At 37.6% G+C, this 72,089-nt stretch overlaps 1 protein-coding gene across 1 annotated transcript; it reads left to right on the top strand.

Annotated features, from left to right (window-relative positions):
- The first annotated feature begins 23,040 nt into the window (after positions 1-23,040).
- On the top strand, positions 23,041-59,943 carry RAB18 (RAB18, member RAS oncogene family). Its single transcript, XM_025930747.2, has 7 exons — positions 23,041-23,278; positions 28,073-28,128; positions 47,933-47,994; positions 52,515-52,587; positions 53,783-53,901; positions 53,974-54,040; positions 57,959-59,943. The coding sequence occupies exons 1-7, from the start codon at positions 23,211-23,213 to the stop codon at positions 58,132-58,134; spliced, it is 621 nt and encodes a 206-aa protein (XP_025786532.1). The 5' UTR covers positions 23,041-23,210; the 3' UTR covers positions 58,135-59,943.
- The last annotated feature ends 12,146 nt before the right edge of the window (positions 59,944-72,089 follow it).

Genomic DNA, 72,089 nt, shown 5'->3' with positions numbered 1-72,089 from the left:
TTTCCTCTTTTTTTTTTTTTTTGAGAGAGATCACAAGCAGTGGAGAGAGGTGTAGGGAGAGAGAATTTTAAGCAGGTTCCACACTCAGTGCAGAGTCTGATGTGGGACTCAGTCCCACGATCACAAGATCTTGAGCCCAAAGCAAGAGTTGGACCCTCAACTGCCTTGAACCACCCAGATGTGCCAAGGGGACGAATTCTTTAAAAAAAAAACCAAACAATCAAAATCTTAAACTAAAAATTAAGAAAAAAAGCTTTAATAATTATCAAATAAATAATAAAATTAAAGAAATTTTATCAGTAGCCAAATAGCTATAAAAACCGAAACTTCAGGCCCATGTGACTTCACTGGTAAGATCTACCAAGCATTAAAGGAAAGAATAACACTGCTCTCACATAAAGTCTTTCAGATAATAAGAGTAAGAAAGGGGAAGACTTATTTTGGAGACTAGCATAACCTTGACACTAAGTCTAACAGGGACAACACAGGAAAGACAATGACAAGCAAACTAAATTGGGTAATATATATTAAAAAAAGATAACCATTACTGCCAAGTAGAGTTTATATGAAAAATGTAAACTTAACATTAGAAAAATCAATAATTTTTAACTATATATGGTGACAGATGTTAAGAAGACTTATTTTAGTGATCATTTCACAAGTTATATGGCTATTGCATCATTATTTTGTACACCTGAAACTGTACCTTATGTCATTTATACTTCAATTTTTAAAAAAGGAAAATCAATAAATGCAATTGATTGACAAAGGAAATGAGTCCTCTAATAATCTAAATGGATTCAGAAAAAGTACTTGATAAAATTCATGACCATTTATGATTGAAAATTCCTAGTTATTATGGAATACAAACAAAATTATTTGTAGATTACCAAAAATCCTTCCATAAGCTTCATATGTAATGGTGAAATTTCCCTTGGAGTTCCAGAAGAGACAAGAATGTTCATTATCCCATCTCCAATTAAGCATTTTACTAGTGCTCCTAGGCAGATCAATAAAGCAAATGAGAGACATAAAGTTACGATGATAGGAAAGGAAGAAATGAAATAGGTATAAATCACATATGACACAGTTGTGTTTTTGGTAAAACAATATAATATACAGGTAAAATATTAGAGTTAACAAAGTTTCATGAGGTAGGTCTATATAAAATCAATATACAAATTTCAATTGTGTTTCCATAAACCAGCAAATTCTTTTTAAAAAATTTTTTTTGTCTATTTTGAGAGGAGAGAGTGAGAGGTAGGGGAGGGCAGAGGGAGAGGGAGAGAGAGAGAATTCCAAGCAGACTCCATGCTGTCAGCATGGAGCCCGACGTGGGGCTGGAACCCACGAACTGCAAGATCATAACCTGAGCCAAAGCCGAGAGCTGGACACCCAAACAACTGAGCCATCCAGGCAGCCTGAAACCAGCAAATTCTTAAGCACACATGATTTATAATAGCATCAGACAAAGCCAATTATCTAGCAGCAAATCTGACTAAGGACATAGAAAGGATATATTTATAGGAAAAATAGCAAACTTAAGAGACATTTACAGATTTAAATGAGCAGAAACTACATTCATGAAGACTCAATGGTATGAAAATGAAAATTTTCACGAATTGATTTACAGATTTAAAAAAATCAATAACTTTTTTTTTGAGTGAAATCCCCAGAAAAGTTTCTACAGCTTTGTGTATCTGTGTCTGTGAAACTTGACAAATTAATTCTAAAATTTATGCAAAAAAGAAAAAAAAATCCTAAATTTAAAATTTATATGAAATTTTAAAGGACCAAAAGTAGCCAAGGTATTCTGAAGAAGTACAAGCTGTAGCAGTGAATACAGCCTGATATTAGTGAGGCAATGGACAAATGGATCAGAATAGAGAGCTCATATATGATTGTGCGCGTACATCGACTTTGCTATACCAAAGAAGTGGTTGACAGGCTACCGGGAAAGTTCTTACAATAAAGGTGCTCAGAGAATTGGATTTCCATGTGGAATAAAATGAAACTGAATCTCTAACCTCATATCATATACAAAAATTGAATCCAGTCAGATTAAGGCCGAAATGGAAAGGCAAAACCGTAAAGTTTTAGAAGACAATGAAGGAGACTGTCTTCACTGTTTCACCAAAGGGGAGAATTTCTTAAACATGACCCTTAAAAAGCACAGAAAAGAAAACATTTATAACTGCATTTCATTGCAATTAAGAATTTTATTTAAAAACCCCATAAAATAAGGGAGCGTGGGTGGCTCAGTTGGTTAAGCGTCCAACTTCGGCCCAAGTCATGATCTTGCGGTTTGTGAGTTCGAGCCCCGCGTTGGGCTCTGTGCTGACAGCTGCAAGCCTGGAGCCTGCTTCGGATTCTGTGTCTCCCCCTCTCTCTCTGCCCCTCCCCCACTCGTGCTCTGTCTTTCTCTGTCAAAAATAAATAAAATGTAATAAAACATGTTTTTTCTAAATAAAAACACCATAAAATAAGTGAAAGCCCAAGCCCTCACGTGGGAGAAGACATATTTCAACTATATCACTGACAGAGGACTAGTATTCAGAGCACTTTGAGAACTTCCACCATGTGAAAAAGGTAGAGACTCCTAAAAACCGGCAAAAGACTCCAAACAGGCACTTCACAAAAGGGGAAATCCAAATATGCATGGACATGTAAAGGTGCTCAATCTTATTAGTGATCAAGGAAATGTAAATTAAAATCACAACATACAACTTCAGCGTGGCCAAACTGGTGACTTTTTGATTTCACTGTTTATTAGCTTGACTCTTTTAAATATCTAGACCTGTAATATGTGGAGCTCCACTTGTTGGGAATGTTAGCTGAGATTAAGTGATGCGGACTTTTTGGTAAATCATTTTGTATTTACAGAAAAGTTGCAAGAATGGTACCCCCTAAAACTTTGTTTTTTTCCTTGAACCGTGTGGTTGCAACATGTAAGTTGCTACATGATTGAAAAGCTTTTATGGCCTCACAATACCAAGAGTAGGCAAAGATGTGGAACTATAAGAACTCACATATAGAATAAATGCATGTCTAAATTGGTAGAACTGCATTGGCAGATGGTGACACTATAGGATGACGTTCTGAGAGACTAAGAGAAAAATTACCAGGTGTACTCACAACTGCAAAGAAAAGACCCCCCCACGCCCCCATTCCGGAAACCAGCCAGGGCGCGCCCGGTCGGTCGTAGTCTGACCTAAAGGCGGGAACCAATCAAGTTCTGCTGAGCGTTCAAATTTAAATGTCAACCAATAACAGCTCTGTAACCTCAAAAAATCCCTAACTTGTTTGTGCCTGTCTATGAAAGAAGCTGTAAGATCCTTGCTCGGGGCCTCTTGCGTCACCGGCAACGAGTGCGCGGAGGACCAGGTTCGAACATGCAATAAACGACCCTTGCCGCTTGGCTTTGGCTCTGGACTCTGGTGGTTTGTTTTCGGGGGGGTCTCTCGAATCGGGGCATATCAGTTCACGATACACAACTCAGAGATTCCTAGTTATACCCGGGATATATGTATAAGAATATTCACAGCAGTGTTGTTGATAATATTACCCCAAACTGGAAACACCCAAAGAGTCATCATTGGCAGAAAGAATAAATAAATTGTGGTATTTTTATAAAGTAGAATCTTATGTAGCAATGGAATTGGATGAATTACAGCTTCATACAAAATAGATGCAGGTTATCAACAAACTAAGAAAATAAGCAGGGCAAAACAGAGCATTCCACTTAAGAAATTAAAAAAACGGGCAACACTAAACATATTATTTATGGATGCATGCATATATGCTAAAAGTATAAAGGAGAACAGGAAATGATTAGCATAAAAGTCTAGTAGGAAGTGATTAGCATAACAGTTGGGATAAACAGTGCTCTCAGGGGGAGCAGGGTTTTGGGAGTAGGAAGGACTGCTCCTTAGGCTGTTGCTGTGCTAGGAAATTTCTATTTTGTGACTATGTGATGGCTATGCTGGCATACGGTTTTTTAACTACTTGTTAAACTATACATGTACTTTGACATGTGGGTAATATTTCACAATAAAATGTGTGTGTGTGTATGAGAGAGAGAGAGAGATAAAGAGAGAGAGAGAGGGAGAGGGAGGGAGATACTGATTGATTCTTGGTTTGATTTATGTGGTCCCAATAAACTTACTGTTCAATGAAGCAGGCATTTGCCAACAACAATATCATTTTTGCTATCTTAAAGAAATGGATTGAGGATGAGAAAATAACCATTCAGTTACAAGAAAAGTAGTCATTATTGTATAGTTCAAAGATAGGGAGGATTGACATGTTACGGAGCTGGTGAGCTAAAGCAAATTGGTTTCATCCAGTGACATTTTTGCCAGTCTTGATCTGCACTGAACTGTAAGTTCATAGTGACTCCTGGAATAGCCATCTCTCTGTTTTGTCCTAGAAGTAAATGATATCAGGACAGAGTAGTTTTGTTTTCTCTGGCAGAAGCCTCCTTCATTTGGAGGAAGTGAGTGAATCACATCTACTCATTCAGAATTTTGCTATGTCTTTGAAGTTATGAATTTTCAAGTATACTAGCAAAAAACAATAACAGTATAACTTAATTGTGTTTGTAGAGGTTAAAAGATGTATTTCTTTTTTTAATTTAATTTATTTATTTAAAAAATTTTTTTAATGTTTATTTTTGAGAGAGGGAGAGAGCACGCATGCACGTGTGAGCAGGGGAGAGAGAGAGAGAGAGAGAGAGAATCCAAAGCAAGTTCCAGGCTCTGAGCTGTCAGCACAGAGCCTGATGCAGGGCTTGGACTCACAAACCATGAGATCTTGACCTGAGCCCAAGTTGGACACTTTAATCAACTGAGCCACTCAGGCTTCCCCCTTTGTTTTTATTTTAGAGACAGAGAGAGAGAAGCAGAGTGAGCAGGTTAGGGGAGCAGAGAGAGAAAGAGAGAAAAGGAGAGAATCTTAAGCAGGCTCCCTGCTCAGTGTGGAACCCAATGAGGGGTTTGATCCCAAGACCCTGGGATAATGACCTTAGCTGAAATCTAGAGTCGGACACTCAACCGACTGAGCCACTCAGGTGTCCCTAAAAGGTATATATTCTTTTTTTTAAAGTTTATTTATTTATTTTTGAGAGAGAGAGAGAGAGAGAGAGAGAGAGAGAGAGAGAGAGCGCCAGCAGGGGAGGGGCAGAGAAAGAGGGAGAGAGGGAGAATCCCAAGCAGGCTTTGTGCCATCAGCACAGAGCCTGACATGGGGCTCGAACCCATGAACTGTAAGATCATGACGTGAGCTGAATGAAGTCAAGAGTCTGATGCTTAACTGACTGAGCCACCCAGGTGTCCCAAAAAGGTATATATTCTTAGTTCGGGGCCTACATACTGCTGCAGGAACACTATATTCTTGATTTTATCCTTCATAGTTATAAAGACAAGCCATAATTTTGTAGCTATATATAAAAAAAAATTCTAACTTTAAATAGTACTAAGAGTTAGTTGTGAAACTTTCAGCTTCTCTGAAAACAAACAAAAATGAAACTAGAATTACCTCTGTACACATACACACAGACAACCCTCACCGAAATTGCTTCCTATAACTGGAATAAGTGGGGCGCCACATTCTCAGAAAGAAAAAACGGTCTGTATGTTCTGTATGAAAACAATTACATTGAGCATTCAAGTAACAGGAAGTTAAGGGAACTAAAAGATCCTTTCAAGGGAGAATAAATTGTTAAGAGAATTAATGCAGGGAATTAGTATATGCATTTAGGTCATGACATCGCTCATTTGGAACAAGCTGTTTTAAAATAATCATCCGGAAGAAAAGCACATTTAATCATAGTAATATGGTTTAAATTAGAGTGTGGGAGTAAAATTAGGCAAGAACAAAAATTGTTTATTATTTTATTTAAAGACTCGTTTTGAAAAATCCTCCCAGGATGATTGATTGTGGTATGGAAATGACTTTTTAGGAAACAAATGATTTCGCCAAACATTTTTTGTAGGGCTGCTCCTATTTGGTATGGGGAATACCAATGAGCTCAGATCTCATTCTGCTGAAAGATTTCTGCCCCTTTTCTGCAGTCTTCAGGCCCTGCTACGCTAGGTTGTATCCCCAGTTCTCCTTTGTACTTCTGCAACTAGATACAAGAATCAAATCAAGGTAACTGGAAGGAAAGGACCATAAGGTAGGGTTTATGTTTTTTGTGTACTATGGCATACAGAACACTGAATTAAGAGCTGGAAGATCCTGGGTCCCAGACACTTAATAGTTGAGAGCAAGGCACTCAAACTTTATCAGTCTGGGATTTTTTTGGTTAGGGATAAAATTACCTACCTTGCCTACATTACTGGGTTGTTAAAAAGATCAAATAACACGTTGTGAAAAATACAAGTGAATTATAGAATCATTGTTACTGCACTCTAGAACAATTCTGTGCTGCTTGCTTCACCCCTCTGTCCCAGTATCCTTTGCCCTTGCCCCGGCTCTGACCTTGCTGTTGAACTTCCAGATCCTATCATGGGGTCAGGGATAGGATGGCAGGTGGAGTGGCACAGACAAAGGGAGATGAGGAAACTGAACAGAGCAGGAGTGACAGCTCAGTTGCTCAAGGTTATTAGCTACACTCTTTTTATTTATTTATTTATTTATTTATTTATTTATTTATTATTATTTAAAAATTTTAATGTTTATTTTTGAGAGACAGAAAGAGACAGAGTGTGAGCAGGGTGGGGCAGAGAGAGAGAGAGAGAGAGAGAGAGAGAGAGACAAAATCTGAAGCAGGCTTCATGGTCTGAGCTGTCAGCACAGAGTCTGATGTGGGGCTCAAACTGGTGAACCTCGAGATCATGACCTGCCCTGAAGTGGGACGTTCAACCGGCTGAGCCACCTAGGTGGCGCCCCAGGGTTATCAGCTACACTGTGAGAGTCATAGACAGGAAGAACACCCCTGAAAACTATAAGACAATATCAGAAAGGTTTCTGAACCATTGCTTTTCCTAGTTCTTTCAATCTGATCCCTAAAATTAAGATTTAGGATTGGTATGGAGGAGGGCCCTTACTCTGAGGCAATCACCTTCTCCAACAGAAAGAGCTCCCTCTGCGTTATTGAATCATGAAATAAGTTGAGTATGGTGGAATTTGATTTACTACGTATTGCTTGGGAGAGGTGGGACTGTACAGCTTTCAAAATGGTGACACTTTACAAAATGTAGTATGTCTGGGGTGTCTGGGTGGCTCTGTCAGTTAAGCTTCTGACTCCTGATTTTGGCTCAGGTCATGATTTCACAGTTTGTGAGTTCAAGCCCTGCATCGGGCTCTGTGCTGGTGGCAGGAAGCCTGCTTGGGATTTTCTCTCCCTCCCTCTCTGCCCCTCCCCCCGCTCATGCATGTGCTTTTTCTCTCAGAAAACAAACAAGCAAACAAACAAACACCCAAAAAACAAAATATATACATCTTTTAATGGGGTATGGGGAATAATGTGTAATGACAGTGTTTTCTAGACTTTTCGGGGGCAGATCATAAGATTTGCTTTAAAATAAGTGGGTTATATGCCTGAACATATAACCATAAGGGTCACTTTAGAAGGGGATTTTCTTATTCTTTATGAGTGCTCACAGGCTAAGGAAGGAATACTCTAAGGTTAAAGAATGTGAATATGTGCGTAGGCGTCAGCAAAGTCAAAACCAAGACCAACCAGAATAACTTGCCTTACCATCAAAATGGGATTTCTCAACAATGGTGCTATTGACATTTTGAGCTGGATAGTTCTTTGTTGTAGGAAGCTGTCTTGTGATGGTAGGATATTTTGCAAGATACTTGGCCTCTACTTACTAGATGTTGATAGCACTCTCCAGACATTGCCAAGTGACCCGTGGGGGGGGGGGGGCAAAATCACCCCAGGTGAAAATCACTACACTGAAACCATTGATTTAATTTACTGCACAAAAATATTATTTTTGCTTTCAGAAATTTGCTCTTATGAAGGAACACACTTTTCAACTTATCAACAAATTTTAGTTCTCACTAATTTTACTAATAATTTTTATGGCTTTATAATTTACAAACATTTATTTAAAAAAATTTTTTTAAATGTTTATATATTTTTGAGAGACAGAGAGACAGAGCATGAATGAGGGAGGGGCAGGGAGAGAGGGAGACACAGAATCAAAAACAGGCTCCAGGCTCTGAGCTCTCAGCACAGAGCCTGACACGGGGCTTGAACTGACAAGCCGTGAGATATGACCTGAGCTGAAGTCGGGTGCTTAACCAACTGAGCCACCCAGATGTCCCTACAAAAATTCCTATATGCAATAGTAGGGAAGTGAAAGAAGGACAGGAGTCAATATTATTTACTATATGCTGTCCACCAAAGGACTTACTTCAAATACATTCTTCTGTTTAGATCTTGGAGTATTTCTGCATGCGAGTTATTTCCTCCATTTTATAGATGATCAAACAAGCTTAGAGGTGGTAAGTGGCTTTCCCAAGAAATGTAGCCAATCTGATGACTTCAAGTTTTACTACTCTATATCCCACATCACAGCTGCTAGGGAGGCACTGATCTTTTACACTTGAAAGTGAAATAGCAATTATAATCTGTGTGTCAGAATTAGCTATCTCATAAGGGGCCCAAGTCATTTTTTACAGGAGTGTTACATCTTTCTGTTTTGAGTTTGAAGGCCCACATCCACCATGTATCACTATGAAAAGAAAACTCAGTTCTGTGTTTTGCAATAACCAAATAACCCACACTGTCTCTGGGCCAATTAACTTACATTACCCATCCATCTGGCTGGTTTGGATTATTATAGGCTGGATGGGTAGCAGGAGAGGTAGGGTAACATGTTACTGGGGATTCAGAGCAGTGAAGGACAATTTCCTTGCAGCTGATGAACAATTTGAAATTAAGTATTAAAATGCTCAACATCACTCATCATCAGTGAAATACAAACCAGAACCACAATGTCAGAATTACTAACATTAACAACTCAGGGAACAACAGATATGCAGAGAGGGAAGATCTCTTTTGCACTGCTGGTGGGAATGCAAACTGGTGCAGCTACTCTGGAAAACAGTATGAAGCTTCCTCAAAAAATTAAAAATAGAACTACCCAGCAATTGCACTACTAGATATTTATCCAAGGGATACAGTTATGCTGTTTTGAAGGGGCACATGCACCCCAATGTTTATAGCAACACTATCAACAATAGCCAAAGTATGGGAAGAGCCCAAATGTCCATCGATGGATGAATGGATAAAGAAGATGTGTTATACACACACACACACACACACACACACACACACACACACACACACACAATGGAGTATTACTCAACAATCAAAAAGAATGAAATATTACCATTTGTAACTATGTGGATAGAGCTAGAGGGTATTATGCTAAGAGGAATTAGAGAAAGACCAATACCATATGACTTCACTCATATGAGGACTTTAAGATACAAAACAGATGAACGTAAGCAGATGAACTGAGCCTGGGTGGCTCAGTCGGTTAAGCGTCCGACCTCGGCTCAGGTCATGATCTCACAGTCCGTGAGTTTGAGCCCCGCGTCGGGCTCTGTGCTGACAGCTCAGAGCCTGGAGCCTGCTTCGGATTCTGTGTCTCCCTCTCTCTCTGACCCTCCCCCGTTCATGCTCTGTCTCTCTCTGTCTCAAAAATAAATAAACATTAAAAAAAATAAATTAAAAAAAAACCAAAAGGCCATCTCCTTGGATGCTCACCCTGTGCAGCACTGAAGAACTGGTAGGCTTTACAATTTCTGCCTTTCCTTAGTCCCCACCCCACCTCCTTTTCCCTCCTCCCAAGCTCTATAAATGGTAGAGTTCAACATAACATTTATTTTCCAATTGATAAGAACTGTTTAGCCAGCCCCCTACACATCTTAAAAAGATGCAGTAGTCAGTTTTTGATTTTTAAAAATGTTTTCTATTGAAGAATCAAATACATACTGAAAAGTACACAGTTCCTAAGTGTACCTTCTATTAATTTTTATAAACTGAACATACGCGTGTAACCAGCGTCTCGAACAAGACGCAGAACATTACAAGCATTCCAGAAGCCTCTTTGTTCCCTCTACCAACCACTATGGTCTTCTCTAGTGACAAAGAGTCTGAGCATGCCAGCATATGCTCTCTAACCAAGAGCACTGCAGTGAGTAACTGAGTTTTATTACTGTGTTGGCCTACAATCAGAAATTCACCACATGAGGCACACAATTACTTATGTTATTTGTACCCAAGTCATTGAACAGGTAGTGATTGTTTTAATACTGTGGTTTAGGGCCTCAAGAAGGGGGAGAAATCTGCTTTCTGTTCCTGGGATTTCTCAGAGGTGTCGTCTCTTAGTCACCCATGAAGCCCCTTTTTCTTTGGGTTCTACACGTGTTACCTTCTCTGATGAGTGATTACTGCTCTCCCAGCAGACGTCACACTACTGCATGTGGAATTAATTGCTCCCAGAATCACCAACGGCATCACTTCATACTGTACTGTATAGGAGACCCTGAAAGGGTAGAATTCTCTACCCCCAGTGGATCTCAGCCCCGGCAGCACACTAGAATTATTTGAAGAATTACAAAAACCCCACAAAACCCAAACAAACAAAAATTAACCCCACCAACCAGCCAAAACCATCCCCCCTGGCCCCCCCCAACTCATATCCACCAATTACATGAGAACCTGTTGAGGGGTAGGGTCCAGCACTGATACTTGTAAAGTTCTAGGTGTTTCTGAAGGACCGAAGAGCATTGCAACTTCTCAGCCTCTCCTTGCAGCTCCCCTCCATTGTAATTTTAGGCATATCAGTAACTCTAATTACATTCTCAAGGTGATTGAAAATTTACTCCAGACTTGATTCCCTAACTACCTTTCAAACATAGGGTAGGACAATTTTCTTTTTTTTTTTTCCAGCCAAGGGACTATCCTTAAGTTATCAGAAACTGGCAAAACATCTCCATTATATCCCAGTTTCCTTCCACTGGTCACAGGGCAGGAATGGCCAGATCCCCTGGGATCGCCGTGAGGAAGGTCTGACCACCAAAATGCCCTGCCAGGGAAGAGGACACTACTCCAGCGTGGAAGCGAGCCTTTTTCTGGTTGCTTTCAGTTCAGGACACAAGGTCTCCTTTAACAGAGCCATGCAAACAAGTGGCTTCCTTGTCTCTGAAAGCAGTTTCACTGTCAACTGTCATCGGTCACTCACCAGCTACCTTTTGATAGCCTGTGAGCTGCACTGGTGATGTGAGGGGGGCAGTGAGTTGAGAAGACAATCTGGTAGAGAGTATCCCGGAGGTTTAGCTCAGAAGAGGTCTATAGAGAGAGAGAAGTAGGCGTTGACCTGGCTGTGGAGGACTTTTCTTTTCTTAAAATTAAAAAAAAATATTTATTTACTTTTGAGAAAGAGAGAGAGCATGAGTGGGGGGAAGGGAAGAGAGAGAGGGAGACACAGAATCCGAGGCAGGCTCTAGGCTCTGAGCTGTCAGCACAGAGCCCGATGCGGGGCTCGAACCCACGGAACGCAAGATCATGACCTGAGCTGAAGTCAGACGTTTAACCGACTGAGCCACCCAGGCGCCCACATAGAGGCCTTTTTCATAGAAAAAAATCAGTCCTTGTTTCCTTTCATGTCATCATGTGCCTGCTTTTTCTGGCTCTTTCTCTATCCCTAGGATGTATTGTGTCCAGACGATCTTCCTTGGAACTGCATCCTGCCTCCACCACCTGAAAGATGTAGTACCTAAAGGGTGGGCACTGACTTGAGAAGGCATCCCACAGGTGACCTGTCACTGGGCCTGGGGGTCATACACAGATATGAAGTTAGCCCCAAACATCTCTGACTCCTCTTATACCCTTTTCCACAAGTTTCAAGTAATTGGAAATCCCACCTTTTCTTTCTGCCCCCATCTCTTCATACTGACCTAAAAAAATTTTTTGTTTTTAAATGTATCCCTCCTTTCAGGGGTGCCTGGGTGGCTCAGTCAGTTAAGCATCTGACTCTTGGTTTCGACTCAGGTCGCAATCTCACGGTTCGGTTGGTGAGTTCCAGCCCGGAGTCTTGCTCTGTGCTGACAGTGCAGAGCCTGCTTGGGATCCTCTCTCTCTCTCTCTCTGCCCCTCCCCTGCTCATGCTCTCTCTCTCTCTTTCAAAATAAATAAATAAACTTAAAAAAATTTTAAATGTATCTCTCCTTTCAGTTGTTTTTCATGTTGCTTCTAACCTAATATTTTCTGTATTAAAGGCTAAAAGAATGGATGTTATACTGGATAATTTGCTCCAGACTTCCAAGAGGTGTCTTTGCTGGAAAACAAAGGGTACTCCCTGATAAACTTGAAGCCCCAGCTTTGAAACTGGGCCCCAGGAAAAGAGTCCTTAACTTGTCTTTTATAGTAAAATCCCTGGGGAGTCACCACCTCTGATGGCATTCCTGACTGATGGGACTGGCTGAATTAATAATAAGAATAGCCATCATTATTGAGGATCTGCTATTCACCATCCACTGTATACTCATTATGCTGTATGATTAGTCCTTTAAAAAAATGTTTATTTAGGGGCACATGGGTGGTTTAGTAGGTTGAGCATCTGACTTCAGCTCAGGTCATGATCTCACAGTTTGTGAGTTCAAGCCCCACATGGGGCTCTGTGCTGATAGCTCAGAGCCTGGAGCCTGCTTCGGATTCTGTGTCTCCCCCCTCTCTCTCTGCCCCTCCCCCACTCATGCTCTGTCTCTCTCTCTCTCACAAAATAAATACATATTTTAAAAAGTTTATGTATTTATTTTGTGAGAGAGAGAGAGACAGAGAGACAGAGAGAGACAGAGAGCAGAAGGGAGGGGCAGACAGAGAGGGAGAAAGAGAATCCCAAGCAGGTTCTACACATCAGTGCAGAGCCTGACATGGGGCTTGAACTCACGAACCATGAGATAGATCATGACCTGAGTTAAAATCAGGAGTCATATGCTTAACCAACTGAGCCACCCAGACACCCCTATATGATTAGCCCCTAAGGTAGGTATATCTCATGTCACTTTAGAAGAAATCAGGGCTTAAATGAAGAAATCAGGGCTTAAAAATGTGAATGGCTTGTCTCTGGTCACACAGACGGTCGGTGACTGAATGAAGCTTTGAAACCAGGTCTGTCTGACCAGACCCTGCAGCCTTTCATAGACAACATTGATCTTCCACATTTCCCCTGTAAGGCAAAGCCACTAAACCTTCTCAGGTTCCTGGTGCTCTTATGCCAAAACTGAATTCAGAGTTTCCGGCAATTACAGGCCAGTTCAGGCCCGTTCTCTTCCTTCAAAGTCCCACATAAAGAGAGCTGTGTACTTTTCTCCACCTAAAGCTCTTTTTTTTTTTTTTTTTTTTTAAGAGATTGCTCCCAAAGCAGCAACAGTTCATGTTCTATGAAAAATGTCATGAGTTCATCTTTGGTTCTTCCTGGAAAATACATTTAGTGTATGAGAGCCTTCCAAGAGCAATGCCTTAACCAAGATTGGTGCTGATAGTTGGGATATTAGACACCTTGCAGAGAGAGAGCTATATATGGGGTACTTGTAGAGGTTTCTTGAATGGGTCAGTTAGGACTCTCTGGTTGGACAAATAAGGGAAATGCAAACTCAACCTGGCTTAAGGGAAAAGAAGGTATACTAGCCAAATATTGGCAACATTAGAGAGAGAGAGAGAGAGAGAGAGAGAGAGAGAATGGTGAGAATACATAGTTGTATGCAATTTAGAATACACCACTTTATTTTTTTATATGAAATTTATTGTCAAATTGGTTCCCAGTGCTCATCCCAACAGGTGCCCTCCTCAATGCCCATCATCCACTTTCCCCTCCCTCCCACTCCCTATCAACCCTCAGTTTATTCAAAGTTTTTAAGACTCTCTTATGGTTTGCCTCCCTCCCTCTCTTTTTTTTCTCTTCCCCTCCCCCATGGTCTTCTGTTAAGTTTCTCAGGATCCACATAAGAGTGAAAACATATGGTATCTGTCTTTCTCTAGAATACAGCACTTTAAATGAAAAGCTACATCTCCCAACAAAGTTAAATCTCTAAAACAACCCTGAATGAAAATGTCAAGTTGCACCAAGCACCTGTGTAATTTGCTAAAAGTATAAAGTTTAAAAATCTATAAAACGGGTTTAAGGATCCATGACTAGGAAGTAAAAATATAATGTCATGCATGGGTGTGATAAATACTGAATTTATCTCTGGGGTTGGAGTTAGAATCAGGTAGGAGTACAGAGGTTGTCTCAAATCTGCAATATTTAATGCTTTATGTGGAAAACACCTAAATTATGCTTAACATATTTGATAAAACTGGATATTCATCATATTGTTCTCTACTCTGATCAGTGTATTTAAAATAATTCATAATTATCTTTGAAAAGGGAATCTGCTGACTCATATAAGAGGAAGATCTTTGAGCATCTGGCTATGGGTTTGGCTCGATCTTGAGGGTCAAGTGGTGGTGTTAGGAGCTCTCTGTCCTCATATCGGGGCTCTCCCTTTTTTTCTCTGGGTTCTGTTCAGGTTCTTATTCATGCTAGAGGTGGCTTCAGGTCCATGCCCTAAACTTTCAGCATCTCTTATAAAATGGGCTTCTCTCTCCTGACAGTTTCAGTAAGAGTCCTAGAATTTCATTCCATTGAATCATGTGCCCACCCATGAATTAAATCATTTTCATTAGGGGAGTGAGCTGGGTAGCCAGGACTCAGTTATGGGCCAACCGCTAGAACTGGTGAGAGAGGAGATCAACCTCTCTCAAATGACATTGAAGAAGGAGTTTCCCAAGGAAATCAGGAGAGTGTCTAAACAAGCAGAAGGGGAAGTAGGTTTGGGGTAAAAAGAAACATATGCCACGATAAACCCTTCCACAAAGAATGATTATCTTAGTCCAATGCCGGCTGTGCTCACCTGTCTCTAAGTGAAAGTGACTTACAGGAAAATATATCTCAGTCTCACTGAGGAGTATATTTATATATGCAAACTCATAAATAAAATGTCAGAAAGCATACTTGAACAGTATAGAAAGGAATATTTTGCCAAAATCAATTAAGATTTATCCTAGCATAGAATAATATAACAAAATTCTTTAATATAATACATTGTATTAATAAGTTATGAGAAATAACAAGCAATAGGTGAAACGATAGATATTCTCATTAAAACTATGAACAAGAAAATGGCTCTCAGCATGATTTAATTTTTTTTAATGAAATAATAGTGCATTAAGGAAGAAAGTAGATACAAAAAGTACTATAAATAGAAAGCAGGAGAAATGTTCTATGCACGAAAGACCAAAACTAACAAAAGTGGACAGATTCAGTCTAGTTTATCAACAAAGACAACCTGATCTAAAGGACAAGGGCACAAGCTTGCTTTGAAATGGGGACAGTGGGAGTATTAGATAGGGAGCCAGGTCATTCTGGGAATTATCTCAGAACTAGAGAAAAAGGAAGAACAAGATCCAGGCCCCAGGAAATGAGGCTGGTGGGAATGAAGCCAGAAACAGGTTCCCACCAGCTGGCTTGATACCCATAGAGCACTGACACTGTAGCACCTAGAGCAGGGAAGCCCCAAGTCCTCCAGGTAGAAGAGAGTCACATAGGGGCCCAGACTTGCCATGTTGTATATCTGTCAACATTTCTTTTTTTCAGGAACTATAGACACACTTAGCATAAGCACACTTAGGTGAGAGCAGCAGGGCAAGAGATTTTGAGTTGGTGCTGGGCTGGCTCATCATTGGTGCGCGAGGGCAGGCAACCTATTCCTAAATGGAGACTCCTTCTACAGACGATATAACTGGGCTGAGAATACTATGGGACAAGCCCTGACAGTGCTCTCCATGTGTATCAAAGATTATGAATGGTATATCATAAAATAAATCATTATGTTGTAAATACACTAATGAAAGACATCCGTGGAAGTTTGAGCTTTTGACGTGGTAGATTATCCTTTGTTACTCAACAGATCTAGCCCTCTGAGTAGACTAGAGGGCCAGAAATTCCAAAACTCAGAAGGCATTTGGTCAAAGGGTCTGTTTTCAGGTAAGAGGTAATAAGCATACTCTGCCTCTCCTCTCCCACTGAACGAAGCTATAAAACCTGGAGGGAAAAAAAAAATGTATGCAGTAGCTATTTAAGGAATCTGAAAAGTAAATAGCATATGGCTTGGGAAAGAAGATTAGAGTTTGAAATATCATTAAACCAGCATTTTTTTACCATTCTTTTTCTTTCTAATATCTCCTGGCCTTAGCTCAATGCACTGGAATTGGGCAATGAGGCACAGAAAGAGAGTTTTAGGAGACATCCTCTGGTGGACCAGAGCAGTGGAGAACACAACTTCTAAGCTCAGAGAGAGTGTGGAAATCTATCTCCCTTTTCCTCTTTTCAGGGAGGAAAAAAAAGAGGGGGAAACATGACATACACTGGATACATTAAAAGGATAATAACCCTACTCACGTAAATTCAACAGCTTAGGTGAAACTGACTCATTTAAGTCTTCAAAAAACACAAACTACCTGAACTGGCTCAAGACGAAATAGATAACCTGAGGGGCACTGGGGTGGCTCAGTTGGTTAAACATCCAACTCTTGATCTCAGCTCAGGTCTTGATCTCAGGGTTGTGAGTTCAAGCCCTGAGTTCAAGTCCACTGGGTGTGGAGCCTACTTAAAAAAAAAATAATCTGAATATATAACTATTTATATATACAAAAATATGTAACTATAATATAATCATTTAAAATAATTAATTCTCAGTTAAAATTGTTTTGAAAATCTCCAACCTCAAATAGTTTTACTGGTAAATTCTACCAAATAAGTAAAGACAAAGTAACACTAATACTACCCAATTTCTAAACAAATTAAATCAATAATAAATAACCTTCCCCCAAATAAAACACCAGGCCTAGATGGTTTCACTGGTGAATTCTAACAAATATTTAAGGAAGAGTTAAGTTTTTAAAAAAAATTGTTTTAATGCTTATTCATTTTTGAGAGAAAGAGTGAGACAGAGTGTAAATGGGGGAGGGGCAGAGAGAGAGGGAGACACAGAATCTGAAGCAGGCTCCAGGCTCTGAACTGTCAGCACTGTCAAGCCCGATGCGGGGCTTGAACCCATGAACTGTGAGATCATGACCTGAGCTGAAGTTGGATGCTTAACCAAAGGAGCCACCCACGCACCCCAGGAAGACTTAAGTTTAAATTGAATTTAGGTCAATTCTCCACAATCTCTTCCAGGTAACAGAACAGAAAACAGACCATACTCTAACTCATTTTATGAAGCCAGCAAATTCAAATTTGACAATGACAGTACAAAGAAAACTATTCCAGGCTTATTCCGTACCAGGCTTATCTCAGTTTTAGATTCTCGTGGATTAACAACTCACAACCAACTTTATAATAATAATAATAATAAAATACTTACCTCTAACACTATATTTTCTTTTGAGGTCCTTTGTTAGCTTATCTCTTCCTGGTTTTTACTAATTTAAGTTGTTGGCTATTGACAACACTCTAAATATTAGCTATCCACTTAGTATGTCTTCAAGAAAATCTACAGCCTACCCTGAATTGTTGTTCTACCCACTCCGCCCCATGTTCAAATATCAGAATGTCCACTTGGAATTTTGAACTGAAATTGAAATATGAAATATCTAACACATTTTAGTCGGTAGTGAAAATGAGCCTAATGCAAATATTTGAATTGCATAGAACTTGTATCCATGAGTTTCAGAACCACAGCTCTGAAAGAGTTTGGAAAAAGTTTGTGTCCAAGGCCCATCTTTGTATAAAATTCAACATGGCTGAAATCTAATTCATTTTCCTCCCCCTTCCCTGTCAGGACTTTTCCTTCTTATCAGTGGCACCTAGGCTTAAAATATTAGAAAAATGTTTGATATTTTTCACTCCCTTTTCTTCTCCTTGTCCTTCACCAATTGCCCCATGCAATTATTCCTTACTTCTTTTGGATACATCCTTCCATTTCTAGGCCCCCTGCCACCACCATATTCTCTCCCTTTCCTGAATAATTCCTATGCAAAGCCAAACTTATCCATCTAAAGGATTGTATTTTACATATCATCCTAATGCCTTCGTTTATACTGAATTCATTCTGCCTGAAGTGTTGTTACCTTTCTTGTACTGGTCTAAACTGTACCTTTTGTTGAGTCCTGTTTTCCTTGTGACTCCCTTTCTGGTTGTCCTAAGCTTCAACCACTCTTGTCTGAATTTCTGGAGCATTTATTGTCTGTATCACTTATTTAGCACACAAAATACTACTTTGCTGTATCTGTGCACAAATGCTTGCTTCCTTTCTAGCAGTGCCTGTAATGGTTATGCATTAAGAGGTATTGAAGATTCTTTTCCCCTCTAATATTCAAGATAGAGATTCAAGAGACATCTCAACTTATATGTATATAAACAAACAAACAAACAAACAAAACAAACAAGTAGGATACATTGTTCCACTTTCCTGAGGTTGACTTGGGGTTTTTATATTAATATTTTTTTTGGAGCAACTACTCTTTGTCTCTATGCTAGACATTATACTAGATGTTGGAGACAGAACAAAACAGGAGAGCAGTCAGTTCTGCCTTCAAGAAGCACATATTCTGATGGGAACAAATAAACACAATGGCAATACTGTGGAGTATACATCACAGTAGATGCATAGGGAATATCAGAACACATAAGAACATGTAATACTGATGTGGGAGGCCATGGCAGTCATCCCAGAGAAAGGGATCCCAAAAACTGGAACACAGAGGATGAGTAGAAGTTGCTCAGGCAAAAGTGTGTGTGAGTATATGCAGGGGTGGGGTGGGGGTAGGGAACAGAAGACTACTCCAGGCAAAAGGAACATCATATGCAAGGTCCTGGAGACAAGCAAAACATGGTTCGTTGAACATGTGAAAGGAGTTTAATTTGGGTGGAACACAGAGTGCAAGGCATAGGAAAGCAAGAGATGAGGTTGGAGGGGTAATCAGGGCTTATGATAAGATAGGAAACACTTGGCAGGGCAGTGAGCAGCATGTGGGAGGCAGGATGACTAAATGAGATGCATTTTAGGGAGGCCACTTTGCCTGCAGTGTAGAGAATAGTCTGAGTGGGGAAGGGAGTGGAGGCAGGAAGGCCAGTTGGGTTGCTGCTGTGGTAGGTAATCATTGATGATGAGCTAGCCATAGCAGTGGTGGTAGGGATGAAAAAACTGGATAAATTTCAGGGATGCTGAAGGTAGAACTGTGAGGACTAAGTGTGGGCATGGGGAGAGAGAGAGAGAGTTAAATAGGTGTTCATGCCATTCCATAAGAAGAAAATCAGGAGAAAAATCTGGTAGGGAGGAGAAGATAATGTGTTAAGTGTCAGCCATGTTTAGCTTGGGATCCTCTACCTGGGAATACCCATGTGGAGATGTCATGGCAGCTGTGTATGTTGGCCTAAACCTCAGGAGAGAAATCTTGGTCAGAGATGTAACTTTGGGGCTCCAAAGTAAATTACTCCAAGTAAATGTGATAAGGAAGCCATGTAAGTCCAAGAAGACAATGTGTGTGTAGAGTTAAGTGTAGAATAACAAGTGTGTGTGAAGTAAGAAGATAAAGCCAGACTAAAATCCTAAACCCCAAAGAACAAAAATGTTTAAAAGATGAGCAAGAGGATCACACACACACACACACACACACACACACACACAAACTGAAAAGTGGTCTAGAGGTAGGAGGATATCTAAGAAACTATGGTGTTGCCTAAGTAGGTCAACAATGTTACATACAATATCAATAAATCCGGGCCTATTATTTATGAGAAAGGTTTTTTTTTAATCTTGGTGTGAATACTACAGTGCAGCAATTCTCAAACATTTGGTTGTACAAATTATTGTATACTCTTATAAATTACTGAGGACTCAAAAGAGCTGATTATGGCAGCTGATTATGTAGATTATGGCTACATCTACTGATATTAATAGAAATTAAAATAGAAAACTTTAAATGTATTAATTCATTAACAAATAATAAACCTATTTATTATTAGTTAATATGTTCATAGAAGTAACTATTTTAAAACAAAAAGCTTAGTGAGGAGAGTGGCATTATTTTACATTTTGGCAAATCTAATGTCAGGCTTTCTGGAAAACAGCTGGATTCTCATTTCTGGTTCTGCCTTCAATCTGTTTTGCTGTCATGCATTATGAGTAGCCTCTGGAAAATTCCACTGTATTATCATGAAAGAACAAGAGTGAAAAAAGTAGATAACATCTTAAATAATGATGAAAATAGTTTGTTTTGCAGACTTCCTCAGAGGGAACTGTAGAGATCTGGAGACTACACTTGTAGAATTAATGCCCCAGAGTGGGAGAGCTTGACCATGCTGTGAGCCTCACAAGCTGTTGATACTATATTCAAAAGTATGCTGGGTAGAGTCAACTAAGGCTTCAAGAGTTATTTTATGAGAGGTTGAGGTGGCCTGATTGATACTACCTTCCAAAGTTAGGAATGGACTTTAGAATGTTCATTCAACTGATTCATTCAACATGTATTTATTTAGCACATATTCTATGCCAGGAACTGTTTTAGAAGGAGAAGATATACCAATAAACAAAACAGACAAAAGCCTTGCCTTCATGAAGCCTCCCTTCTGCTGAAAAAGATTACACAATAAACAAAATAATAAAATATATAGTATACAGGAGCATGGTAAGTACTATGCAGAAGAATAATGCAAAGAGGTATAGGGATTTTTGGAAGGATTTGCAAATTTCAGTAGCAGGGACAGAGAAGGACTCATCTGAGCAAAGGCAGCATTTGAGCAAAGACCTGAAGGAGGCGAGAGAGCCATTTGGTTATCTGGTGGAAGAGCTTTTCTAGGTATTTGAAAAATTAGTTTTTAAAATTTAGTCTAACTTTAATTAATATGTATTCTTTTTTTTTTTTGTTTGTTTTTTAAAAATTTTTTTTTCAACGTTTATTTATTTTTGGGACAGAGAGAGACAGAGCATGAACGGGGGAGGGGCAGAGAGAGAGGGAGACACAGAATCTGAAACAGGCTCCAGGCTCTGAGCCATCAGCCCAGAGCCTGACGCGGGGCTCGAACTCACGGACCGCGAGATCGTGACCTGGCTGAAGTCGGACGCTTAACCGACTGCGCCACCCAGGCGCCCGTAATATGTATTCTTTAATCTGGCATCGATTGTATCTGGCAGTAGCTGCAAGCATAGAAAATAAGATCTGAGAACTAATGTTCATTCAGTGTCTGTCATGGACCAGGTATTATGCTAGGTATTATAGGTATTATATATGAAGTTTGGTACCTTCATTAATGTTTACAGTTTAGTGAAGAAGACAAAGCATGCACGTACAATTCCTGCAGTTGCGGTGTAGCAGTTCTTACGAGGAACAGTAGTTGGTTTGAAGTTGCACCAGCAGAGGCTTCTATGCACCTGATCTACCCGAAGTTTACATTTCTTACACTGAACTGATGTGTGAAGGGTACTACTCTTTTTTTTTTTTAATTTTTTTTTTTTCAATGATTTTTGGGACAGAGAGAGACAGAGCATGAACGGGCGAGGGGCAGAGAGAGAGGGAGACACAGAATCGGAAACAGGCTCCAGGCTCTGAGCCGATGGCCCAGAGCCCGATGCGGGGCTCGAACTCACGGACCGCGAAATCGTGACCTGGCTGAAGTCGGACGCTTAACCGACTGCGCCACCCAGGCGCCCCGGGTACTACTCTTTAATGTAGCAGAAAGTAAGCCAGGAAGTTAATAACACCTAATCGCACCTTTTACAGAGCACTTGAGTTTACAAAGCGTGTTCGCTAATTAATCCATTTAATCTTCATAACCATTTTCAGAAGTGGGTATTATTCTTAGTGTTATTGCCTTTGTGCGATGGGAAACAGGCTCGGAAGGCTAGATAAAGTGGTTATACGGTATATTGCGGGGTCTTTGAGCGCAATGGAAGCTCTGTGGTACAACTTAGTAAGTTTATTTAAAGTAGCACTGGGACGGACCTGTGGGCAGAAAGGGCTGTACTTTTGCTGTATGAACGTGGTGGTTATATCCTTAGTGCTCAGGGAGGAGGAAACGCGCAGGGAGTATTCGATCATCAACGTTTTTCTTTGCATTTCTACGTTTTTATTTATTTTTGGGACAGAGAGAGACAGAGCATGAATGGGGGAGGGGCAGAGAGAGAGAGAGACACAGAATCGGAAACAGGCTCCAAGCCATCAGCCCAAAGCCTGACGCGGGGCTCGAACTCACGGACCGCGAGATCGTGACCTGGCTGAAGTCGGACGCTTAACCGACTGCGCCACCCAGGCACCCCTGCATTTCTACTCATAAAACCACTTTCACAAGATTTCTCTGGTGATTATCATTCAGTTCCATGTTAAAAAAAATTTTTTTTTTTAACATTTATTTATTTTCAAGAGACAGAGTGTGAGCGGGGGAGGGGCAGAGAGGGAGACACAGGATCTGAAGCAGGCTCCAGGTTCCCAGCTGTCAGCGCAGAGCCCCGCAGGGCTCAAACCCACTGACCTTGAGATCATGACCTGAGCTGAAGTCTGACGCTTAACAGACTGAGCCACCCAGGCGCCTCTCACTCCGTTCTATATTAATAATTGGTAAGACAGACAGGCAGTCATGAAACCCTTTAAGAATGTAGCAACCAGCACATATTTGAACCTTATCAAAACTATGCAGGCTATAGGTCAGCCTTGTGGGCTAAAGTTGAACATATTTTTGCTTCTATCCCTCATCAGGTGGAGTTGGGGCTTAAGATAATCTGCCTTCAAACACAAAGCTTTTCCTACTGCAATGCAGCTGTTATGAGCAGCTGCTGAAATAAAAGAGCGTTGTGCTCTGCAACTCAGTCCTTTCCCAAGTACACCACTGAAGGAGGGTTAGATTAGGACCGGGGGTACTAACAGCCTACAAAGCAGGGCGAAATCACCCACGGCTCTTCCACTCCGCGCTTGCGCAGAGGAGGAATTAAACTCCCCGGAAAGACGCCTGGGACTCTGAGTTTGCGCAGACGCAGAGCTTCCTCAAGGCGGAACTGGGGCGACCCGGCCTCCTGCAACCTAAACACCCGGGGAGAAAGGAAGGTGGCAGACGTGCAGCGGTGCGCATGCGCGGGCACTTCTCTCGGGTGAAGGGTTGAGAGCCGGACCGGGCGGCCAGCTGGGCTGAGAGCGGAGTAGGGTCAGGATGGACGAGGACGTGCTGACCACCCTGAAGATCCTCATCATCGGCGAGAGCGGCGTGGGCAAGTCCAGGTGAGGCGAGCCTGCGGGCCGTGACGAGGGCAGCGGGGCTCTTGCTGCCTCCGTGGCCTCTCTCTGCTGGGCCGCGACGGGAACGGTAAAGGCGGCGGGCCAGGCTGGGGGCGGGCTCCGCGGGTTCTTCCCGGCCTCTTGGCCGCGCGGTCCTGCGGCCCCTGTCCTCCCGGCGCCCGCCCGGTTCTCGGCCTGTGCCAGGCCCGACTTGTCTGGATCGCTTCTCCTCGCGTCGCGCGGAATAAACAATTACGAGGGCCGCCGCTCGGCCGGCAGGTTTGCTGCCGACGAGCCTAGGGCGTGGCGGGCGGGTTTGGCCCGAGTGAGGCCGAGCGCGAAGCCGGGTCTCGGCCCCCGGGGTCCAGGCTCACTGTCATTCACCCCGCGAGTTGAGTTGGAACTTCAGCGCTTTGGTTTTTGTCAAGCTTTCTCTGAACACGCAGGGCTCTGCACGGGAAGTTTCGCGACGCCTTAGGTCACATTCCTGGCCTATTTTGGTGCACCCCGTTGCCGCTTCTCTGTTTCTTTATGAGTCAGCTGTGAAAGAACTCCTTGGTCTTCTGACCCCTTGAGTAATTCACCTTAGCCTAAGATACTAGTTGAAGCGGCGGACCACCCTTGAGAGTAACGTGTTATTGTTGCCTCGCGTTCTGCCACATCATCTGGAGGTAAAAGAACAAAGTAGTATTTTGTGTTTTCTTTCTTGACTTTTTCTTGAGGGACGGTGGTAACGGACGGTAAATTCGAGTTAAATGTCACTCAGGGAAGGCTCAGTGGGTGTTGCAAGCGGGGTGTGATTTCATTCAAGCCTTAGAACAGAGTTCCCCAAGGAATGTTATCCTTGCCATCTGATGATTATCATCATCACTGGCTTATATTCTAGGCTGTCTTGGTTTTTAAACAATATTCAAATTTCGGGAGCTGTAAATAATTCCATGGTTTAGCTGTGCCTCCTGCTAACCGTATCGTTCAAATCACTTCATAAAGTTTTCCTTTTGTTTAGATGCTTACGGGTTTGAAATTTTATTCTGTAATATGTTCTGCAATTGTATATATTTTTAAAGTATGGCAATGTCGTTTCTAATTTTCCTCATTTAATGTTCTCAGTGTATATTGGAGTGGGGGATTGGCACATAACGGGGAATAAATTTATGAATCTATGGGCTAGCAAAATAGTACGGTGTGTGTGTTATTTAAAGGTTTCAATATTTTTCATGATCACCATCTATTATATTTGAGGGTTAAAAAGTTAGTTAATATACTGAACACTGTCAAAAGGAATTCTATAGCCTCGTGACCTTTCTTTTTTTCATAAGATGTGACTCTCATTTAGGTTAAGGCATATGAAATTGCTGATTTTGAACTCAAGAATGGTTAAATGTCATTTTCTGCAGTTCAACCCAATACAAGTTTGGTTGGCCCTTTTTTTAAATGTATTGGAGGGATGACTATTTAGGCCCTGTTAAAATTTTCTGGAAGGTTAATTGGAGTGTTTACATAATTGAGGTTCTTCCTCTAGCATAAAATCTGTGAAATGGATTTACTGGTTTCCTTACTTCTCTCCCCTCAGACAAACAAACGTGTTTGGATCTAATCTCCAAGCTTTTCTAAGAACTTAATGGTGAATTTTCAGCTGCTTACTGCAAAATTTTAACACCTTTAACTTCCTCTTTCAAGAAAGGATTGTGTTTAGGGAGAAAGTTGGCATCTGTCTATATACCTATCTAGATGTAGATATACTAGACAAGCACTATTGGTGTATGTGATATACTATGGAAAACACCCTTGAACACTTTCTGGATGAGAATAAATGACTCTGCTAAAATAGAAGCCTATGCTTTTTAAGGTGAGTTAGTACAAAAACATTTGTCATGGATACAATCTTCAAGGGTTGTTCTGACCAGTAAGTTTCTATGATCTAGAGCTAGTAGAAGTGCAACATCACTTGTATTGTTGCATGACAAAGGACATCTTTTTTAAAAATTTAAATTAATTAATTAATTAAAAAAATTTTTAAATCTTTTTTTAAAATTTAAATTAATTAATTAATTTAAATCCAAGTTAGTTAACATATGGTGTAATAATAATTTCAGGAAAAGAATTTAATGATTCGTCACTTACTTGTAACACCCAGTACTCATCCCAACAAGTGTCCTCCTTAATGCCCCTTGCCCATTTAGTCCATCCCCCCAGCCAACATCCCTCCAAGCAACCCTCCGCTTGTTCTCTGTATTTAAGAGTCTCTTATGGTTTGTCTCCCTCTGTTTCTTAGTATTATTTTTGCTTCCTTTCCCTTATGTTCATCTGTTTTGTCACTACAAAGAATATCTTAACTGATTCAAATTAGTGGGTTATTTTTCCAGTTTATTTCAGACTGTTGGAGTATAATGAGCATGGGTGATAGCAGTCAGATCAGGATTATGAAACTGGTGCTGCCACTTGTGGGACCTTGTGTGTGATACTTGAACACTCTAGGCGTTCATCTCTTCATTTGAAAAATGAGGTTCGAATGGAAATCCCTCAAACCTTAACTGATGTTAAATGTATGAGATTCTTCTGTGGCTCACAGTGGGGAAGTAAAGAAGTAGCGAAGTGTTTCAGAGACTGGAATGGATTATAGAGACTTTGTATTATCTAAATTGCTGTCTCTCCTATCCCTCTTGTATCCCCATCCTTTTTGGCCAAGTTCATTTGTAAATTAGGAAAGGCAGACTAATTATGATCACACTGTTTATTGCAAACTTGGTCTCCTCTCAGTGATACAGTGGTAGTTACTCCTTCCATCTCTCGCTCTGCGTGGAGGGTATTTTGCTCCTTTAACTTTGAAAATATGAAAGCTTAAATATACATCCTTTAGAGCTTTGGTTCTTAATCATTTTCTGGTTGTGGATTCTTTAAAAAATCTAATGGAGAAATAGACTCTCTGCCTTGAAGGAAGCAGAGCATAGAGTTTAGAATACATTTCCAGCTAACAGTGTACCCCTGGCTAAGTTCTGCTTATGTTAAAATGTGTTGCTTTGTACCATATCGGTTCCCTGTCCTTCCTGACAAAGTACCATTAATGGCAAGTGTTATTGTAAGGATTAGCAATTGTGTAAGAAGAACCGCTGGCTCAAGTGTGTGGCATATTGTTGATGTTCAATAAATCATAGCCAATACTGTTGTTATTATTGTATTGTTCTGGTGTTATGATTGCTACTACTACTCTACAAGGTTCTTATGTTTTTGTAATAATATTTCTTTGGTGACTGAGTATGGATACATACCTTTTCCATTCTAAAATTATGAGTAACTAAATTTTTAGTGAAATCTTCACTTTTATTAACTTAAAATTTAATGTTGGGGAGAGAAGATTTTTACAAGTGCAGCCTTTTAAGATCCTTGTTAGTGCTGTCACCTAACTCATGTTGGAAGTAAAAACCGTACAGTCAAGAGGGTTCAATGTTAAGTAGAAAAATCTACAATTTGTTTCACTTTTGTGGTGCTGGTTTTATGGTAAACACAAGAAGGCAAAACCAAGAAAAGGAGAGTTAATCCCTTAACACCAGATTTTGAATACCAAAAGGCCATTATGTGTTGCAATATACTCTGGACAAAAAAAAAAAAAAAAAATCTCTAGCAGCAATAATTACAACCTGTAGAAATATATATGTGTGTGTGTATATATATATATATATATATATATTTTTTTTTTTTTTTTCAGTTCAAACATCTGATAGCTATTTCCTTGATCTTACTAATGCATACAGGTGAATAGAACAATCTAGTCCTATTGTTGGAGATGATGTGAGGGAGGATTGATTAATTTTATAAATCCAGGGCTTTAAGAAAAGCTTAGATTTTATTTTTGAAGAGCTTTTTAATAACTGGCACTTTACCTTACATTAAATAAGTAATTCTGGGAGATATATAATCTTAGAGTACTCCTAATGGTGTCTTTTGCTGTTATTTCATCTCTTCCCTTCTAGTTTCTTTACTGTTTCCTGGATTTAGTCCTTATCTCTCACCATAACCATGGCAGTTGTCTTCTGTTAATTTTCTTGCCTTTTTTTTCCTGTCATTAACTTTTCTCTACATTTTCAAAATGTAAGAGCATTTCTTGCCATTTTTTTTTTTTAAGCTTTCAGTAGCTCCCTGTGGCCTACTTGATTCCATACACCCTACTTAGCATTTGCCAGAATATAGTTATTCTGTCTCTGGTATGATCTGTCTACCCTCACTTTTTGCTAGATCTTTTCTTCCCACTTAGGTAGTAGTCCTACTACTTGTTACAAAATGATAGATTTTCTCACCTGTATGATTTTACAGGTGAGAATTCAGAGTGGATTACACATCAGACTTAAAACATTAATTTGTTGTATTCCAAAAGACTTATTTTCCCCCCTTTTGTCCATGTCACAGTATAATGTTTTTGCCGATACTATTTTCTCACAAGGACGTACCAGTACAGTTCAAAACCAAAACCAAAACACAGCCCAAATCTTTTCACACTTGGGAATTATGTAGGGGAGCATGGGGACTATATTAAGTAAACTCTTTTGCTCTTGGGATTCTTTTATTGCCTTTTCAATAATTTAATTATTGGAATTAAATTATTATAATAAATAATTAAATTATTTTCAATAATTTAATATACCTGTATTGAAGCAGTATTTATATACCTGCACTGAGGCAGTATTTGTGGGAGCAGACCAACGTCAGCGATTCTTATTTGTGTCTAATTTGTAACAAAATGTAACACATGGTTAAGAAAAAAGAGAAATTTCTAATCTGTCTTTTTAACATCTCTTTTAGCCTGCTCTTGAGGTTCACAGATGATACTTTTGATCCAGAACTTGCAGCAACGATAGGTAAGCCTGTATTTAAAAATTCAATAGAGGGGCGCCTGGGTGGCTCAGTCAATTAAGCATCCGACTTGGGCTCAGGTCATGATCTCACGGTTTGTGGGTTCGAGCCCTGGGTCAGGCTCTGCTGACAGCTCAGAGCCTGGAGCCTGCTTCTGATTCTGTGTCTCTCTCTCTCTCTGCCCTTCCCCTGCTCACACGCTCTCTCTCTCTGTCTCTCAAAAATAAATAAATGTAAAAAATTAAAAAAAATTAAATTAAATTAAAAAAATTCAATAGAAATGCCACATATTTTCTTGCCTTCAGTCTGTTTTATCTGATTCCTTCTATCCTTCATCTCACCACCCCATTGCTTCCATGTCTGTTGCTTTCATGTCTTCTTTATCTTTCAAGGCTCAACTTGGTTTCATTAAATTTCTGGAGCCTTTGTAGATCTCACCAAGCAAAACTAACTTTATTTGTTGGTTCATGGCACTTTGTTTTATCACTGTGGATATTATGATTATCTGTACACACATTTCTTTCTTGTACTATGCATTGTCTTTTATTTAGCAGCATATAATTATCTGAATTTTATTGTATGCCAGGCATTGTCCTGAGAGGTTGGGTTATAATGATGAATAATGCAGACTTGGTGTCTATCATCATGGACCTAACAGTATCACCTACTAGTAGACTGTGTTGCCTTTTTAGCGTTTGCTACAGTATCCTGCATATGTTCTGAACTCAACAGGTTTATTGATACTAGTTGTTAAAGATTGTTAGAAGCAGTAATACCTAAGTGGCTTTTTAAAATGAAATTTAGATTGCCTGAAAGTGGTTTGCTACACTAGCTTACTAGAATACATGAGAAAATAGAGCTAAATATTTTGGTGTGTCACAGGTTTAGGGAGTAGATGACAATAGAAAAGTATCAAGAGACAGCGTGCAGTATGTGAAAGAGCTGAGTCAGAGCGGGATAGTAGTCTTGGCTCTGCCTTGAACCAGTTGTCTAGATTTTGAGCAAGTCCTTTAACTTCACTGTTATCAGAGAGATAATACATTTTTCTTACAGCTCTAAAATTTCATGATCTGATGAGCAGAATGTAGTAAATGCGATCCTAGCATTATTATTAGGGAAAATGAGTTTCTCTTAACTGGCTTTATTTGTTTTCATTTATTGTGTGTGTAGATTTATTTTTGTTTCCTTTTTTTTCAAATGTTAAATAATTTCATACTTAGAGAAAGGTTATAAAAATAGTACAAGAATTTTTGCATAGCCCCAAACATTAATATTTATGCTTTAAACATATGCTTTGTCATTCTTCCTTTACATACACATACCAGTATTCTTGTTTTGTTTTTTTTTTAATTGAGAATAAAAATGGAGATATGATTAACCTCTAAATACTTTGGTGTGTATTTCCTAAATGAAGATGGATACAATTCTACTCTATATAGACAGATTTCATTAATTGTCTTCCTAATGTCTTATTTAGAAAAAAAAAAAGAAAAAACTATGTTTTGTTTCTGGTCCAGGATCCAGTCCAGGATCACACACAATTTAGTTGTCATTTCTCTCCAGTTTTTCTTTGTCTTTCATGGCTTTGACATTTTTGGAGTTCTTACAGGTCACTTACATTGTAGAATATCCTTCAATTGCATTTGTCCAAAGTATCCTCATGGTTAGATTCAGGTTATGCCTTTTTGACAGGAATTCTTCAAAGTGTTTCTCAGAGCATGGTGGATATCTGTACCATTCCTGTGATGGGATTTAGGTTACTTAAAGTGACATATGCCAAATTTCTTTACTATGAAGTGTCATTCTGTCATTCTAACTGTGGTGGTTATCAAACGGTGATTTTTTCAAGTCCCATCATTCCATCTACATTTCTTATTTACAATTCTGTAAGGAGGAGGTCTCCTTTTTGTTTCTTTCTATCAATATGTACTCACAGTGCCTCTAAATGTTTAGTCAGTTATACCAAGCATTACTTAGCTTTTGTGTGGCATATTAACATTTACCGATTTACTTTTATGTGTGTGAAAAGGAGTCATTTAAAACACTAGTAATTTAGGGGCACCTGGGTGGCTTAGTTGGTTAAGCATCGAACCTTGGCTCAGGTCATGATCTCATGGTTCATGAGTTCGAGCCCCGCGTCGGGCTCTGGGCTCACAGCTCAGAGCCTGGAGCCTGCTTCAGATTCTGTGTCTCCCTCTCTCTGTGCCCCTCCCTGGCTCACGCTCTGTCTCTCACTCTCTCTCAAAAATAAAATAAAAACATTAAACAAAATTTAAAACACTAGTAACTTAAAATCCATTTTAATTTGGCTTTTATATATTACTTGTTCCTTTAAAAAATTGGTAGTAAAACTTCATTTCACTCAGAACATGCCTAACAACGGATAGTGAGGAGAAGGGTAGTAACTGGCAGGAAAATAAATTTGCCTAGAGTTAAAATGTTACTTAGGGAATGATCCATATATAATATAAAGCCATCTGTCCTCATTTCAAACCCGATTGGAATCTGGAGAGTATGATAAATTATGTGTTGTCCTTACTATTAAAAAGACTTTGTCTGCTTTAAAAACAAATACTGAGGTTGTGGCATACTGATGAGTATATACATAATTTGTTCCTCAGATGGGCCCTGGGTCTTGAAAAGGATCTTTTAGGGGCGCCTGGGTGGCGCAGTTGGTTAAGCGTCCGACTTCAGCCAGGTCACGATCTCGCGGTCCGTGAGTTCGAGCCCCGCGTTGGGCTCTGGGCTGATGGCTCAGAGCCTGGAGCCTGTTTCTGATTCTGTGTCTCCCTCTCTCTCTGCCCCTCCCCCGTTCATGCTCTGTCTCTGTCTGTCCCAAAAATAAATAAACGTTGAAAAAAAAAATTAAAAAAAAAAAAAAGTATCTTTTACATTTAGGCATCAGATTATTTTCTGCCTTAGGTTATAACTAACATACACATGAGTTTTTAAAATAAAAGCAATTAGCCCATTTGCTATAATGACCTTGTAAAAATTAGTGCATTGTGGAAAATTAGTATTTTATCAATAAAATAGTAAGGAAAGCATACTTGTATCTTTCAGTAATATGGTGAGACACTCAAGTTTTTGTCTTGTATAACATATCCTTTTAACATATTTGTTAGATTTTGAGTCTGAGGATGGTACAATAAAGTTGGCATTTTCTTTTTTTCCTTTCTGGCAGTTGGCCAGAGTAACAACAAAGAGAGAGAAAAAGTAAAACACATACGCTGTATTCCACTGAACTAGAAGAGAGCTAAAAACCCTAGGCCACAAAATAGGCGGAATGTCTGCCAAAAGCAGCGAGAATAAGCAGGCTGCATGTGGGAAGTGGAGCGAGGATGCCACAGCTATAGAGCTTGGAACCAGCAAGAGATGCTTCATGAAACCGAGAGGCCCACCCTGAGATGCAAAACCAAAATCCCTTGTTTGCGAAAGCAACATGGGCTTTTAAAGCTGATGGCAGGAGTTTCCCTGTACCTGATTTGATTCTAAGAAGTTGGGGAGATGAAGCCAAACAGGCTTTTTTTTTTTGGCATTTTTCTGTCTCTGTAGCAGTGGGGAAGAGATGTCTTTGCATCCTGAAAACCTCAGGGCTGCCTGTCTCCAGTGGCTGTTGAGAATTAAAAAAAAAAAAAAAGATTCTCATGTAAAACCCTGAATCAAGACAAAGTTTTTCTGGTCAAGAACTGGTCACTATGGCCTTCTTCATGAACCTCTTACAAATAGCTTATCCAAAAAACCCCCAACCTCCTTTAAAGATGAATTAACAAAAGGATTTCAGCTGAAGGCCACTCCTACCTTTCCAGAATCAAAAAGGAAGAAAGTAGCAGAAAAACCAAGGACAGATAAAGCATACTCAACAGAAAAAATACTTCTGTAAGGGAGTTGAAAATCAACCATTTTGTTAATTTAGAACACTTTTTGGGGGCGCCTGGGTGGCTCAGTCGGTTGGGCATCCGACTTCAGCTCAGGTCACCATCTTGCGGTCCGTGAGTTCGAGCCCCGCGTCGGGCTCTGGGCTGATGGCTCAGAGCCTGGAGCCTGCTTCCGATTCTGTGTCTCCCTCTCTCTCTGCCCCTCCCCTGTTCATGCTCTGTCTCTCTCTGTCTCAAAAATAAATAAAACGTTAAAAAAATAAAAAAAATAAATAAATAAAACACTTTTTGGAAGTATTTACCACGGAGAGCACAAAGCAGTGATAGAAGAGGTCAGGGAAGAGATAGTGTAGCCGCATGAGAAAATGCAATGTAAGCTGATTGAGCAGAAAGAAAAATAAGGTAAGAAAATAAAACCATCGCTGAAATGAAGGTGAAATTAGAAGGATCACAAGGGACAGTAGAGACTGTGGAAAACAAAATAAAGGACAGGGAAGCTAGAAATGGAAAAAGTGGGTGGAATTTATCAAAGTGAATAAAAATGTTAAAACACATTAGAGAAAATGATGTGGAAATCAGAAAAGGAGATTCAGCATATGTGTATTTGAATCTTAGAAGAAGAAATAGAATGAGGCAACAGATACAAAGGTATAACCCAAGGTAATTATTTCTGACATAAAAATAAATACACACACAAAATTGTAAGAATATATTGAACAGGTTTTTTTGTTTGCTACGTAGGGGTGTTTGAAAGAAAAAGGCATAAAGTTTCTTTTTCTGCTGTGGCAAGGCCATATGATGGTACTTAATCGGCTGCATAAATAGAACTAATTGAAATGGTAAGCATCGGTTAGATCTTGTAGAAATTAGTTACACTAATTTCATATAATTTGATTACATGGGCAAAATTTGCTTCATGTTAAAGTTTTTATTTTTAATATTTTTTAAGTTTTTGTTTTTTAATTTACTCTGTTTTAGGTAACTTACCTTTGAGTAGAAAAAGTGCTTTAAGTAAAACTTTTTTTCAAATAAAAAAATTAGAAAATTTAAAACGAGTTCTCTACTTAAGATAGCTCACAAACTGTTCCTTAATCTGGTTGTAAGACATAATTACTAAAATCTATGAAAATGGTTTGAAGTTTGATACATTTCAATGTAGACAAATTTTGGTTGTGATTGGTTGACTTAAGTCAGTGATTCTTATTACTCCCTTGTTAAGCTTTTAAAAATATTAATGAGTGTGCCCTCATATTACCTGTGTTTGGCTTCTAAGGACAAGCGGCCAAATCTGTTCCATCCACAAGTTACCTTATGGTTTGGGCTGACTTAACAAAATGACAATTTATTTAAAATAGTGACTTTATATATCTTGTTTAATGCCATAACACAAACCTGTTAAATTATTTGGAAATATTAGGTAGTTAGAAGAAAAATGTAACTATTCTGTTTCATGTAATTTCATTCAGTTAAACATTTTAATTGGAGTAAAGCAATAAAAAGGGCTCTAGCATTTCTGTATTTAGAATAATGACAAATGGTCTTCATCATATGTAAATAATTTCTTTTTTCCTCTTTTACTAAGGGTTTTATTGGGAGAGAGTATGACTTTTTTCATATGCCTTGTCAGCACTGATTAATGGTTGATAAGACTTTTTAATACGGAAGGGTCCTTGCTTTCCTAGATAGGTCTTCGCTCATATTTTTGACATATTTCTGGATTATGTTGACTAATAGTTTAGGATTTTTACATCTGTTTTTGTACACAGATAGTCTTTATTTTTTTAAAAACAGGATTTTATATTAAAGTTGTATTGGTTTATAAAATGAAAGAGTTTTGGTTTATAAAATGAAAGAGTTTTCTATCTTTTAAAATTGTCTTTATTAGCTTCAATATTGGAACTATCTGTTCTGTAGAGGTTACATTTTACCTGTGAGTCATTCTGATCCTTCTCCCTTCTTTACCATTCTGACCTCTTCCGGTTTTCTATTTCTTAGGACAGCCTTGGGAGTGGAACTGGGAAAGCCTCCCAACTTATCTCTTAAGTTAATTGTTTATGCTTTTCCTTCATTTCTAAACTTGGATGTTTTTGTAGTCTGTCTTTTCTTAGGAACATATTTATTTAATTGTTTGAGAAATTGCTTCATTTTTTTCCTTCTTCCTACTTTTCTTTTGGTTTATTTTGTTAGTTTCTTATGATGAGTATTAAGTTGCCTTCTTTTCAGTCCTTATTTAATAAAGATATTCTTGAAGAACACGTTTGCTGTGCCCCATAGGTTTTAGTAGGGTGTCTAGTACTTTTTCATTGCACACTAGATAGTCTGAATTTTCAGTTTAGCTTTCTTTGAACGTTTGAATTTTTTTATTTTTATTTTTATTTTTTAAGTAGGCTTCACGCCCAGTACAGAGCCTACTGCATTGTTTGAACTCACGACCCTGAGATCAGGACCTCAGCTAAGATCAAGAGTCGGATGCTTAACGGATTGAGCCACCCAGGTGCCCCAAACATTTGAAATCTTTGATTTAGGGATGTGTTTCCTAATTTCCAGGCTATTTTGTTGTCACTTTATTTCTTATTTATTGGGTAATGATATTCATTTGGAGTAAGACCATCCAACCCTCTACCGGCTTCCTGTCCATCAGCAGGAGTCAAGTTGGGGTCTTGGAATTCAGCCTACTTCTCTCAGAAGACCTTCCTCCACCCCCCCGCCCCCCCCCCCCACTTTCCTCTCAAACATTTTTAAACTTGCTATTGCTTTTTGCCCTAAAACCATTATTGTTTGTCCCTCTCTGAGTAGTCATCACAAAAACCCCTGGCCTCCCAGGTTATTCTTCATCTCCCAGACTTTAATCTTCATGAGGTTTTGTACATCTTCATTTCTCACCCCTAGCTTCCACTCTTTCTTAACTCTTAAAACATATTTACTCTATCCTCTGGGTAGCAGAGCACTTCCCTCGTTTCATTGTTGATACTTTTAAAGTTGTTTGTAAACTCAGATTTGGAGATCTAGGTCCTTATAATCTTGTTCCCCATTGGATCCTTAAAGCTCTTATAGTATCCCTCTTGATGTCCCCTTCCCCTGATGTTCTCCACCCTCCCTCCCACCAAAAAACTAAAACCCAGGTAAAGCAGCAAGTTTTATATTCCTTGATGAGAAGGGGGAAATTGACTTAAAGAGGTTAACCTCCTGCCTATCTAGACGTCACCTTCTAGACCTCAGTGAGAGAGCTGAGACTGAACCCAGCCTCCTAACTTCTAACTTGGTAATCTTTTAATCACAGCATAGTAATACAGAAATAAAAAGGATCAAACACAGGTTTGAGCAGAATGCCAAAAATGTTAAACATGAGAAGGAAGCAACAGAATTAAAATATATCAGTTAATTAAATGTGAATAGATCCAGGCCTCCTAATAATTTATATTGTCAAATGGAATTGAGGAGTACTTAAATAATGAGAGGTTGAAAATAAAGGGATGGGCCAGGCAAATGTAAACAATACAAAAGCAGAGGCAGTACTATAAGGTAATTTAAATTTAAAGTAGAATTTAAGGTTAATGCACTGGACATAATGAAATAGGACAGTTATAATAATGAAAGGCCCAATTAATTAACAGTGTAGATATAACAGTCTTAAACAAGTAGGCACCAAACATAGATGATATATATATAACCAAAACCTATTCAAAACACAAGGGAATAATATGATGAGAATACAGTTATATTAGGAGATTTGTTATATCTTTTCCATAAATAAATCCAAAAGACACAAATGCGGCCATAGGGAAATAGCATAACGCAATCAACATCTTTTTTTTTTTTTAAAGATTTTATTTTAAGTAATTTCTACACCCAACATGAAGCTTGCACTTGCAACCCCAAGATCAAGAGTTGTATGCTCTACTGAAAGTCAGCCAAGCACCCCTTAATTGACAAATCTTTTAAGTGAAGAAGTCATTACTTTAAAAGCCCATGGAAAAATTTTACAAAATCAGTCTTAGACTTAGCACCAAAGTAAATCTTAAATAGGAAAGAAGCAGAAATAATACATGTTCTCTGATAATTTATTCTTTCAGAAAATATTTTTGATATGTTCTGTTACTAGCATATGTTTTTTAAAAGTTATCCCACAGTAATATTGACTTTTTTGGGGATACAGGTTTTTTGAATTTTAACGTGTATTATACAAATTTGTATAGTCATTTAACTATTACCACAGTTAAGATATTAAGCAGTTTCATCATCCCCCCCAAAAAACTACCTATTGCCTCTTCAGTCTTATTTTTTCCTTGCCTCTAGCCCCTGAAGACTGCCCCTGCTCAGTCTTCATCACTATAATTTTATCTTTTTGAGAATGTCGTGTAAATGGAATATATTATGCAAACTTTTTAGACTTTTTTCACTTAACATAGTACCTTTGAACTATATCCAAGCTGTTGCACATCAGTCATTTGTTTCTTTTTTTTTAATGTTTGTTTATTTTTGAGAGAGAGAGAGAGGGAGAGAGAGAGAGAGAGAGAGACAGCATGAGTGGGGGAGGGGCAGGGAGAGAGGGAGACACAGAATCCGAAGCAGGCTCCAGGCTCTGAGCTGTCAGCACAGAGCCCAACGTGGGGCTCAAACTCACGAACCATGAGATCATGACCTGAGTTGAAGTTGGATGCTTAACCGACTGAGCCATCCAGGCACCCCGTCATTTGTTTCTTTTTATTGCTGGGTTGTATTCCATTGCATGGATGTTGCAGAGTTGATTTATCCATCCACTTATTATAGGACATTGGATTGTTTCCAGTTTTTGATGGTTATGAATAGACCTGTTATAAACATTCAGGTATAGGATTTTATATAAATATTAATTTTTATAACCTTAGAGTAAATAGACCAGTAATAGGATTGCTGGATCATATGGTAAATGCATGTTTAACTTTCATCCATTTTTTAATAGAGTGATTGCATCATTTTACATTCCCACTAGTAGTGTATGGAAGTTCCTGTTCTCTGCATCCTCCCCTATTACACTTAGCACAATCAGATTTAAAAATTTTAACCATTCCAATATGTATGTCTTGGTAATCTCATTGTAGTTTAATTTGCATTGCCTACTGATAAATGATGTTGAGTGTCTTTAAAGTTCATATTTGCTAGCTAGCTGTCTGTATTTTGAGTGTGTGTGTGAAGTGTGTAAATCTTTTGTTCATTTTTAAATTTTTTTTCCTTATTGTTGAGTTTTGAGAGTTCTTTATTCTGCATGTAAGTCCCTTATTACATGATATGTGCTTTGCAGATATTTTCTTAGTCTGTGGCTCCTCTTGTCATTCTCTTAACAAATTTCTAAAAGCAGAAATTCGTAATTTGATGAAATTCAATTTGTCAATTTTTTCTTATCAGTAGTGGTTTCAGGGGCGCCTGGGTGGTTCAGTCAGTTAAGTGTCCCACTCTTGATTTTGATTAAGGTCATGGTCTCATGGTCATGATATTGAGCCCTGTGTCTGGGTATAGAGCCTCCCTCCATCCCTCTCTGTCTTCCTTTCTCTCCCTCTGCCCCAGGTGTGTGCACTTGTGAGCTGCCCGCCCCCTCAAAAAAAATGATGGTTTCAGTGTTGTACCCTTTTGCTTAACAGAGGGTTGGAATGATTTTCTCCCTATGTTTTCCTCTAGATGTTTTACAGTTTTATGTGCTACTTTAGGTCTGTGCTTCATTTTGATTTAATTTTTGGGTACAGTATAAACCATATATGAATCAAAGTTCTTTTTCCTCCTCCCCTCACCTGCCCTATTGTGTATATGTTCTAAAATCATTTGTTGAAAAGACTGTCCCTTCTGTACTGCATAGCTTTTGGACCTTTGTAAAAATATCAGTTGTTTATATATGTGTGAGTCTGTTTCTGGACTCGGTCTCATTAATTTATTTGTCTTTATGTCAGTGCCTTACTATCTTGATTTCTGTAGCTTTATAATAGATCTAGAAGTCATATATTGTTGGTCTACCAATTTTGTACTTTTTTCAAAATTATTTTGGTTATTCTGGTTTCTTTGCATTTCCCAATTAATTTTTATAATTAGATAGTTGATTTACAAACAAAAGCTTGCCAGGATTTTTGTAGGGATTGCAGTTGAATCTATATGGATCAATTTGGGGAGAATTAACCTTTTAACAATATTGAGTCTTATGATCAGAGAACAAATTAGATGTCTCTGTTCATTTAGGTATTTTAAAATTTCAGAGTGGTTATATGTTTTTTACATCTTTTGTCAGATTTAGCCCTAAATATTTAATAGATTTTTATTAAAAGGTGGTATTAAAATTAAAAAAATCCTTTGCTAATTGCTAATATATAGAAATACAATACATTTTTTAAATGTTTAGTTTGTATCTTCCAACCTTGCTAAACTTGCTTAATAGTTCTAGGAACATTTTTTTTTAATCCCGTATATTCCATTGAATTTCTACATCTTTTTCTTTCCCATCTGGATGACTGTTTTATTTATTGCCCAGGCTAAAAAAAAAAAAGTTGAGAGAAGTGATGAGGGTTGATATCCTTCTTTTATTCCTGGTATAAAGGGGAAAACATTAAGTCTTTTACTTTAAGTGAGATGTTAGGTGTATTTTTTCATAGATGCCCTTTATCAGGTTGAGCGATTTCCTTTCTGTTTCTAGTTTACTGAGAGGTTTTATCAGGAATGCATGTTGCATTTTGTTAAGTACATTTTCTGCATTTGTTGAGATGATCATATGAAGTGTCTTTTTTTAGTTTAATGTAGTAAAGTCCACATTGCTTTTTTCAGTGTTAAATCAACCTTTTGTTCCTAAGATAACCCCACTTGGTTATGTGATGTGTTGTTCTTTTATACATATTTGTATTAGTTATGATAAAATTTTATTTAGGATTTTCATCTGTAGTCATAAGGGATATTAATCTATAGTTTTTAATTACATATATGTATATATAAATATTTTTATTTGAGAGAGAGAGAGAACCCATGAGTGGAGGAGAGGGGCAGAGGGAGAGAGAGAATCTTAAGCAGGCTCCCTGCTCCGCACAGAACCCAACATGGGACTCTATCCCATGACCCTGGGATCATGAGCTGAGTCGAAATCAAGAGTTGGATACTCAACCTCCTGAGCCACCTAGGTGCCCCTATAGTTTTTTAACTTTAATGTCTTTGGTTTTGGAATCAGGGTAAGGCACAACTCATAGAGTGACTAAGAAAGTATTCACTCTTCCTCAGTTTCCTGGAGGAGTTTGTTTAGAATGGATTATTATTTAAATGTTCAGTAGAATTCACTCTGGCCCTGATATTTTTTTGTGGAAACGTTTGTAACTATAGATTCAATTTCTTAAATAGATTCAGGGCTCTTCAGTTATCTATTTTATTTTTCATTGTGGTAAACTATACATAACACAAAATTGACCGTTTTAACCATTTTTAAGTTTACAATTCAGTAGCATTAAGTACATTTGTATTGTTTGCAACCATCACGACTATCCATTTTCAGAACTTTTTCATTGCCTCAAACACTAGGAACTCTTTGCCAGTTAAACTATAGCTCTCACTCCACTTCCCCTTCAGTCTGCAGTAACCTTTATTCTGCCTTCTATCCTTATGAACTTGTCTATTCTAGGTCCCTCATATAGGTAGAATTATACACTATCTGTCCTTTTGTGAGTAGCCTATTTCACTTAGCATAATGTATGTAAAGTTCATCCATTTTGAAGCATATATCAGAATTTCATTCCATCTTATAGCTTAATGTATCAGAATTTCATTCTATTTTATGACTGAATAATGTTCCATGGTATGTATAAACCACATTTTGTTTATCTGTTCATCTGTTCATGGACACTCGAATTGCCACAGCCTTCTGTTGTGAATAATACTGCTGTAAATATTGTTGTGCAAGTATCTGAGCTCCTGCTGTCAGTTCTTTATACCCAAAGAGTGGAATTGCTGCATGATGTGGTAATTCTATTGTTAGCTTTTTGAGGAAACATCAAACTGTTTTTCACAGTGACTGTACCATTTTACATTTGACTACTTACTCGTTTCTGTAATTTCTTCCAGTAGTGTTTTGTAGTTTTCAGTGTGTGAGTCTTAAAACTCTTGGGTTAAATTTATTCCTAAGTATTTTCTTTTTGGTGCTGTTGTAAATGGAATGGTTTTTAAAAATTTTCTTTTTAGATTCTTCATTGCTAGTGTATAGAAATGCCACTAATTTTTGCATGTTGATCTAGTATCCTGCAACTTTGCTGAATTCATTTATTCTAACAGATTTTTTTTGTTTGGTGTATGTGTGTGTGTGTGTGTGTGTATAGGATTAGGATTTTCTACATACAAGAACATATCATTTGTGAACAGAAATAATTTTACTTCTTCCAATATGGGTGCCTTTTATATTCTTTCCTTGCCTATTTGCTCTGACTAGGATTTCCAAAACTGTGTATAATAGAAGTGGTGGGGGTAGGTGTCCTTGTGTTGTTCTGATCTGAGGGGAAAAGCTGTCAGTCCTTCACCAGTGAGTATAATGTTAGCTGTGAGGTTTTTTGTTTTATTGTTTTTTAAGTTTATTTATTTGGAGAAAGAGAGAGTGCACAAGTAGGGCGGGAGGGAGGAGGGGGCGGAAAGAAAGAGAGAGAGAGAGAATATGAATATATCCCAAGCAGACTAGAGAGAGAGAATATGAATATATCCCAAGCAGACTAGAGAGAGAGAATATGAATATATCCCAAGCAGACTAGAGAGAATATGAATATATCTCAAGCATACTCTGCACAGTCAGCACAGAGCCTGATGAGGGGCTCAAACACAAACCTCAAGATCATGACCTGAGCTGAAGTTAGACACTTAATTGATTGAGCCACCCAGGCACCCCAGCTATGAGTTTATATAGCCTCTAGCATGTTAGGGAAATTTTTTTCTGTTTCTAGTTTGTTGAGTGTTTGTATCATAAAAGGATGTTGAGTTTTGTAAAAATCCGTTTTCGTCATGAATTGAGATAATCATGTGTTTTTTCCCCCCTTCATTCTATAATGGGATATACTAATTTGATTTGCTTATATTCTACCAATCTTGTATTATAGAAATAAACTCACTTTATCATATTGTGTAATGCTTTGAATAGGCTGCTGAATTAAGTTTGCTAGTATTGTGTTGAGGATTTTTGCATCAATATTCCTCTGGGATACTGGTCTGTAATTTTCTTCACTTGTGGCATCTTTCTCTGACTTTGGTATCAGAATAATGCTAGCCTTATAGAATGAGTTTGGAAGGGTTCTTTTCAGTTTTTGGAAAAGTGAGGAGGATTGGTGTTAACTCTTTGAATATTTGGTGGAATTTATCAGTGAAGCCATCTGGTCCTGGCCTTTTTTTTTTTTGTTGGGAGGTTTTTGATTACTGATTCTATCTCTATTAGTTATGGGTCTCTTCAGATTTTCTTTAAAGTCAGTTTTGTCAATTGTGTGTTTTCAGGAATTTGTTCATTTCACCTAGGTTGTATATAATTGTCCATAGTATTCTCTTAATAGCCTTTTTTTTCTGTAAAATTAGTAATGTCCCCACTTTCATATCTGAGTTTTGTAATTGGAATCTTTTGTTTTTTCTTTGTCTAATTAAAAGCTTGTCCGTTTTGTTGATCTTTTAAAAAAACCAACCCTTGGTCATTGATTTTGTCTATTGTGTATCAATTCCCCATATCCTTTATCTTGGTTCTGATCTTCATTAGTTCCTTCTTTCTGTAGTTTGCTCTTCTTTTCTAGTTCTTCAAGGTATAAAATTAGGTTATTGATTTGAGATAATTATTTTCTTATAATGTATGTATTATAGCTATAAATTTCCCTCTTAGCACTGCTTTTGCTACATGTCATAAGTTTTGGTATATTGTGTTTTCATTTGTATGAAAGTATGCTCTAATTTCCCTTTTGATTTCTTCTTTGACCTTTTGGTTGTTGTTTAAAGGGTGTTATTTAATTTGCACATGTGTGTGAACTTTCTAGTTTTCTTTCTGTTACTAATTTCTAGTTTTATTCCATTGTGATGAGAATACTTCATATGATTTTATTCTTTACAATGTATTAATAATACTTGTAGACAACATATAGTCTGTCCTGGACAGTGTTTCATGTGCACTTGAGAAAGCTATTTATTCTTTTATTTTTTATTTTTTTATGTTTATTTATTTTGAGACAGAGAGAGAGAGATGAGAATAGGGGAAGGACAGAGAGAGGAGACAGAGAATCCTGAGCAGGCTCTGCAGAGGGCCCGATGTGGGGTTTGATCTGACAAACCGTGAGATCATGACCTGAGTTGAAATCAAGAATCAGACTCATAACCGACTGAACCAGGTGCCCCCAAATCTGTTTCTTCTCATGTTGTTGAGTAGAATGTTCTATTGGTTCTTACTGGTTTGTATTGTCATTCAAATGTTCTATTTCTGATTGGTCATCTATCTGATTGTTGTATCCATTATTGAAAGTGGTGTATTAAAATCTCCAAGTAGGGGTGCCTGAGTGGCTCAGTCAGTTAAGCATCCAACGTTGGCTCAGGTCATGATCTTGGCAGTTTGTGGGTTCGAGTCCTGTGTCGGGCTTTGTGCTGACAGCTCCGAGCCTGGAGCCTGCTTCAGCTTCTTTGTCTCCCCCTCTCTCTGACCTTCCCCCACTCATGCTCTGTCTCTCTTTCCAAAATAAATCACATTAAAATAGTAAAAAAAAACCCAAAAACAACAACCCTCCAACTAATGCTGTATTTCTTCCTTCAATTATGTGAATGTTTGCTTTATATATATTGGGATCTTTTCTTTGGTGCATATGTTTATAATTGTTACATCTTCTTGATGAGTTGACCTTTTTATCAATATATTTTGTCATTTGTCTTTTGTAATAGTTTTTGACTTAAATTCTATTTTGTCTAATATTATTAAAGCTACTCCCATTCTTTCTTGGTTACTGTTTGCATGGAATATCATTTTCTGTCCTTTTACTTTCACCTTAAATATGTTTCTAGCTTGAAAGTGAGTTTCTTGTAGACAGCATATAGTTGGATCTTTTAAATATATTTATTTGTGTATTTAGATAATATTTATATATATAAATTTTGATAATCTCTTCCTTTAACATAATTACCGATAAGGAAGGATTTACTACTGACATTTTGCTATTTGTTCTCTGTGTGTCTTTATATAGAGTTTTTGTCCTTTATTTCTTCCAGCACTGTCTTCTTTTGGGTTTAGTTAATTTTTTGTAGTGATATTTTTAGGTATTTTGTTATGATCTATTTCTTTTTGAGTCAGTTCTGGTAGTTTTAATCTTTCAAGGAAATTGACATCTCATCTGAATTGTCAGGTTTATTGGCATGAACTTGTTTATAACATTCCCTCAGTATCCTATTAACCTCTGTACAATCTATAGTCATGTGATGTCATTCTTTTTAATGGTAATTTTTGTCTTTGTTTCTCCTGATTACTTTGGCCTAGAATTTATATTTATTGATTTTTCCTTATAAAACCAACTTTTGGTTTCATTGATTTAAAAATAAAATTTTTTTAATCTTTATTTTTGAGAGAGAGAGAGAGAGAGAGAGAGAGAGAGAGAGAGAGAGAGATTGATTGTGAGCAGGGGAGGGGCAGAGAGAGAGGGAGACACAGAATCTGAAGCAGGCTCCAGGCTCCCAGGTGTCAGCACAGAGCCCCACAAGGAGCTTGAACTGACAAACTGTGAGTTCATGACTTGAGCCAAAGTTGGATGCTTAACCTACTGAGCCACCCAGGTGCCCCTTGTTTCATTGATTTTTTTAAGAAAAAATTGTTTTGCAGGTTTGATTTTATCAGTTTCTGATTTGAACTTTACTATTTCCACTCTTCTGTTTATTTTCTATTTTATTTGCTTTTTAAATTGCCTTAATTTGGAAGCTGAGGTCACTCATGTAAAATAATTTTTTTTTTTTCTTTTCTCATATAGTGATTTAGTGCTAATAAGTTTTCCTGTAAGTGTTGCTTTAATGACATCCCACAAAATTTTGATGTATGTTTTTCTTTTCACTCAAAATGTTCATTTGAAATGCTTCCTATTTACCTTTGAGCAGTTTGTTATGATGTCCCTTAGTATAGTTTTCTTCATGTTTCTGTGCTTGGGGTTCATTGAGCTTTTTTGATCTGTGGGTTTATACTTTTTATTAATTGTGAAATATATAGGACCATTATTTTTTCAGATCTGTCTTTTGACTTTCTACTTTCTTGTCCACTGTAGTTGCCTGCTTATTGAAATTATCTCACGGATCATTGATGCCTTCTCATTTTCTTTGAATTGTCTTCTCCCTGTGTATCCTTTTGGATAGTTTCTGTTGCTGTGTCTTCATATTCACTTATGTTTTCTTCTACAATGTTGAATTTTTGTTAATCTATCCCACGTATTTTACATCTCAGACATTGTCATTTCATCTCTCGATGTTTGATTTGAGACTTTTTATTTTACTTTTATTTATTGATTTTTCTAATGTTTATTTTTGAGAAAAGGAGAGAGAGATTGTATGGGCAGGGGAGGGGCACAGAGAGAGAGGGACAGAGGATCTGAAGTGGGCTCTGTGCTGACAGCAGAGAGCCTGATACAGGGCTCCAACTCAAAAACCGTGAGAACAGCTTAACTGACTGAGCCACCCAGGCACCCCGATTTGGGTCTTTTTAATCTCTCATGTCTACTTAACTTTTTCAACATGTGCTATACAGTTAATAGTTTCCTGTTTGCTAATTCTAACAACTTTGTTGCTTCTGAGTCAGTTTCTGTTGATTGCTTTTTCTCCTTTTGACAAGGCAGGTGATTCCATTGATACAGAGGTGTGCCTAAAAAAAAAGATTACCTTAAAAAAAACTGAATTAAGTATTTAATTAAAAATGCAAGCCCAAATGAACAACAAGAAAAAAGCCAAAATGGTAGTTCTTCTGTGAATATTATGATTTATAGAAAGAAATATATATTTGGTTTCTGGCACAGAGCTTTTAAAACTCTTTGATTTTCTTAACTGATTGGAGCAGTCTTTGGTTTTTCTTTAAGAAGCCCCTTGCAAGCACAGCTGAGTTTATGTTAATACTGTGACTTCTGGAAAGCCTTTAAGTGTGGAGGCTGGTTGCCTGGAGAGGGAGTTGGGATTTTCAGTCCTACTGTGTTCTTCCCTACCTGAGGGGAGGGGAGAGGGGACTGGAAATTTTATTGTCACTGAAGAGCAATACTGATTTAATCAATTATGCCTAAATAATAAAGCCTTCCTAAAAATGCTAATGAGAATTTTGTTTTGGCAAACACATGGGAGTTCTGGGAAGATGGCACACTTAGAGAGGGCATGGGGGCTTTATGCTACTCCCCCTTATTTTGCCTTACTCCTCTCTCCATCTCTTCCATGTGGGTTATATCCTTTTATAATAAAACGACAGTCTAGTAACTAAACTGTTTTCCTGAGTTCTGTGAGCCACAGATTAATCCAATCAAGGGAGGGGATTATGGGATTGTGGGAACCTTTGATTTATAGCCAGATAGTTGGAAGCACAGGTAACAACCTGGATTTGGGATGGCATCTGAAATGGAAGCAGCAGGCTTATAGGACTTAAAAGACTTATAAGGACTTATAGTTAGCCCTTACCCTGTGGGATCTGATGCTATCAGACTGAATTGAATTGTAGGACATTGATGTCCCTGCAGAGTCAGAGAATTACTTGTAGGAAAAACCCTCACAATATCTGGTCATAGACATGTTCATTGTTGTAATAGAGTAGAGGAGAAACACAGGAGTGTTTTTTGCCTAGACATTCTGCTTTTGGTGTCAGCTTTTTGTCATCCACATGAGGAAGTTGAAAAGATAGTTTAATCAAATCTAGTAAGAAGCTGGCAAAATCACATTTATTAAAAAGATTCTCACTATGGCCACCAGTAAAAGCAAATTAAGAGCCACTTGTAAAACAGAACCACCAGACTTGGTGAAGAAGCAAGCAGTTTGAGCATATGAAAGCTAAAGAGCTCAGTATCTGAGTATGAGATTCCGCAGAGGAACCAAGGAAGGATGAAATGGGGACTTGAAGGGTCTGGGTCCAGATGAGGTACCCTTTCAGGCTACCTGTGTGGGCATTGTTTCCTAAGGATGTTATCTGTGACTTTCACATTTAATATCTCAGAAAAGTAACTTTGAGACTGTTATTAACACATAAATTATACATATGACAGAGACTGTCATTAGATTGTCAGTTAACATGAAAAACAGGAAACTGTAAAAGAGAAAGAGGAGATTGGGAAAGGGAAGGTAAACAAACATTCTGCAACAGCGAGTTTCTTTTCTTGGGTAGATTAATTAGCCAGTAGCTAGCAAAAAGGCCAGTCTGCCCTTGAACATGTTGTCCGGAGTAATTAGGGGAGAAAAACGTTCTTTATTCTCTGAAAAACTGTGAGAATTTAGCTGTAGAATATATATGACAGGTTGTCTCTCTGTAATGTCTACCAGTGGCCTTAATTTATTTTAGTACCTGCACCAAGTCAGAGCCATTTCCCTCATTTGAGTTTTCTCAGGTTTTGTTTTTAAAGCAATATGAATAAAATGGAAATAATTTTATATATTTTTTCATAAATGGCATAGTATAATACTTCTTTATCTAGAAACATGGTGAATACAAGATTTTTTAATATGAGATTTTTTTGTCTGTTTAACTGCAAAGAAACTTCACACTTCAGTTTTTCCTTGGGCTGTAATTGTCACTGTCCTTTAATTGCCCATGATTCTAGGTTTGGCTTTATCAGCAACTTTATCACCCGAGCCCAAAACACCAAACTTTTTTTTTTTTTTTTTAATCTTTGGTATACAGAAAGAGCTGGTGTAATGCACATTTTGAAGTGTATTTTTATTATCTAATTTGTGTTTGTAGTGGATCACCAGAAATCATCCAGGAATTACTAATATGTCTCCATATTGGTGACAGGTATTCTAGGAAGTAATATATGAATGAGGGTGCTGTTCATCTTAGTTGTGCTGTTCTGAATTAATTGTGACAAGCTAATACGATCTTTTGAAAGTTTCTTTCCAAGCTTCTTGAGCTAATGCTTTCCCTCTGGCCAGTGGGGTAGACTGCACGTTAATTTTGATACTCTTTAAAGACATGTGGGCAGTTACTGTTCATTTAAGCCAGATGGCATGTGTCAACTCCTTTTCCTGGAAAGGGGGAGGGTTTGGGGGGGCGGCTGCTGTGGTAAAACCTTATGTGTCTTCTTATGGAGGTCTTCTCTTTACATAAATTAGTACTTACAGAAGATTTTCATAGCACTTTGATTACTCCTCTTTGACTTAGGAAGTTTCTTAGCAGATTGGGCCCAGATGTTTTTGTGTAAACTCTCCTTTTGCAGTTATGCAGTAGCAAGTGATCATCGATAAAGTCATATAGAACGAATACTGTTTTTTTGGATAAAAACAAAACAAAGAATTCATAAGACAAGGAATAGGGGACTTTTTATTATATTTTTACCAAGATGCCTACAGTCAGAATCTGAGTTAGGGGATTGGCTCTTGATAATGCAGTGTAGATGCTTTTGGAGCCCCTTAGAAAATTGCCCTGATCCAGAATCAGCCCAGTAGTCTTCTCTACATTAGTACCATGGATTCCAGGACTTGGCTTTTATTGTGCATTGTTAATCACCATACTGCATTGAATTTTATTTTTTCATTAAACTTTTAATTTTTTTCAAGCAAGTACAAATAGGTGAGTGTTTGAATTCTACAAGCATTTAGCATTTGGTTTTCATTTATCCTGATTAAATCCTAAGCTACTGAACTTGAGTAATACTTTTTTTAAAATTTTCACATCCATGACTCTAAGAATTAGAATTTTCAGCTTTCTGGTTTTCTTGGTAGTTGATTTTAAAAGTATTATTTTACTGAGATTCTTACTAGTATTTTCATTTTTTTCAAGGTGTTGACTTTAAGGTGAAAACAATTTCAGTGGATGGAAATAAGGCCAAACTTGCAATTTGGGTAAGAGTTTTATTTATTTATTTTTTTTAATTTTTTTTTTTTGGGGGGTAAGAGTTTTAAAAATGTATTTAATATAAGTATTCAACTTCTACTTTTTAAAGAAGCAGAAATTGATGTGTGTAGAGTTCTAGAGGTACATGAACAATTGATATTAAATATCTTTTGGGAAATTTGATATTGATTAAGGGATAAACAGTAAATAGTATGGCTTATAATTGGACATGAGATAGATACTTGTTTTACTTAAATTTTTAAATTATATAATCCCTTAACATTTAAAAGCAGAATAAAGTATAAAAAATCATCTTGTCTGCCAGAGAGAATTATTGTTATTGAATCTGTTTCTTTAAAGTTTTCAGAAGACAATATAGCCTCAGCTAACACTGAGGCAATTATTTGGGAGAAAGGGATGAAGTGATACTTAGGAAAAAATAATTTTTTCATGTTTGTTAGTATAAATATTTATAAAAACTGAGCTTGCCAACTTTGGATTTATTTTTTAATACTGATTCCCAGTCTTTCTTTACTTACTGGCTTCTTTTTATCCGCCCTTGAATCCAAACATTCTGATACATATTGCTTTCCTAACTAGACCTTTTTGTGGTAGTGCTGACCGAACAAAGTAGCATTAACTGTCAAAAACATCCAAGATGCTCAGTGTCTATGTCTGTCTGCCTGTCTTTTCCCTCCTCCTATCCACCTACTACCTACCTATGTATTTACCTACCTACCTATTTCTATCTAAATGATTGCTAATACATATTTAATATACTAAATATATTATACATATAATTTATAAAAATATACTCTTGTGTATCTGATTCCCACATATACTCTAATTAAATATAGAAACCATTTTTATTACATGTGATAATATTAGAACTGGTCAGCAGTCATCACATGAGATGTACTTCAGCATGGTGATTAAATAGTAAATGGACATCAACTACAGATCGAAACAACAAATTTTCATGCATTGTATCATCTGATTCATCTTCCTGGCATTCTCTGAATGGCATATTATTTCTAACACAAGTTTTATCCTAAATAACAACTAACTGTGTGTATCTCATGTTTTCTTGTTAATTTTTTTCTAACATACAGTACTTTACACGATTGGTAGCCTATTTGCCCCTCTCCCTGAAATATAATTATGATATCAATCAGAATAGTAATGTCTAACAGAAAACAATTTGGCATATGTTGGACTAGGCCATAGTGAAATATATTGAACAGTTTAATTAAAAATGATGGCTTCAGGGCGCCTGGGTGGCTCAGTCAGTTGGGCATCTGATTTGGCTCCGGTCATGATCTCGCCGTTCATGGGTTCAAGGCCCGCGAGGGGCTCTGCGCTGACAGCTCGGAGCCTGGAGCCTGCTTTGGATTCTGTGTCTCCCTCTCTCTCTGCCCCTCCCCCACTCATGCTCTGTCACTCTCTGTCAAAAATAAATAAACATTAAAAAAAATTAAAAAAAAAAGAATGCTGGCTTCTTTCTGTTCAGAAAAAATATGCTACAAATATTTTTTTCCAGTTTGTCGTTTACCTTCAAATCTTGTTTAGGATGAGCGTGTGGGGGCGGTGTGGGTGATGAGGGGAGAGATGTTCTTGCCAGACCAAGGTGTTAGTACTTATATGGTCAGACCAGTTATTTTTCTTCATGAATCTGGGTGTCGTGTCGTATTTAGGAAGGCCTTCTCACTCATTAAAAGAAATACATGAAACCATTGTTTGCTCTGATTCTTCCGTGGTTTTATTTATATGCATAAAATGAGTTCCCCTCCCATTTGGATGGCCCTCCCAGGATCAGTCAAATAGAATAATCAAGTATAGCCCTGTCCTCATTGCTCCTGAAAGTGCTGCACACACATCATGGCCTACTTGGCACCTCTGATGCTATTTTTCTTTATATGCTGCTCTCGCTGCCACTCCCATATTCTAATACTTTGCCTTTCCAGATCTTCCCTAACCCTTTATCTATTTCTATCTTTAATAATCTCTCCTCTCACATCAAAGAAGAAAACCACAGATAATAAGGTCTGCTTTTCTTCTCTTACAGAGATGTCATTACAGTTATTGCAGATTCCTGTCTTGAAAACAAACACAAGCAAAAATCTTAACTTTTGACTATTTAAACATATATATTTTATAGTTATTATAACTCCTGATCCCATACTATGGCACAGGGGTTTTGCCCAAATTATCATACCTACTTAAACATCTTTATAAGTGAATCTAAAAAAATTAAGACTCTAAACAGCTGGACTAACTTAAATATTTGTGTATTAAATTGTGCAGTATTTTAACATCAAAACTTTTTTTTTTTTTTTTTTTTTTTTGGCTCTAGGATTTTATTTTAACTAGAATTGCAGTTGTGATTTTTATTTTGTGTTTCATCAAGGCAGTTATTGAACTTGATCTCAGTGAGGACCAAGGGGGCAAAATTCATAGTCAAATGCTTTCTGCTAGTTCTGGAAATTAATTTATTGCAGCATGCATACGGTTTCATTATGCAAACAGAATTTTTCTCTTATAACAAAAAGTCTTGAGACTAAAATATTTCTTGCATGGTCCTTGCCCTAACCTATGTCAGATTATCCAAATTATAATCTGCTTTAGATAGCAAGTGCACTTCACTTTAATTTAATCTTTGTGTTATAATTTTTTATTATGTATTATTATTTTTATTATTTGTTAACTTGTTTATATTATTGTTTTTGAAAAGTTGACTCAGTCTGCAGATTGAATAATTTTAAATATCAGAGAGGTTTTGTAAGAAACTTTGGAGGAAAGGGAGTTTTTGTAAAGAGAGATCATTTTTATCTCAAATTTATCTGTTTAGAAAGTTTACTTTTGTTATCTTTTTCACTTCAACATGGCAGGGTTAGGGGCAGTTTCTGTAGTGGTAAGAATCTGGAAGTAAAGACCGTGTACATTTATGGAAGCTCATCTGGAGGAAGGGAAGAGTAATGGAAATGTAAAGTGGTTTACTTTGAAAGTTATTTTCAACTTAAGTTTCTCTTCTGGGGCTAAAATTACTCATAACACTCTCTAGCTATTGCTCTTGTCTTAAAGCAGTCTGTATTTTGACCAGGCAAAGAAAGTAGGTAATTGCTGGTGCCTGTCATTGCTGGTTTAAAATTCCTCTCCAATCTTATAAACCTCTTAGAGGTTATTAACATGTTTTATATCTGAAGGAGCTTCTGCTTGCCCCATAGCTAAGCTCCAATTTACAGCCATGGGACTGGCAGCTAAGGTGATGTTTGATATATGTCTTCACTTTTCTTCAGGTTATTTTATATTAGCAGACTGGAAACTTTTTCTTAAAGGCCAGATAGTAAATATTTAGTCTAATCCTAAAGCAGGCATATGGCAATGCACAAGCAAATGGGCCTGACTGTGTTCCAGTAAAACTTTATTTAATAAACAGGTGGTGGGCTGAGGGAGCCATTTGTCAACTGCTGTTTTGAAAAGTCTTAGGTACCTTGAAGCCACAGTCAAAGGTGGTAGAAAAAAGACGGAAGGAACCAGGCCCAGAAGTACAGACTTGTTAGTTTTTTGGTTTTTTTTCTTTCAACAAAAGTTGAGCAACAATCCTGTGGCAAGAATTGCTCTAGGCATGGGGGTTAAACTGGTGATTAAGCAGACGAGGTCTCCTTCCTCATGAAACTTAAACTTCCTAGCTAGTGTACATCTTGTTTATCACCCCTGAGATGTGTCAGAAACCATGTGATAACAAGTGGCTTGGTTTTATACATTTTCCTAAAAGAAGATAAATAGAAAACACTTGAAAAGTCCAACCTAAAAATTGCTTACCTAAAATAAGACACTCCTGTAATTCTCTTTTAATTGATTCTATGTTAGAATCACTTGGGAAGATTTTAAAAACTTCAGTCTTACTTTAGACCAATTAAATCGGAACCATTGGGGATTGGACCCAGGCATCAGTATTTTTGATTTCCCAGGAAATTTCATTGTGCATCTCGAGTGGAGAGAACCATGGCTTTCAATGAAATGTGTTTCATGTATGATAAAAGTCTTTTTTTTTTTTTTAATTTTTAATGTTTTTATTTTTGAGACAGAGAGAGACAGTGTGAGTGGGGGAGGGGCAGAGAGAAAGGGAGACACAGAATCTGAAGCAGGCTCCAGGCTCTGAGCTGTCAGCACAGAGCCTCACGTGGGGCTCGAACTCACGGACCGTGAGATCATGACCCGAGCTGAAGTCAGATGTTTAACCGACTGAGTCAACCCAGGTGCCCCTCATGTGTGATAAAAATCTTTATAAAGAACCTCTTTCCTTAGATGCATTTTTTTCTAGAGATGAGTCAGTATTTATTAGTTTTATTGTATGTAACAATTGTCAGTAAGAATACATCTTTAAATTTCAAGTTTTACATGAGCTTGTGCATAGATATTATTTTTAATAATGCTGTTTGACTTTCTAAGTTACATTGAAGATCTGTTAATATTGAAGATCTGTTATATTTTGTTTTATTTAATAATGACTGATTGTCACTTTTAGGATACTGCTGGTCAAGAGAGGTTCAGAACATTAACTCCCAGCTATTACAGAGGTGCACAAGGTGTTATATTAGGTAAGGCTTTACTTTAAGATACTATTGTTGTTTTATTATTGCGGTTTCTGATTTTCCTTGTCTGTGAGGGTCAGCAAGTTTTTATTTTTCTTCAGGTTCGGGGTACCTTTATGTAACTTGAAGTCATATTAGCTTCATTTAATATTAATGAATATTTAAACTTTCAGAATTTCTTTTCAGTCCTTTGTCTAGCAATTAAAAAATAAAGATCAGACTATTTGGTTTTAAAGCACATGTTGATATGGACATAATTGAGGATTAATCCACATGTAATTGGTCTGTCTTAAGAGTGTCACCAGAAACTGATCTTCAGCCCGCATTGTATTGACATATGCTTTAGTTTATAAAAGAAGATGGCTAGTTTCTTGGTGGAGTCTGTTTTATTAGTCCTAAAAAATATCACAAATCACTTGTCACTGTTGATTCATAATCACACAGAATTTTTAAAAAGTCTTAAAAAGTACTTGTTATTGATAATCCTGGGAAATTTTTTAAAATAAATATTGATCAGTTTTAGGGAGAACATAGCTTGTGAGGTTTTGGTTTTATTTTATTTTATTTTATTTTATTTTATTTTATTTTATTTTATTTGGTTAATTTAACAGCAACTCTTATTTTGGTTCAGCATCTTTAAGTTTAGAAGATACTTTAAATTAATAAGCTCTTTATATACTGTAATGCAGTGTGATGTAAAATGAAAGTGATAACAGGGAAACAATCAGGATCCTATCTACTAACTTTAGAAATTTGTTCAAAATTGCAAATTCTGTTCCTTGTGATAAATAAATTAACAGGGTCATAGACGTTTAAAGTCCTCTAAAATGTTTTGGTATTTTGCCACAGATTTGAATCTAAAATGCTTTTTGTTTTTTGGATAAACATCTTCTATTGTTATGAATGGGAACAGCTGTTGTTTTGCTGAACTTAATTTTCAGTTACAGCACAGGATACAATTTCATTTCTCTCAGTGTGTGTTAATAAAATCGAAGTGTGTGTATGTGTGTGTATTATTGTTGTTTAACACACTTATTCTTCCATCTGAGTTAGTTGGTACCATCTGATAGTTAAGAATTGAAGACTTAAAAAAAACAGACTTGCTTATATAATAACATTGCTCTTAGTCACATATCAGAAATGTAATGTCATTGCTTCTTATTTTAAATGCTTATTTAATGAGTGAGCCTTTTTATTTCAGTTTATGATGTCACAAGAAGAGACACCTTTGTTAAATTGGATAATTGGTTGAATGAATTGGAAACTTACTGCACGAGAAATGACATAGTAAACATGCTAGTTGGAAATAAAATTGATAAGGTAAGAAGTCAGACAGTTGGCATTTTGACTACATTTTAGTAGCTTGTCTTAATCTTTGCATTTATATTTTAGGAAAATCGTGAAGTCGATAGAAATGAAGGCCTAAAATTTGCCCGAAAGCATTCCATGTTATTTATAGGTAGGTGTATGAACATTTATCCTTTCATTATTAATGAGGAATTTTAAAATGAAGTTTCTGCTACATTTTTTCTCTTTATGACTGTAAAATGTATGTACTTAGTTCAGCATTTTCTTGTGCTATAAAATCTAACTACAGAGCCAGTTTCTTTTTTCCTTCTGTATAAAAGATAGGATCACATTATGTAAAGTCATGTAGGACACAGATCAGTTGTCTCCGGGTATAATGGCATTCGGTAAAGCCAGGTGCCCAGTGCCATGGTTGTACCTTGCTGGTGCTTGTGTTGGTGGCAGTGGCACCACCTGGAAATTTGTTAGAAATGCTTCATTTCAGGCCCAGCCCAGCTTTTCTGTATCAGAGACTGCATTTTAACAAGATCTTCATGTGATTTGTATGCAATTGATATTTGAGAAGCTTGGTAGAATGGGGGTTGACAAACTACAGCATGGACCAACTCTGGCCCCACCATTTGTATTGGAACACAGCCATACCTACCCAGTTATCTACATGCTGTCTTTCGCTGCGTTCATGCTTCAAGGCAGGGTTTAATAGTTACAACAGAAACCATATGGCATTCAAAGCCTAAAATATTTACAGCAAAAAGTTTGTTGACCGCCTGTCTGGAAAAGTGGACTGGCTATATCACTGTGGAGGTTTTAACATTTTAGGTTTCCTGGGCCTTGTCACATGTCTGAAACTAGGCCTGGAAGATGTTTATAGACACCCTAGTTGATTCTGTGTGAAGGCAGCTTTAAGAATTACTGATGTAGCTATTCCACTGTGTTAGAACCTTTTAGGAATTAGGAAATGGAAACGAAGAACATCGTATATAGATAGAAGCAGGGTGGTATAAAGGGAAGGTAATGGGGAAATTTAGAAAGGAATTGAATACTACCTCTTGTGCTTACTTGCTGGGTGTCCTTCATTTTGATATATTAGTTCAATAAACATTTATTGAACACATACATAACGAGCAAAATGGACAAACTCCCTGCCCTCATGAAGCTTACATTCTAGTAGAGGAAATAGACTTAAATAAGTAAGCAACACTATGATGGAAATAAAACATTCTAAGGGGAGGAAGTATAATGGGGGTAGGAGGTAATTAGGGAAAGTTAAACTTTGAGATAGTCCCATTTGAGCAAGAATCCATCATATGAAGACCTAGAGGGAGAACATCTCAGGCTGAGACAATAGCGCATATTTCCTGAGGTAGGAACCAGTTTAGGTGTGTAAGGAGCAGGAAGAAAGCTTGTGGGCTGAAGGAATGGTATATGTTGGGGAAAGGATGGTGGTGAAGGGAGATGAGATAGAGGTCATTTGGGCATCATAGGATATGGTATGGAAGTGGATTTTATTCCAAGTGTGAAAAGCAGGGGAGTAGTTCTGTAATCTGATATTCTTTAAAAAGGCTTGTTTGTATAGAAAATGTTCCATGAGGAACAGAAGCAAGAGGCTCATCATTCTCTTACAATGGCCCAGATGAATAATGCTGTTGACTTTGAATATGGGAGCGGTTGTGGGTCGTGGAAATTTGACAGATCCAGGGGATATTTTGATGGTAAAGGTGGTAGGCTGTGTAGAAAGATAGATTGGGTCTGGAGGGTAAGGAAAGAGAGCCATGAAGGATAACGTCGAGTCTTTGGCATGAGCAGATAGGTGGATTGTGCTGCCGTTAACCATGTGTGAAAGACTGAGATAAGAACAGGTTTGGGAAAGTGAGTAGGGAATCAAGAAATCTGCGTAGTATAAGAATGGCCTGTTTTTTCAGATAATTAGTGGACATGCTGGTCATTGGCATTTAGCTGGTGTTTAAAGTCATGGAACTGGAGTGCCTGGGTGGCTGAGTTGGTTGAGCATCCGATTCTTTTGTTTATTTATATTTATTTATTTATTCATTTATTTATTTAGATTTTTTTTTAAACGTTTATTTTTGATAGAGACAGAGCACAAGTGGGGCAGGGGCAGAGAGAGGAGACACAGAATCCGAAGCGGGCTCCAGGCTCCGAGCTGTCAGCGCAGAGCCCTACGCGGGGCTCGAACTCACAAACCGCGAGATCATGACCTGAGCCTAAGTCAGATGCTTAACTGACTGAGCCACCCAGGCACCCCAAGCATCCGACTCTTGAATTCAGCTCAGGTTATGATCTCACAGTTCGTGAGTTTGAGCCCTGCGTTGGGCTCTGCCTGCTTGGGAATTCTCTCTCCCTTTCTCTCTGCCCCTCCCCTGCTTGTGCGCTCTCTCCCTCTCTCTCTCAAAATAAATAAATAAACTTAAAAACTTAAAAAATAATAAAGTCATGGGATTGTAGTGATCACAGGAAGAACTGGATAGAAAACGGCTGAAAATTGAAGCCTGGGATACTCCCAGCAGTTAGAGGTCAGCAGAAAGAAGAAGTGTCAGCAAACAGGTTGTGAATGATGTAACCTTGAGAGGAGGAGTGTTCAGGAAGAAAGTGATCAGGTGTATCAACTGCAGCAAGATGTCAAATAAGATAAGGATATTCGATCTGACAAGATAGAGTGTTGGTATTTTTTTAAAGTTTCAATGGAGTGGTGAGAACAAAAGCCTAGATAGAGTACAGTTGACCCTTGAACATTGTGGGGTTAGGGATGCCGACCCCCTACGCTGTTGAAACTCTGCATATAACTTTTGACTCCCCCTGAAGTGAACTGCTAATAGCCTGCTGTTGACCTGAATGAAGCCTTCCTGATCGACAGTCAGTTAACACGTAGTTTGTTATGTGTATTACACACTATGTTCTTACAATAAAGTAAGCTAGAGAAAAGAAAATGTTGCTAAGAAAATCATAAGGGAAAATACCTTTACAGTACTATACTGTATTTATAAAACAAAATCCATGTACAAGTGGAGCTGCATAGTTCAAACTTGTGTTGTTCAAGGGTTGACTGTAGTTTGAAAAAAATTGTGAGGTAAGAAAGTGGTAACAGCTTATGTAGGTAACTCCGGATGACGATTTTGCTTTGAAATAGAGTAGAGAAACTGGGTGGCTACTGGAAGGCTTTGTGGGCTGCAGGGCAGGGTGGTTGGTTGCTTGGTCGGTAGTAAGATGGACAGTAATTTTGGTAGGCTTTTAAGCTGACTGATGTGATCCAGTAGTGGGGGTACATGATTTTTCATTGAATGAGAAAGGATGGGATCCCAGGAGCTAGAAAGGGGGTTGCTCCTAGATGGCAGCACAGCATTTCATCCAGTGTAACAAGACTGAAGGCAGAGCCCGAGGCTGCAAATGCAAGCAGGCTCGTTCGTCCCTTAGTGGGATGATCAGTAGCTCCTGTCAGGTTGTTTTTATTTTTCTCAACATAAAGTTATGTGATGAGCTGAAATAGAAGAGTTTTATGATGAAGGAATAAGAGAGTCCTCTCAGACAGTAAAAAAGGTAATTACTAGGGAAAGTTAGGCTAAGGGAGCAGGGCTAAATGTGCACATGAGTTTCATGAGCATCAATGTCAAAGGAGACTGGCGTCCATGGTTGTATGTCATTTATCCAACCGCCAATAGCTGCTTGGTTGCAGGCACAGAACAACCGGATGGTTCAACTTGGAGACTAAGTTTCCTTATTCTGAAATGGGAATAGTATCTGCTTTGGGGCTGATTTTAAGAGCTAACTGAAAAATTAAGGAGGAACTTTGGCATCATATATGAGTAGGGTTTTACAATGTACAATTCTGTCACAAAATTTTGGGCTTACATACTACTGTTGTTATGGATAGAATTTAAATAGCTCAACTTTGAGAGTTGGTAAATTCATGAATATTAAACCCGTGGGGAGAAATTGCTCATGACTTGTCTTTTTATTTATTGTCGGCTGATATTATGCCATAATAATTTCCCAGAAAAACATAGGAATATGACCAGAAAAGAATGTGCTATGACATTTTTTTCTCGGATTTCAGAGGCAAGTGCAAAAACCTGTGATGGTGTACAGTGTGCCTTTGAGGAACTTGTTGAAAAGATCATTCAGACGCCTGGACTGTGGGAAAGTGAGAACCAGAATAAAGGAGTCAAACTGATACACAGGGAAGAAGGCCCTGGAGGCGGAGCCTGTGGTGGTTACTGTTCTATGTTATAAACTCTGGGAAACTCCCATCTCTTGCATATTTGATCAGATAGTGACATCTTTCTGTATATAAACTCTTTAACTGCTATTTTAGGGACCTTGCAGTTTGCACATATTTGTTTTGTATCATGGCAGTAAATATTTGCAAGAAATCCCACTCATCGGCTTTCCCAGGTAAAATGTTATGGTAAGCATGCACAGTTTGCAGTCTACAGTTTTTTATGTAACATAAAATAGGTGTACTTTTATAAGTACATTTGATTTTATGATTTACATTTATCATGTGATAAAAAAAATCCACCTATTTAGTATATGTTGATACAAGGTCTACTTTTGGTCTCCTCTTTGCATAAATACTCCTCTATCAATTACTGAATTAATTGGTGTGTAGAACTCCTAGAACTACTAGGAGATATTCAGGTATCATCAAACCTGGCAAATTTCCTTTCAGGAATAACAAAGAGCATGATTCCACAGCTTTTGTAGGATGTTTGCAGACAGATTCTCTTTTAGTACTAAGCAAAATTCTCTTTAGAGGATGCAATCCAGGCCAATTTATAATTAAATCTCTGTTTGTTCTGATGATGCTTCTGAAATAGCATTGATATGTTAAGAAGTTTGGTCTTACTTTTACATTTTCTTCAATGAGTAGCTCAGTTGCTTAACTGGAGTTTTAATTCTGTGATATGTACATTGGATTCTGACTCTTTGTGCATCATTTTTAGTTATGTGGTGTTTGGCAAAATGGCAATAAGGTTTTCCCCCATTTTGGTTTCAGAAGGATGAGGATAGTGTGTTTATGTAACTCATGTAGTACTTAACCACTTTTAAAACCAACACCTTTTTCCATAAATGTTGATGGTGTTTGTCCAGGTACCTCAATTGTAGCTCGTGTAATGTTTATGAACATCTGTATCTTACGACTCCCCTAAATGGCTAGTTGATTCAAAAACCTATTTCTGTGTGTTGAGGGTTGGGAAAAAAAAAAAACACTAAATGACCATTTGAGAAAGACATATTGCTTCCAGATTTTGATGTGTGTGGGAAAATACTGTTGCAATGAAAATCTTGGTAATTTACTGTAACAAGTAGCCAATAGTTTATCAAAACCAACTTGTCCAGACTAATAAATCTTTTCCACAGTATACAGTTTTCTAACCTCTTGCTATTATACATTGCATATTTTTTTTCACTCGTATGTTATTTAACTTACATTGATATCTGCTGTTTTATGCCCCTGAATAAGTTATTTGTCCTTTCAGGCAGGTTACCATGATACCCCCTCAGTAAGATTTCTGATACTAATTTCTGGGTACAAATACTAATTGTATAGAGTTGCAGGTGATACTTTTTGGGGGTCACTTTTGCAATACTCGTGATAGTGGATTTACTTCAAGTTGGGTTCTAAAATGTACATCTTCACGTAAGAGAATCTTACATTCTACTTGGTTCACACTTCTTAGACTACATTACATGTGATTAAAGGTTTTATACGTTATATATGTATTTACTAAATATAAAACATTTACTCCTTTACTGTTGGAGAAAGGTAGCTAACACGTACTTATGATTTGTTTGTGTCACATTACAGCTGTAGATTTGTGTATTTATGTAGTGTTTGTATTGACAAGACATTCATTTCTTTGTGCTTTTTGCTCTTTGAGCTATATAATAATCTTTTTGTGTATTGGATTGTCCTGTTGATTTGGTCAAAATTTGGATACATATGAGTCACTTACTTTTAAACACTAATTTTGTTTGATAGAACTTTATTGTAACCTTTTGTAGTTTTTGAAATAAATATAGCCTGCTTTCCCTAGATGCATTTGCGAAGGAAGTATTCTACATCTCCCTGTTACTTTCGTTGGCTGAGGAACATCTGAATGTAGTCTGACTCAGATTCTATTCTGTCATATGGCTTTCACTTTACTATTTTGTTGCAAGCTTATTGTTTCTTAGTGGAGGCTTTCTTTTTCTTTTTTTCCAGTGTTTATTTATTTTGAGAGTGAGCGAGTGGGGAGGGGCATAGAGAGAGAGAGGGAGAGGGAGAAAAAAGAATCCTAAGCAGCCTCTGTGCTGTCAGTGCAGAGTCGGATGCAGGGCTTGATCTCAGGAGCTGTGAGATCATGAGCTGAAACCGAGAGTCAAATGCTTAACTGACTGAGCCACCTAGGCGCCCCAGTGGTGGAGATTTTCTAAGTGAAGTAGTTATAGCATCTAAAATTGGCCACTTAAATAGCTGAGGATTTTGTCAGTTCTTCATTTTCACATCATTGGAAGTAGTTTAGAAGTGCCTTTTGCAGATGATGCAAATTAGAACAGTTGGAATACAGTGTTTGGGATTCTAGGAGTGCTGACACAGATCTAAGCAAATAAATAAATATTTAATTTATGTTGAGAGTAATAGTTAACATTTACTGAAAGCTTCCTTGGTGCAAGGTGCTGTTCTTAGTGCTGGATTAATTCCTTAAGCCTCACAGCAACCTTAAGAGATTGGTTGGTACACCTGTTATGCCCATTTAAAAAATGAGGATAGTGAAACCTAGATATGTTAGGTAACTCCCCAAAGATCACATAGCTTAATCAGTGATGGAGCTGGATTCCAGCATTTTTATATGCCTATACTCCTAACCACTGTTCCTTTTGTGTGGCTGTTTACTAGCTTTTTGTTTTAACACAGCAGGGTTAAAGGAGTTCCCCTATTTTTTAAAAATCATTCTTTTGTTATTTACTTTTAAAATCTGAACTGCTTCTATTAAGTAAATTCCATTGGTATAAACTAACCAGGTAAGTCATTTGACCTAAAAGTTAAGGTAGGAGAGTGGGTAGTCTTAGTTCTTTGGCCTTCTCAGGATTGAATGAAAATCCCTGGTTTAGGAAAGATACAAAGGCAGGGGACATGTGGGACCTTAACTTTTTAATTGGCCCTGAGAAAAGAAATTAAATCTGGGAACAGTCTTTTGCTCAAAATTGAAATCTGGGGGGGGGGGGGGTTTCATTTCGAGTACTTAGTTGCCATATCTGCAGATTCACACTTGGTGTTGACTTTCTAGTTGAATGCAGTGGCATTGAACTTGATTTTGATTCATTGTACTTTTCATACTCAAGAAGTATATGTGATTCTGTACAAGTGTGGGACTGGCCCCATAGCTCATAAAAGAATCCTTATATCATTACTTTTTCTGTCTGTAAGATGGCACAGACCTACCTCATATCCATGATATCCTTAAAGATGTTTTTTAATGTTTTTTATTTATTTTGAATGAGAGAGTGAGGGAGCATGAGTGGGGGAGGGACAGAGGGGGGCGAGGGATAGAGAGGATCCCAAGTGCTTTGTGCTGTCAGTGCAGAGCCCAACACGGGGCTTGATCTCATAAATCATGAGATCATGATCTGAGCCAAAATCAAGAGTGTCGGATGCTTACCCATAACTGAGCCATCCAGGTACCCCCCCCCACCCACCGCCCGCCCAACATAGTATCTTTAAACACAGTTTAGTGTATAGTTTTTCTGATTTTCAAGTAAACTGGTATATTCCTCTAGGTCCTTTCATTTGTAGGTCTTCTCAGTATTCAAATATTATGCTTCTTATCTTGGGTTCCATTTCACTAGTCATACTTTGGAAGTTTTTTATCTGTTTAGATAGAGGGATAAAAGCATTTAATGTTTCCAGAAGACATTCTAGTTCTGACCCCAGCCACACCTTGGGTTATTAACTAGAGATTCCATCCTGGGTTTTGTCTAAGAATGTTGAAAGAAGTGAATAAGAAGAAGTAGGCTAAATCAAGATTTGGAGCTAAGGAATATAAATACAGATTTACCCAGATCTCTTTTTTTCCCGTCCAAATGGGAACATCTCTTCGGAGGGGGAAAAAAGGAGTCAACTTCTGTTATGGGGCTTTAAATTTTCCTATTGTTATTAGCTTTCTGTTTCATATTTAAGAATTGGTGTTGTTTCTGGTTGTGGTATAAAGTTTGGGTGCCTCTTAGAGCTGTTTTGTTACACACACATTTCCAGTTGTGTGAGCACCTATTGTCAGTCCTGCCCTCCCACACCTCTCTCACAAACAGTACTTTTTTTTTTATTATTAGCCTGATAAGCAACAGATTATTTAATTTTATTTGTATTTTTTTGATTACTAGTGAGATTGGGCACTTTTAGTATTTTATTGGGTATTTGTATTTTCTTTAATTCCTTGCTCATGTATGCCGATCCAGCATTCACTTCCATGTCTTCTTTGGATAACCAACTTCCTCCCATCATGCATGTGGTTTAGACGGGATTGTCACACCCCCAGCTCCAGCTAGAGTTGACCTGGTTATCTTTAACCAGTGCTACTAACTCTCCCTTTTCCCCCACCCCCCAAAATAAATGGTTCAGGGATAGTCACCTGACCCAGCTCAGGCTACTTAGATACAAGATATTTGCTGAGGCTTCCTTAGGACCTGCTGAAAGAAGATACCTTCTTGGAGATAGTGCGGTGCAAAGACTCATGTTTTGAACTTGCTGCAGCTAATTTTTTCTACTACAAAAGAGTCAGCCTCAGGGAGGCTTACCAAGAAAATAAGAGGGAGTCTAAGTTGGAGCCCTGATGCAATTTGAAACCTCTGGATCAAGTTGGACCTGAAATCAGATTTGCTTCTGGACTTTTTACTTATGTGAGCCAATAAATTCCTTTTGTGTTTTAAGCCAATTTGAGTCGGATTTTCTTTTTTCTTGGAACCAAATGTATGCCACATGAGTGTATGTGTTCTTATTAGTAGGAGCTTTTTGTACACTTGAGTTCAATATGTTGATATTTATTTGCATAGAGAAGAAAGAAGTAAAACTATCACTTAAAGAACCATTACTCTTAAATAACTTAGTATTAGTGAGGTTACTTTCTCATGTATTTCTTTATAGATATAGACATATAAATGAGTTACATTCATACATGTGATTTTTAAGGACTTCTTTGTTTCTAAGGTCTCCTGTGTTTTGATTTAGTTTCCTCTGTCACATGGATACTTACATGAATACTTACTTCTCTCCCCCCTGAGGGAATCAGTGTTACCTGGCATGTATATACCCTTTTTGCATTTCTCCATGCCTCCGAGCTCTCCTCCAATGCAAAAATATGTATATACATTGTCACACAAAAATGGTATCATCTGTGTATTTCCTCCTATTTCCTTTCTTACCTAACCGTACATTGTGAAAATCACTTCAAACCAATTTATATGCATGTAACCTCTATTTTAGTGATTGTGCAATGTTACTATTCCGTGGTATGGATTACCACTATTTAACCACTCCCATAGAAACGGGCGTTTATATAGTTTCCATTTTTTGCCCTTGCAGATGGTACTGCAATTAATATCCTATCCACAGATCTTGTTGTTTCTGTGGGATATGTATCTAAGAGTTGGATCCATGGGTCAAACAAAAATGTGTATTTTTTAGGTTTGATGTATTTTATAGATGCCTTTCCAAAAATTTGTAACAACATTTCTACTAGCATTTCCCAGCATCAGCAGGAAGTGTTCCCAAGTTTTAATTTTTGTTACTTTGTATTTGCAAGGTGTAACTTATTTTAGTTTGCATCTCTGTAGAGCATTTTCTCATGTGTGTGGGCCATTTGTAGTTGGCCTTCTTTTGAAAGGATTATTCATATTCTTTGCCAGTTTTTCTGTTCCGTTTTTGTGGTCTTATCTGATATCAGCTCTTTGTATAGTACAGATTTTAACCCATATGTGTATGTTTTAAACATTTTTTCTGACCTATGTTTTTTCACTTTGATGATATGATTTTTATTACAAGTTATTTTTTTATATTTTGTACCTTCTGGGTTCCCCAACTTTCAGGTTGTACATGATGTCTCCTTAGCATCTTCTGAGATTGTTTTATTTTGAACTATTAAAAACTTGGAATTATTTTTGCTTATGACTCAAAATAGGGAGCCATCTTACTCCATATGGATAGCTGGTGTGCCTACACTACACATTAAATTTTATTTTCCCTACTGAGCTGAATTACCACTTTTGTCCTAGATGAAATTCCTGTAAGGAATCTACTTTGGCCTTCTGTTTTGGGGGTCTCTTAACCTTGGAAAGTTACATATTTCAGTGTAGTTGGTTTTCTTTAATCCTATGTATATCATTTTATACTTTAAAAAAACATTCTTAAAAGGACTCTGCAGGTTTCATCCCACTGTCTCAGGGGCCTGAGTTTTGATGTTAGTGGCTCTATAATGTGTTTTTGGCTGTAAAGCGAGTCCTTTCTCACTCTTTTTCAATTTGATTTCACATATGAGTCTTAAACATCACTTTATCCTTTGCCCATTTTTTTTTTTGTGGATCTTTTTTTTAATAAAGTTTTTTTTCTAAAATGTGATATGGATACTAATCCTTTGCCATTAATATGTATTGCTGAAGTCTTTTCCCAATTAGTGGTTTCTCTTTTGAATTTGTTTGAAATGTTGTATAATTAAAACATTTTAAGCCAAAAATTTAGTCATTTTTTATCATTTTTTTAAACTGGGAATCTAACTGGAATCACATATTTCTATATTTATTGTGAGAAAACTGATTAAAGGTAAGACTTGCCATTAGGAGACATGGGATATCTGTCTATTCAGGTTTTTTACTGTTTTGAAATTCTACAGTTTTCATTGCATATGTCCTGAACCTTCTTAAAAGTTATTCTCAGAATTTTTTTTTTCCCCATTAGTGTGAATAGAATTGGTTTTCTTCTTTCAGAATCTATGTAGTTGCTTTTTCTGTCTGTCCAGGTGCCTAATCAGTTTGATGCTTTGGTTTAAACTAGTTTCTTTGATTTCTTAGGTAAAGTAACAAAAATGTAATTTATTTTAAAATATATATTAGAAGAAATTGCAGGCACCTTGCTTTATTTTGATGTTTTGAATGTGTGTCCTGACAAACTGTTTAGAGGAAACCTCCCATTTCACACCAGTTCTTAAGGCCTGCACACTTCAGCCTTCTGTAGAGGCCACTCATGCGTAGCTTCTTGGCCAGTAGCACCCAGATCTCCCAACTGTCCCCAAGCCATAGCTCTTGGATTTCCATGGGCCAAGCTCTCCCTGGGATCCACCAGTTTCTGACTTTTTTCTAATGCACTAATAGTGAGACTGGGCTATTGTTTCTGTTGCTGATAACTTCATGTGTCGTGAGATTCATAAAATTGGGAAGATTGTATCTTATTTCTCCACGCTGAAATACTTAATTTTAAAAAGGGAAATTGCCTGTTCAGTGTAGGTTTGCTAGAAGTCAGTATGGCATAATGGTTAAGAATGTGGCCATTTGACATCAGAGTAGTCTCTTATTCCAGCTTATGGCTGTTACGATCTTGGGCCAGTTACTTAATCTTTTGGGTCTCAGTTTCTTCATATTGAAAATGGGATAATAGTCTCCACAGCTTCGTAGGGTTGTGAGCATTAAATGAGCTAGGGAATATAGAGCTTGGCACTGTGTGCTTCAAGAAGTGTTAGCTGTTATAGCATATTCTGGTTACTAGCTGCCTCGGTTTTTCTGTTCTTAATTTTTATAATTCACAGAAAACAATACTTATTTTTGAGGTTTAAATTTTTTTCTGAAACAAAATAAGACATACTCATTTAAAAATTATTTTTCTCGGGGTGTCTGGGTGGCTCAGTCGGTTAAGCGGCCGACTTCGGCTCAGGTCATGATCTCGCAGTCCGTGAGTTCGAGCCCCGTGTCGGGCTCTGTCCTGACAGCTCGAGCCTGCAGCCTGCTTTGGATTTTGTGTCTCCCTCTCTCTCTGACCCTCCCCTGTTCATGCTCTGTCTCTCTCTGTCTCAAAAATAAATAAACTAAATTTTAAAAAAAAAAAATTATTTTTCTAGGGGCGCCTGGGTGGCTCAGTTGGTTAAGTGTCCGACTTCGGCTCAGGTCATGATATCACAGTTCATGGGTTTGAGCCCCGCATCAGGCTCTGTGCTGAACTCTTGCTCAGAGCCTGGAGCCTGCTTCAGATTCTGTGTCTCCTTCTCTCTCTGCCCCTCCTCCACTTGCACTCTGTCTCACTCTTTCAAAAATAAATAAAAAATTATTTTTCTAGAGTTACAGTTTCTCATTCTGTGTGTGTGTGTATATGTGTGTTTTCCTTTTTCTTTTAAAAGCATTTTGTCTCTGTGGTCTTTTAAACAGGCAAACAGTAGTCTAGAACAGTGAGCTGGAAATAAATGATATAATGATTTCTAGGTGGATAAATTTCTACCTAGGTAGATTTCTAGGTAGATAAATGCAGCTAAGGGGCCTGTTGAGAATACTTATGAGTTCCTTTATTGTGAAGGCCTAGATAGCGACAGCAGGCCTCACCTCAGGCCTCACAACATCCTATGTGTCCTTGGCACTCTCGTCTACACACACCACAGGAGCTCCGAGCATTCACCTTGCTGTGTCAGGAAATAGCGTAGGCTTCTGCCACAAGACATATGTTCTTTTTAGATTCATGTTCCTTTAGCCATATTTTCTTTGCTAGGAATTTTAAGCTAGTTAAATATTCCCACATGTCACACTCATACCACCTATTTTAGGTTAAACACAGCCGACATCTAAGTTTTCTGTAAAGCAACACTAGCCTTGTAGTACTAGATAGATGTACATTTATAAACTGGTCCATTTACACTTACCTCTCACTTTACCTCTCACAGCTCACTTTATATTAATAGAAATATGATTAAATCACTCTTACAAAATGATTTGAGTTCCAATACCAGTAGAACTACTAATCACAAACCTGCTAAAGAATATAAAGCTTCATTTACATTCTTTGTGTCCTTAGGTGTTATTTCACTATGGATGTATAATCAAGTGTTCAGATTACTTGAATACTTTATGGTTTTGTTATCTATTTGATAGAAGTTCCTTTGTTCCTATTTATATTCAATTTTATGGCTTTTTTTCAGCTGTTTAATATAAGGGCTTACTTTTTTCATTCCTTTTAATTTATTTGATTTTTTCCCATTCCTATTGATTCCATCCTGATCTCACACCCTCCTCATATGTAGTCATTATCACTAAGTTCTGGTTTATTCCTCCTGTTTCTTTTTATAAAAATTATGCAGTATTCTTTTTTTCCATCTCCTACACAAAGGGTAGCATATTACATACATTCTTGAATTTTGCTTTTTAATGTGAACTAAAGAAATCACTCCATATATCATCAGTCTGGGACTCTGCCTCATTTTTTTTTTTTTTTTTAAATCGTTGTAAGTCCATTGTGGATTGCAGTTAATTCAATGAGTGGCCCATGAATGGATGGTGAATAACTGTGTTTGTTTCATTTCTCTGGATAAGTTTCTAAATCAATTTTTAAAATCTTACAGTATATTTCACATAATATGAACAGCATCCATTTTGGGGATCACATTTTGATGAGTTTTAATAGACACATAAACTTGCATAATCACTATCACAATAAAGATAGGGGACATAACTGTTACCAAAAGGGTCACTTGTTTGTAATGTTTGGCTCCCTTCTTCCTCTCACCTCTGCTATACCTGATGCTTCCTGGGGCTTTCTCTCTGGACTCCAGGCAGATTGGCTCTGGCCTTTATTATAGTCTTCACCTGTGTATTCTACACTTCCTTTTTTTTTTTTTTTTTTTAATTTTTAAAAATGTTTTATTTATTTTTAAGAGAGAGGAGGGTCAGAGAGAGAGGGAGACACAGAATCTGAAGCAGGCTCCAGGTTCTGAGCTGTCAGCAGAGAGCCTCTTTTGTGGCTCCAACCCAACGAACCGCGAGATCACGACCTGAGGTGAAGTCGGCTGCTTAACCGACTAAGCCACCCAGGTGCTCCTCTAGACTTCCTTTTTCTTTCCTTTTAAAGGCATTGTCTTTTCTCCATTTTGCATAAATGCAGAAATATGAAAATATGCTTCAGTGCCTTTACTATTAGGATTTGTTCTTCAATTCCTTTATTTTTAAAATGTTCTTGGGAGGGCACAGAAACGAACGTGCTTGGGTGTATCTCCTAAACTAAACCAGTCATTGGTCTTTTAACTAGTGAGATCAACAAGGAATTGTTGATAGGAAAAAAAAAAAAAGGTAGAATCAAAGGATGGGGGTTCATAATGAGGCCAATATTTTGGAATGGATATACCAAAGCAAGTAAGTGGGAAAGCTGGGCAATGTCAGATGCTTGATTTAGAGATTTGGGGAGTAAATCAAGATTATAACCATGTATGAGTACCCGAGGAAGTGGAAGAATAGAAGTTGGAAGTGAGGAGGTCAAGATGCCAGGTGGATCATGTCTGTTTTTTTCAATCAGTAGATACACAGTTGAATCTATTTCCAGGTTCTATTCTGTGCTATGCCAGAATCAACAGAATATTGGTTTTGCTTTACAGAATATTTATAAATCAAGCTCTGCCCCTCACTACTTTTTTTAACAACTTGTTTTGCCAATCAATTTATCCAGTTACAAAATAAAATCCTTTGGAATTCTGACAGGAGCGGTGTTAAATATATATATTAATTTATAAGCTGACATTTAAAAAAGCCTTGCTATCCAGATACATGGCATATCTTTCCATTTATTCAGTTCTTATTTTACATCCTTCAGTAAAATTTTAGAATCTCTTTCATATATATCTTGTAGCTACCTTTGTTGATGGCATTTTGTCATGTTTATGTTCCTACATTGTATCAAGGGGTTTTGAAATTTTTCATATCTCATTAATTGTTTTCAGTAGTAAAAAAAATTAGTGCATATATATCTTATAAAGAGCATCTTACTGGGGCGCCTTGGTGGCTCAGTCAGTTGGGCGTCCGACTTCAGCTCAGGTCATGATCTCGCCGTTCATGGGTTTGGGTCCCACTGACAGCTCAAAGCCTGGAGCCTGCTTCGGATTCTGTGTCTCCCTCTCTCTCCACCCCTCCCTCGCTTGCACCCTGTCTCTGTCTCTCTCAAAAATAAATGAAACAGTTTTTTAAAATTTTAAAAAGATCATCTTACCAAAATTGTTATTAATACCAATCTCTTTAGTGTTTTTTATTTCCTAGTTTCATAATTATGTGTGAATAAAGATAATTTTGTTTGCTCCTGATTCTATGACAATCATTTTGCTATTTTGCCTTTAAATGTACTATTGTTGTTTTATTTCAAGGTATAGTCTTTCTGTTTTAGGATGATGATGTGACTTCATTCTTTTAATATTTTACTTCAGTCGTATTTGGAATGGCAGCTGAATTTTTTCAAATTCTTTTTTTTTCCACCATCTAATTTTGATAGCAGGAAATTGTTTGTTGCTTGGTTTAATATAAGAGTTCCTGTTACAAAACCATCCTTACAGTCTTGGAATATATCTTACTTGTCTGAATTATACTGTTAAAAAATATTCTTCTGGATTCAGCTTATATATTTATTTATAACTTTTACATCTGTAAGCTACATGGACCATGGCTTGTGAATTTATTTGTAAAGGGCAAATCGTACATATAATTATGCTTCTCCCCTCCACCCTGTAGACTTCTAGGTGTTCCACTGTGTTTTATGGGAAGGGATTCTGTGAGCACAAACTCTGTGGCGATCCAGGGAGACCGTCTAATAGAAAAATGACTCCTAGTAGATCCGTTTACCCTAAATTTTCAAATTTATTGCTATTGAATTGTAAGATCTCTTAATTTCTTCTGTAGTTGGGGATATACCTTATTTCTTATATTTAATTGTATATTTTTATTTACTCTCCCCCCAACCCCCGCCTTGGTCAGACTTGGGTATTTAATCTACTTTATTTGTATTTTCAAAGGACAAGATTTTATTTTATTTTTACTTTCTATTTTAAAATTTCATCCCTTGGTTTTTTACACTTTTTGTTTTGGAATAGTTACAGATTTGCAGGTTGTTGCAAAGATAGTGCAGACAGGTCCCATGTACTCTGTACCTGGTTTCCCCCCAACAGTTACACCTCACATGACTATGGTACAATATCAAAACCAGGAGATCTACATTGGTCTAATTCATGTGTAGATATTTCTATGCTACATTATGTGTGAGTTGTTGTAACCACTATATTCAAGATACAGACAATTCTACTACTGCAAAGCTCTCCCTTGTTCTATCCCTTTATGCCACCATTGCCCCTTTTCCCCCCACCATCCCTGACCCCTGGCAACCAGTAATTTGTTCTCCATCTATATAATTTTGTCATGTCAAGAACGTCATATAAATGGACTCATACAGTATGTGACCTTTTAGGATTAGCTTTTTTTCACTCTGCATATGCCCTTCATCCATCTAAGTTGTTGTGCGTATCAGCAGTTCTTTCATTTCTCCTTGCTGAGTAGTGATAGCATGTTTGCTCTAAAATAGTTTGTTTACTCATTAACCTATTGTAGGGCATTTTAATTGTCTTCAGTTTAGGGCTGCGCTGCTATGAACAATTGTGTACACTCTGTGTGGATGGAAGTGTCAAGGAGTGTGGGTGTGCTGTCATTGTCCTCGATTCTTAATTCTCTGTGACTTTGTTTTCGTGTATTATAGTTTTTAAAAATGTTCTTTAATTGATACTTATAGGCAATCTTTTTTTTATTAAACTTTTAAAAAATGTTTATTTCTGAGAGAGACATACACACAGAGTGTGAGCAGGGGAGGGGCAGAGAGAGGGAGACACAGAATCTGAAGCAGGCTTCAGGCTCTGGGTGTCAGCACACAGCCCAATGCGGGGATTGAACCCATGAACCGTGAGATCCTGATCTGAGCCGAAGTCAGACGCTTAACCGACTGAACCACCCAGGTACCCCTATAGGCATTTTTTTTTTTTAGCAATAGAAACATTTAAGCCATTTTCTACTGTATACAGTTGATCTATTTTTATATCAAGTATTCTTTTTATTTGTAATGTCAGTTTTAGTTATGTCTTTGGTTAAGAACCATTTCAAGGAGTGTAGCTTAATTTCATATTGTAAGAACTTTGTTTTGTTTCTTTCCCTGTAGGTTATTTTTTCATCTTCTTACAAACTTCTACTTTACAATTCAGTTATAGTTAGAGAATGTGGAACATAAAAATCTCTCTACTTTTTAGAATTCATTAGGGTTTTCTTGATGGCCAGGAATTTGATTTCTTTTTTCTGGTTGGTTCCTATTTTATCATTATATTTTAAACTTGCATTTGGGTAGGCCAAGACAGCCAAGGGCAAGAGCAGTTCATCTGGCATGCTACAATGAGACAATCTGTTGGGGTTGCTCATTTTGGGGTATCTAAAGTCTTTCTAAGTAGAGGAGAGCTGTCATACAAAGAGGGACCAAAAGGTACTTAGTCCTCAAGTCAGGAAAGATGGAGACCAAGAAGAAATATAATTACAGAAAGAGAAAACACTACTATCCACTGTCTCATAGATGCCAGGTCCTGTGCTTGGCTTTCACTTGTATTAATCATTAAACCTCTTTCAATGTGTTCACCACACTGTACTGTATGGAATATATTATATTAAAGCACATGTATTAAACATGTTTATAAGAGTACTACAAAAACAAATCATTACACTCTTAGAATCCGGTGAGTAGGTGTGAAAATTTTTATTTTATAGAGAAGGAAATGGAAATTCAGATTAAGTAACTTCCAAGGTTATAAAACTAATAATAGAGTTGGGATTTTGATTGATTTTTAAAAGTATTTCATGGATATAAGAAATTTAGTGTATATGATTTATAGAAAACAAAGTTTATACATATGCATCTATTAAGTAAAGCATGTTGTATCATTCACATCTTCTATAGCATTGTTATTTTGTCTACTTGAGCTGTCAAGTTCTGAGTTGTATTACGTATATTACCATGATAGATGATTTTATCAAGTTCCTGTAAGTCAATAAGTTTTAGCTTTATGTTTAGTCCATAAAGAAACACAATGTATATATTCTTTATGATTATATCTCTCATCATTACATAATATTCCCTCTTTGTCTTATTTTGTTAGTTAGGGTCTTGAATTTTGGCTAAT

This window comes from Puma concolor, chromosome B4 (assembly GCF_028749965.1).
Source record: "Puma concolor isolate L17-30 chromosome B4, mPumCon1.1.hap2, whole genome shotgun sequence".
NCBI classification, from domain to species: Eukaryota; Metazoa; Chordata; class Mammalia; order Carnivora; family Felidae; genus Puma; species Puma concolor.
The sequence above is the reverse complement of the archived record's forward strand: the minus strand, read 5'-3'. Positions and strand labels throughout refer to the sequence as shown.

What these genes read in the sequence shown, in the direction of transcription:
- RAB18 (XM_025930747.2), top strand. Translation starts at nt 23,211, where the DNA reads ATGGACGAGGACGTGCTGACCACCCTGAAGATCCTCATCATCGGCGAG. An exon ending in AGCGGCGTGGGCAAGTCCAG is followed by an intron (nt 23,279 to 28,072) that starts GTGAGGCGAGCC and finishes CATCTCTTTTAG; the next exon opens with CCTGCTCTTGAGGTTCACAG. An exon ending in AGAACTTGCAGCAACGATAG is followed by an intron (nt 28,129 to 47,932) that starts GTAAGCCTGTAT and finishes ATTTTTTTCAAG; the next exon opens with GTGTTGACTTTAAGGTGAAA.